General features: G+C 39.1%; 1 protein-coding gene and 1 pseudogene across 8 annotated transcripts; one reads left to right on the forward strand and one right to left on the reverse strand.

The window, feature by feature from the left end:
* The first annotated feature begins 2967 nt into the window (after nt 1-2967).
* LOC112612821 (zinc finger protein 676-like) lies at nt 2968-37407 on the forward strand. 7 transcript variants are annotated; one of them, XM_025367765.1, is made up of 7 exons: nt 16877-16991; nt 21413-21415; nt 21683-21778; nt 35377-36034; nt 36119-36566; nt 36735-36975; nt 37155-37189. In XM_025367765.1, exons 1-7 carry the CDS (start codon nt 16958-16960, stop codon nt 37187-37189), a joined length of 1515 nt encoding a protein of 504 aa, XP_025223550.1. In that variant the 5' UTR covers nt 16877-16957. The 7 variants fall into 7 exon arrangements, with proteins under 7 accessions (XP_025223545.1, XP_025223544.1, XP_025223543.1 ...); XM_025367762.1 differs by having other exon boundaries at nt 36735-37407; XM_025367760.1 differs by lacking the exon at nt 21413-21415 and adding an exon at nt 2968-3121 and having other exon boundaries at nt 16865-16991; nt 35377-35748; nt 35833-37407.
* Nucleotides 37408-60704: 23297 nt separating this feature from the next.
* On the reverse strand, nt 60705-61192 carry LOC112612837 (annotated as a pseudogene). The gene has a single exon (XR_003116893.1). The product of XR_003116893.1 is annotated as a 40S ribosomal protein S17 pseudogene (transcript).
* Nucleotides 61193-72089: the final 10897 nt, after the last annotated feature.

The following is a 72089-nucleotide window of genomic DNA, read 5'->3' on the forward strand; positions in this document are numbered from 1 at the left end:
GTAACTACACAAATTCTAAAGCATTGAAAAAACTCTTCTAGGCATTGACTTAGGGAAAGAGTGCATGACCAAGAACCCCAAAGGAAATGCAACAAAAACAAAGACAGATGGGACTTAAACAGTTCTCAAAAGAAGTTATACAAATGGCCAACAAACATAGAAAAGAAAAATACTGAACATCATTAATGATTAATGATTAGGGAAATGCAAATCAAAACCACAGTGTGATACCACCTTACTCTCCCAAGAATGACCATGATTGGCCGGGCATGGTGGCTCTTGCCTCTAATCCCAGCACTCTGGGAGACTGAGACAGGTGAATCACCTGAGGTCAGGATTTCCAGGCCAGCCTGGCTAATGGTAAAACCGTGCCTCTACTAAAAATACAAAAATTATTAGGGCGCGATGGCGTGTGTCTGAAATCCCTGGTACTGCGGAGGCTGAGGCTGGAGAATAGCTTGAACCCAGGAGGGGGAGGTTGCAGTGAGCTGAGATCACACCACTGCACTCCAGTCTGGGCGATAGAGCGAGACTCCATCTCAAAAATAAACAAACAAACAAACAAACAGAAAAGACCATAATTAAAACATCAAAAAATAGGCCAGGCACGGTGTCTCACGCCTGTAATCATAGCAAACTCCATCTGGAAAAGAAAAAAAAAAAAAAAGAAATAGGGAATAAACCCGCAAATTTTGTATGTCCTCACTTACAAGTGGGAGCTAAGCTATGAAGATGCAAAGGCATAAAAATTATATAAGAGGGCCGGGTGCGGTGGCTCACGCCTGTTATCCCAGCACTTTGGGAGGCAGAGGCGGGCGATCACCTGAGGTCGGGAGTTCAAGACCAACCTGACCAACATGGTCAGGCTGTCTCTACTAAAAATACAAAATTAGCCGGGCATGTTGGGGTACGCCTGTAATCCCAGCTACTTGGGAAGGCTGAGGTAGGAGAATCCCTTGAACCTGGGAGGCGGAGGTTGTGGTGAGCCAAGATGACCTCACTGTCCTCCAGCCTGGGCAACAAGAATAAATAGATAAATGAAAGAATTATGTAATGGACTCTGGGCACTCAGTGGGAAGAGTGGGAAAGGGGATGAGGGATGAAAGACTACACTGTTGTACCCGAGCGAGTTAGAAAAACACCACACTTTGAGACAAATTCAAGAGTCCTTTATTAGCCGGCGACGGAGAGATGGCTAACGCTCGAAATTCTCTCCGCCTGGAGGAAGGGGCTTGATTTTCTTTTATATTTCGGGTTAGGAAGGGGAGAGGGACTCAGTTGCAATAATTCTACAGAAGTAAAAACATGTAAAAAAGTTAAAAAGACAAATGGTTACAGAGAAACAAACAGTTTCCAGGTGCAGGAGCTCTTAAGTCTTTCATAAGATCATGTTGATATGTTGAGAGTCTGCTTATACAAGTTAACTCCTTGAGGAAGGGGGTGGGTAAGGAGTCCTTGAAGCCTTGCAAATGATAGAGCCAAATGGAGTTCATCCGGCTTTTTCAGCTAAGGGAGAGCTTATTCATGTGGAAACAAGGCGAGGTGATTAAGGAAGAAAGGGAGAGTCTAAAAACAAAGTTAGTGAAAAACAAGGTTAGGTATTACAACACAATGGGTACAGTGAACATTGCTTGGGAGATTGGTGCACCTAAATCTCAGAAATCACCATAGAAGAGCTTATCCATGTAACCAAATACTACCTATACCCCAAAACTATTGAAATATAATAACTTAAGACAAAGATAAAAAATCTCCAAACTCCTGTAAGTTTGTTTATATGCTTTGGCTTTTTATTTTTTTAATTTAATTTAATTTAATTTAATTTTTTTAGAAAGGGCTCACTCTGTCACCCAGAATGGAGTGCAGTGGCTTGATCAGGGCTCACTGCAGCCACAACCTCCTGGCCTCAGGCAATCCTCGTACTTCAGCCCCTGAATAGCTGGTACTACAGGTTCAGGTCACCATGCTAAATTAGCTGGGCGTGGTGACGGGTGCCTGTAACCCCACCTACTCTGGAGGCTGAGGCAGGAGAATCACTTGAACCCAGGAGGCAGAAGTTGCAGTGAGCTGAGATCATGCCATTGCACTCTAGCCTGGCTGACAGAGCAAGACTGTCTCAAAAAAAAAAAAAAAAAAATTAAGGTTGTTTCAAGTTAAAAAACAAAAAGTCTATTAAAATAGAAAAAGTCAAAAAATGTGAGATTATAAAATATATATGAAAATCTAGGGTGTTCAAAAATGATGTTTGATGGATTTATTGATAAGGTTTTACTAAAATTAGGTTTAGTTTTTGTTTTGTTTTTTGAGATGACATTTCACTCTTGTTGCCCAGGCTGGAGTGCAATGGCCCAATCCTGGCTCACTGCAATCTCCACCTCCTGGGTTCAAATGATTCTCCTGCCTCAGCCTCCTGAGTAGCTGGGATTACAGGCGCCCACCACTACGCCCGACTAATTTTTGTATTTTTAGTAGAGAAGGGGTTTCACCATGTTGACCAGGTTGGTCTTGAACTTCTGACCTCCAGTGATCCGCCCGCCTAGGCCTCCCAAACTGTTGGGATTAAAGGCGTAAACCATCGCGCCCGGCCTTTAGTATTGATAATACACTATTACTAAAGTAAAAATTGGTTTACTTTTGAACAAAAGTTTTATGTATTATTAACATGACAGTAAAATACATCTGTTCACAATTCGAATACATTTAAAAAGAGAGAAAGTAAGGAAGAGATAGAATTTTCCCATGCTCTGGGGTGGGCCTGGCTCAGCTCAGGGAGGAAGCCCTGCCTGAAAAGGCTGCACCCTAGGCTGGCACTCTTGCTTCATTCAGCCCAGCATCTGATCACATCTTCTGTCACTCAGGGCCTGAAGGGACGGGGCCTTAAACATTATCCAATCAGGGACGCTGGGCTGGGAACGTCCAATCAGGCACGCAGCTGGAGAGGACAGGGCGGCTTCCTGGACGTGGTTGAACCTTTGACTCTCGCTGCAGCCGGAGGTCAAGCTCTTGCCTTTATTGCTGTGTGTCCTCTGCTCCTAGAGGCCCAGCCTGTGTGGCGCTGTGACCTTCCTGTGTTGAGAGATCCACAACGAAGTCGCCAGGACCCCCTGGAAGCCTAGAAATGGTGAGTGTGCCCTGTCCGACAGCCCGAGAGAGTGGCCGGGGCTGGTTGGAACCGGTGGGAAGTGGCTGTGGCGGCACTCTGGCCTCCCCGCAGTCAGCTCCGCATCTGCGCCCCAAGTTCTCCTTGCCTAGCTAGACCTCAGTCCCCTTTAGCCATAAGATGGCGGCTGCGCTGACAGCCGGCCCCGGGCGTCGTGTCTCTTCCCTGCGCTGTGACTGTGCCCTGGCCTGGAGCCGGGGCTACTCTTGGGGCAGCTCTGCACCCGCAGCGCCGGAGTCTCCCCCAGATGTGCAGGGACCATGGGAGGGTCGTCGGAGGAGAATCCTGACTCGGGGTGTGGTTTCATGAATGGGAAGAGCTTTGGTCCGTGAGGTTCCCAGTTCCTGCTTTCTCCTATTAAAAATTTACGGAAGTCACCGCAAAAATATTAAGGAATTTAATCAAAGAGTGATTCCAAAATTGTAGAGCACCCAGCTATGGGTTGTAGTTTATGATCTATTGAAGGGGTTTGACGGAAAGAGTTTTATAAGGTGCATAATGAAGAAAACCACATTCAATAATTGGTTAGGTACAGTTACGTAGTTTCTTTTCTTCTTTTTTTTTAAGTCAATAAATATTTATTCAAGGAATTCCATGTTGTGATTTCTTCCACTGTCCATCAAGATCACTTTAGATCTCTAAAGAGCTGGAGTCAAAAGATTTATCTTCAAGTTTACTCTTTTTAATGGAACTGATCCAGTTGTCCTGTCAGCCCTACATAACAATAATATAAAAGTAAATTTCACATTTCCAGAGATGATTGTACAGTGAGTGAACATGAATGAGTCCTAGAACTAGCCTGAGTTAACTCTGCTACAAACTGCTTGGTTATTAGCAACCCACAAGGGTTACAATACAAAGGCAAAGCACATTTGCATGATTCAAGCGATCTAGGAGAATTTTTAAATCTCATTGATTACTGACGAAATAGTTATTAGAAAAAAAAGAAAAATCTCATGTGGTTCACATTATATTTGTATTGCATTTCTATTACAGTTAATCACGAAACTACAATTACGTAGTTTCTTGTTTTGTTTTATTATTATTATTTTTTGAGACGGAGTCTTCCCTCTGTCACCCAGGCTGGAGTGCAGTGGCACGATCTTGGCTCACAGCAAGCTCACGCCATTCCCCTGCCTCAGCCTTGCGAGTAGCTGGGACTACAGTCGCCCACCACCTAGCCCGGCTATTTTTTTTTTGTATTTTTTAGTAGAGACGGGGTTTCACCGTGTTAGCCAGGATGGTCTCCCTCTCCTAACCTCGTGATCCGCCCATGTCGGCCTCCCAAAGTGCTTGGATTATAGGCGTGAGCCACCGAGCCCGGCCTTGTAGTTTCTTAATTTGTAACATCAAGATGGAAATTTCTTGGTTATGTAATCAGAGGTTAATTGGCAGTTCATAGTGTGTTAAGCCTGAATTTTTTTCCCCCCAATGTAGTAATTTACAAAAAATGCATTTGTATTAGATTTTTTCTTTTTTTTGAAACCAAGTCTCACGCCCAGGCTGGAGTGCAATGGTGCCATCTGGGCTCACTGCAATCTCCGCCTTTCAGGTTCAAGTGATTCTCCTGCCTCAGACTCCCAAGTATCTGGGATTACAGCCATGTGCCACCATGCCCAGCTAACTTTGTATTTTTACCAGGGACAGGGTTTCACCATTTTGGTCAGGCTAGTCTCGAACTCCTGATTTCAAGTGATCCACCTGCTTTGGCCTCCCAAAGTGCTGGGATTACAGGTGTAAGCTGCCGTGCCTGGCCGAAGTAGATTTTTTAAAAGTAGAAATTAGGAACTAGAGCCTTCTCAGTCTAACTGCCAGCCACTTAATTATTTTCACACCCCACAAGGAACTGCTATTTCCTTGCATTTTTCACATGTGTCCCAAGCAGGGCCTCAAGTCATTCCGCCACCCCCTATTTCTCCAGCCTGACTCTGGCTTGCAGTAAAATACTTAATTTCCACTTCCTTCTGACATTCCCAAATGCCAATTTCCCTTCCCTTATTCACATTATCAACTATTTGTCCTTTAGTGTACATTTTGATACCTATTTTAATCATTTTTTGACAAAACATTTGATGGCACATTTAAAAAGATTTGTTTTCTGTTTGTAAATATTTTTTTCTTCTGTTTTCCCTAGACACAGATATCAGAATGTTTTTGGGTCAAGGTTTCCCTTTGGAAACTTTATAGGGAGATGTGTCCTCAGCCACCTTTCAGTTTTTTCTTGGACCTGAGATTCAGTACTGTCTGGGGAAAAACCAGGATACCCGCCATCGCTATGTCTGCGAGAGTGTCTAGTGAATATCAGCTCCTGGGTCATTTTCTCCCATAAGACAACCTGAGGTATGGAGTGTAGCCTCTCATTTCCCATAAGACAATCTGAGATATGGAGTGGAGCCTCTCGAGAGCAGGTGAATGCCCTGGGGCTGAGAGGCATCTTCCGGTGCGCTGTTTTTTTGGAAAGCTATCCCCTTGAGATATTAATATTGTCTTTACCAACCCAGCTTCCATTTCTTGGAGAGACATTGTTGTTCAATCAGATGCTGGTATTGAAGGGGAAACCAAAATAATTTTTGCCCCTGGATTCTCTTAGGGGACAGAAAAATAGTGAAATAAAAATGGTAAAAAGTTTGTGGAAAAGAATAGCACTCCAAAGACAAAGAAAAAAACTGACCCCAGTGAGATGGTGCAAGAACTTGCAAAGTAAAATGTACCTGGGGCACTCACTGGGGCAGAGTTCAGAGGATGATTATTGAGCACTTAAGTGAACAGGATGGTGTGGGAGAATCTCTCAAGTAATTGGATGGCCTGACTTGACACAAGAGTCAGGCATATCTGTACCTTCGAATGATTTTGTTCACTCATTTTGACCTCAGTTGTTGTTGTTGTTGTTGTTTTTTTTTTAACATAGAGTCTGATTCTGTTGCCCAGGCTGGAATGCAGTGGCACAATCTCTGCTCACTGCAACCTCCACCTCTCAGGTTCAAGCAATTCTTCTGCCTCAGCTTCCAGAGTAGCTGGGACTACAGGCGCACACCACCATGCCCAGCTAATTTTTGTATTTTTAGTAGAGACAGAATATCACCGTATTGGTCAGGCTGTTCTTGAACTCCTGACCTCGCGATCCATCCGCCTCGGCCTCCCAAGGTGCTGGGATTACAGGCATGAGCCACCAAGCCCGGCCATTTTTGTTTGTTTGTTTTAAGACAGTGTTTTCCTCTGTCACCCAGGCTGGGTGCAGTGGTGCAATCTCGACTCACTGAAACCTCCTCATTCCGAGTTCAAGTGATTCTTATGCCTCAGCCTCCCAAGTAGCTGGGACTACAGGTACCCGCCACCACACCTGGCTACTTTTTGTATTTTTAGTAGAGATGGGGGTTCGCCATGTTGATCAGGCTGTTTGAACTCAAAATTCTGACCTCAAGTAATCTGCCATCCTTGGCCTCCCAAAGTGCTGGGATTGCAGATGTGCCCAACTGACCTCAGTTTTTTAACTGTAAGTTGCATTTTATTAGTAGGTCTTAAAAGGTAAGAAAATATTTACAAAGGGCATAAAAAAGGTGAATTTCAAAAAAAAATATCTAATTATATATTTTATTTGTTGAAAATTGTCATTCACCTTTTTCTTTCTCAGAGTGAATTTAGGAGTTTTTTCAGGTGTTTGTTTTTTGTTTTTTGTTTTTTGTTTTTTTTTCTTGGAGACACAGTCTCACTCTGTCACCCAGGCTGGCGTGCAGTGGCGGGATCTTGGTCACTGCAAGCTCTGCCTCCCCGGTTTATGCCATTCTCCTGTCTTAGCCTCCCGAGCAGCTGGGACTACCGGCGCCTGCCACCACACCCAGCTAATTTTTTTGTATTTTTAGTAGAGATGGGGATTTACCATGTTAGCCAGGATGGTCTCCATCTCCTGGCCTCATGATCCGCCTGCCTTGGCCTCCTAAAGTGCTGGGATTACAGGCGTGAGCCACCGCGCCCGGCCCTTATGTGTGTTTTTTTTATGACTGATTAATTTCAAACAGAATTCCATCTAGCTTTTACAATGTTAGCTACTGAGGAAAAAAATAAAAATTTTTCTTCCATTTTCTTCCATTTCCATGAATATATTTCCACAAGAAAATGTGGTAGATAATTGATGAGTTACATAGATTCGTGGAAACATCAGTTTCTTTTTTTGCAGGGTGAATTTGCAAAAATAAATATGTTTGTTCTATATTCTGTTATTTTGATTTCTGAATTTAATGGTAAATTTTATGTGATGAAACTTGGTACCTCCTAGAAGCTTCCCATATAACTATTTACCACATTATTTTTAATACAAAAAATAAAATCAGGCTTTATTGTCCAAAAAAAAAAGAAAAGAAATACATTTGCTTCTCTTACTGAGGTACAAAAGGTAAGCATCTTAACATTTTTCTTACATGAACACTGTTTTTGAATCATTTTGCTGGATTTTTCAAACAGTTTCAAAAACTAAGTAAATGACTCTGACATAGTAATTAAAGCTTGAGCCCAATGACTACAAGATAAGGTTAATTTTGAGCCAGCAAAAGGAGGTTATTAAAGGCCCAGTTAGTTCCTTCTGGAAAGCCTTTCCTGCAGATGTCCCAGCCTGCTTACCCCAGCGGTGGAAGAAGCCTCCATAGTGAGAGAAGCTACAGAGCCCTGCAAAGCTGGGGCCCCACAGGCAGATGCAGTTAAGGTTAAGAAAGAAGGGATTTGGGGGTCTTACTGAAGATAAAATTGTTACTGTTTTGAGGCAGTTTCGAGAGGTTTTAAAATAAACCAGTTAGACGTATATAAAAAAAAAAAAAATTGAATTCCAAAGGAGTATTGCAAAAGGAGGAAGTACCAACTATAAGATCTTTAAGGATTGCAAAGATTAGGTAGAAAAGGGCTTTTTTCCTAGGGAAAAGCAAATAAGATTAGAAAGAAGTTGAGGGGAATGTTTAAACAAAGGGTAAAATACTCAGATTTTAGATCAGAGAATGTTTTAACCTGAAGTCAGTGTGTTCTAAGGAGTGTTCTTCAGACAGTGAATCTGCAGTAGCATAAAATGAGGTCGTATGGTGGCTCAGAGTGAGTGTAGCTCAGAGTTTAGGATCCTGTGGGAAGAAAATAAACTTAAGTTTGATTAAAAAGTATTTTATGTTGACCACTGAAGGCAAATTCAGCTGATTTTTTTAATGAGAAGAAGAAAATATGCAGAGTGTTTTCCTGGCTGTGTATTGGGTAAGTAAAGAGAGCAGCATCTAAGTCATAATGGGAAGGGTGTTTCTTCTCATAAAATGTTCCTGGAGAACACAGAGGATAGAGAATTTTATTAATCACAGCTGTTTATTATCTATGTGCATCATCTTTTCCCACCCATTTTTTTGGTTCTATACTTTTCTTCCATTTGACTTTTTGGGGTTTGTATATTTTATTTGAAGCCAATAAATATAACTACAGTGTTCTGTTGAGTTCTGTGAGTAACTCTATCAGATTATTGGATTTCAGAAAGGAGAGTTCCCAATTTTTAAATAGTACCTCAGAAGCATAGATGGGGCCCATGGAGTTTGTGACTGGCATCTGCAGTCAGGACAATGTTGTGGGACTGAGCCCTGAATCAGGTCTGTGCTGACTCTGGGTGGTGTCAGAATTCAAGTGTTAGACAATGAGTTGGTGTTGGAGGATTGTTGGTGTTCATCAAACTCTGCAGATTTGGTGCCAGAAGAAAAATATCAGACTCCTGGCCTGGAATGAAACTCTGGGTGTCTGGGAATGGGAGGCTCTGCTCTCCTCTACACGGGCTGTCACACTGCCCCTTGTTCTTTGATTTCAGATCTCCTCCCAGGGTGACAGAGGACTGAAAACTTAAGGGAGATCTGATGACAAACTCCCTTTTGTCACAGCTGCCAGCAGAGGATTTCCACCCACTCACAAACACTCACTAGACATTGATGTGTCCACACCCCTCTCAGGACAAGGCACCACCCTCAGAAATTTTACCACAGCATTTTTGATCCTAGTGGTTTTTTTGGCCAGAAACCTACAAAAGTGTCTATGAATCTCCTGGCATATCTCTATTTTCAGACACTGAATCTGCAGTAGCGACCTGTTTCTCCACCAGCCTAGGGTTCGTAATCTTATCTGCCTTCATGGGCCCAGAAACAAATCAGAGTACAGCCCTACCTGGGCCACTACCTATAGCACAAACCAGTCCTTCTACCTGCCTTGTACTCTCTCCAACCCAGGGACTTTTTTTTTTCCTTTAACTTTTATTTTTGGTTGGTTCAAGGGTACACGTGCAGCTTTGTCATACAGCTAAAATTGTGTCATGGGAGTTTGGTGTGCAGATTATTTTGTCCCTGCAGTACTAATCATAGCACCAAAAAGGTATTTTTTCGCACCCTTTTAGTCCTCCCACCCTTCACCCTCAACTAGGCCTCAGTGTGTTTTTCTCCTCTGTGTTCTTGTGTTATTATTTAGCTCTTACTTATAAATAATATGCATTTGGTTTTCTGTTTCTGCATCAACTTTCTAAGAATAATGATCTCCAGCTTCATCCATGTTGCTGCAAAGGACATAATCTTGTTTTTTTTTGTTCTGGTAGAATTCAACTGTGAATATGTCTAGTCCTGAGCTTCACTTAGTTGGTAGGCTATTTATTACTAATTCAATTTTTTGAGCTTATCTATGTATTTAGGGCTTTGATTTTTTTGTGTGTATGTGAATTCAGTCTTGAGGAGCCTTGAGAAATTCAATAATTTTTTCATTTCTTCTAGATTTTTATTTGTTTGTTTATGTACATGGCAGACTTCAGTATATTTTTGTGGGGTCAGTGGTAATGTTATTTTCTAATTGTGTTTATTTGTATCTTCATTAATCTAGCTAGTAGTTTATTTACCTTTTTTAAAAAATAGATTTAATACCTGGATTTCTTGGTATTCTGTAGTGTTTCATGTCTAAATCTCCTTCATTTCAGATCTGACTTTGGTTGTTTCTTGTCTCTTGCTAGCTTAGGGGCTGATTTGCTTTTGTTGCTCTCAGTCTTTTATTTATGGATTCAGGTTGTTAAACTGAGATCTTTCTTTTTGATAGAGGATTTAATGCTATAGATTTTTCTTTTAACACCGCCTTAGCTGTATTGCAGGGATTCTGATGTGTTGTACTTTAGTTCTTACTTGTTTTAAAACACTTTTTGGTTTCTGCCTTAATTTCATTATTTACCAAAAAGTTATTTAAGTGTAGGCCATTTAATTTTTATTTAATTATTTAGTTTCCAGTTGTTTTATTGGTATTGAATCATATTTTTCTTTTCTTTCTTTCTTTTTTTTTTTTTTTTGAGTCAGAGTCTCGCTCTATCACCCAGGCTGGAGTGCAGTGGTCGGATCTCAGCTCACTGCAAGCTCTGCCTCCCGGGTTCACGCCATTCTCCTGCCTCAGCCTCCCGAGTAGCTGGGATTACAGGCGTCCACCACCACGCCCAGCTAGTGTTTTGTATTTTTTTTAGTAGAGCTGGGTTTTCACTGTGTTAGCCAGGATGGTCTTGATCTCCTGACCTCGTGATCCGCCCGTCTCGGCCTCCCAAAGTGTTGGGATTACAGGCTTGAGCCACTGCGCCCGGCCTGAATCATGTTTTTCTTAAGCTGTAATCTGTGTGTGTGGTTTGTATCATTTTGGGATTTTTGAATTTGCTGAGAATTGTTTTGTTTCTGATTGTGTGGTGAATTTTAGAGTATGTGCCGTGTGATGATGAGAAGAATGTGTTTTGTGGTATTTTTAGATGAAGAGTTCTGTAGATGTCTATTAGGACTATTTATTTGGTCAAGTGTTGAGTTCAGGTCCTAATATTGTTAATTTTTTTCTTCAATAATCTGTCCATTAGTGCCTGTGAGATGTCATCTCCGATTATTACTGTGTCAGATTCTAAGTCTCTTCAAAAGTCTCTAAGAACTTGCTTTATTCATGTGAACCCATGGATTTTTTTTATAACACCTTTCTCTCTTCTACTTTTCCCCCCAATAAACATCCTTTCAAGTGCACACAGTGTGCAAAATTCAGATGTCCAAGAGTTCAAGAACTTGTCCAGAGACCTGCTGTTTTAAGAGAAAATATAAATTATAAATAAGAGGCTTTATTCTCATATATGAAAATGAGGGAGGATAACTACCTGATTTTTATAAAAGGTTTAGATTATATGTATATATTTCTTCTGCTTTTTGAAATATATGTAGATCATATTAGCAAAGAAACAAACCTTTTGTCATTCTTTTTGACTCAGAATTGTCTTTATCTGGGACTTGAGATTCATTGCTTTTTGTCTTGGCAAAAGATTATTTTTTTTTTTATCTTTAGTCTTTAAGGTAGACACAGACTTGTTCACAGTAAAGTTCATTTCAAGAGCATAATAAAATTGAGCACAAAGATCAGATTAAATTTACTAATACAGAATAACAAAGACCAAAAGATACTGAGTAAGTTCTTTGGCAGAAACCTGGTTATCCAAGGTGATTATTTGCAGGCTGACATACTTACACTGCAAAAGCCAGAAGAGTTCAGTGTATAAACTGAACAGTGGAGCCTGTTGTACTTGGGTTACTTCAGTACAGTTAGTGTAGTTATGTGTAGTGTTTGTAGACAACCTGCATTCATATAAACAGTATTTCTACAGCAGTATGAAATTAAGGCCACAATATTTACTTTGATTGAATTCCTTAGTTATTTTAATATTATTATTCATATTTTTGAAATATAGTGTTTCAACTGAATTATAGTTCAGATAATTTTTAAAAATCTTCCACACATTATGACTAGTACATAAAATTATTCATACTTATATATTTATATCTGATACCCAAAAAAATTTCCCATTAAATCGTTATAGTAGATATTAGTCCGACATGCTTATTAATGTATCCAGTGGGAATAATTATAGGTAAGCATAATTTTAGTGTCATATATTTTACCAAATTAGTGTGCTGCTATTAGAGGACAAATAAAGACAGGTGATATGGCTACCTAGAAACTGTAATAGCTCTCCAGTCAGCTATGTTGCAAGCTCTAGTATATTCTACTATATTAACGCAGTCAGATTTCAATTTTTTATAAAAAAAGTGCTGGTGGAAGTTGTCAGATATATTCCAATATAGATCTCACATTCAATGGTTAGGAAATGCTCATGCCTGTAGTCCGGGCTACTTGAGGCTGAGACAGGAGAATCTCTTGAACCTGGGAGGAGGAGGCTGCAGTGAGTCGAGATCACACCATTGCACTCCAGCCTGGGCAAAAAAGTGAGACTCAGTCTCAAAAAACAAAAAAAGGAAAGAAAGAAAGAAAAAAGAGAAAAATCGATGAAGCAGTCATTGTTCCTACCATCCTGGCAGTTTTAGTCTAGACTAGCAACTGGAAAAGTGGTTGAATTATACATCAGATGGTGGGTACAATAAATAGATGTGTGCAAAAAACTTGGGTTTTATTTGAGCCACTTTCTTTATATTGTGGTTTCTCTTTTTTTTGGGGGGGGGGACAGAGTCTCTCTCTGTCACCCAGGCTGGGGTGCAGTGGCCGGATCTCAGCCCACTGCAAGCTCCGCCTCCCGGGTTTAGGCCATTCTCCTGCCTCAGCCTCCTGAGTAGCTGGGACTACAGGCGCCCGCCACCTCGCCCAGCTAGTTTTTTGTATTTTTTAGTAGAGACAGGGTTTCACTGTGATAGCCAGGATGGTTTCGATCTCCTGACCTCACGATCTGCCCGTCTCGGCCTCCCAAAGTGCTGGGATTACAGGCTTGAGCCACCGCGCCCGACCTATATTGTGGTTTCTGGTGGCTACACCTGAACTTACAACCAGAAGAGTCTTTATTTGTGTTTCTTTTACCCTGCTAAGAATACTTATTTTTCTTCTAAAAAAATTATTCTAGAAAACCTTAAGGGATTTTTTTTTTGAATTGCCTATTAGCATATAATATAAATTTTACAGGGCAGTGGCTAAAAAAGGTTAAAATTGTAAAAACTCAGATTTAAGTTTACTTAAGTAAGCTTTATAAAAAAAGAACTGACAATACCCCCCAGTGGCATAGAGAACAGAATTGTACATCGGCCCTCTACTCTGCCCCAGCCCTGTTCATATTCACCGTTTTTGGAATCCTTATTTATGTCTGGCTCTACCCTGGAGTCTTGCCTCAAAGAACTGATTAGAAGAGATCAGAGTTTTGGGTCATGAATCCTGTTGCCTTTTTAGAGCTGGTGCTCAACATTTTCTGAAACTTACAAGCAGATAAATGGGAAATATAAAGTATATATTATAGGATCTTTTCAAATTTTTTATTAAAACCAGTGCTTGCAGAGACATTATTTAGCAGCTTGTTTTCTGTTCCTGCAGATCTAGTAGTTGATTCATAAGTCACAAGAAAGTAAGTATAAACACAATAAAAATTTATCTAAATTTTATTAAACTCCAGCTGTATCCTTTCATCTGTCTATATTTAGCTTTTATTCTATGCATTTTTTGAAAAAAATAAATGACAGATCAACAGAAATAGAAATAAAAATGCTGGGTCCTTTAAAGCCTTGGAATTATTGAACACGTAGTATCAACTCACAGGGTGTTATTAGGATTAAACCACATAATGTGCTATCACAGTGCTCTGTAACATCCTATTGAGCCCATAGTACCTGCTTAAGAGAGACTGCATTAGTACATGTGCACATGTTCTCCAAACGCAGACTTACTCAGAAATTACTGCTTTTTTTTTCTCTGTAAACTTTAAAGAGTCAACAAAGAATATAATACTTTAGATTGAAGAATGATTGTCTTCATTTGTACTAGAATATATGTGTTGTGACAAGAGTGCTACATGTAAGGGACTCTGTGTTGTGCCTCATTTCTCTAACTAATGCTAATAATAAGCCCAGGGGGAGCAACATCATGATTGACAGGGCTCTTGTTTAAAAGACCCATTTATGGACCCTTTCCATACCTCAGAATTACATTTCATAGAGTAGGGTCAAAATTACCAAGTGATTTTATAAGCTCATTAGAGCTTGAGAGGAAATGCTTAATTAAGGGATTATCAGCCCAGGCTTCCAATTAGTATCACCTGGTCATTTTGCAGAACTCTTTTTACTTGTGCCCCATCCATGGATTCTGTTTATTGTTCTGGTGCAAGCCACCATGTTGTTGTAATTAAGTGGCTCATGTAACTCTAAGGTGAGGCCAGAATCAAGTATGAGGAATTCAAAATACATTCATGACAGTTAAGTTCCATCTTTGCATTAAAAGGTGTTCCAAGAACCTATTCTGCTTGGATTTGGTAGGGACAGTACAGCATGGCCCATATTTCCATTGCTGTAGCAGAAATTGCTGGTGCCTGTGTCAGGGGATGGCTCCTGAGGACAAAATAAAGAAAAGTGCATTTTTATCTCTGTGGAGGAGATAAAGGACACAACGGATGGAGTTTTTCTGTCTTGGTCCTTCTGCCTATGGATGTGGTGAGAGCAGGTAGACCTGTGGTGCTGACACTTTTAAAGGCATTTTAAAGATGCAGGTGTAATTTGTCCAGAAAACTTTATCTGAGAAAGGACCGTAGAGAAAGAGGAGAAATATATAAAAATGGCCTTTTCTTTTTCAGCTAAACATGTCTCAGATCAAGATCTGTGTCCACTCTGCTTCCTTCAGGAAACATGCGTTTGGTACTTGCAAACCTGTATTTCTGTATTTGTGGTTTTCCTCCCTAATAAGTTTGTCTTAACTACTTTAAAAAATTCTTAAAATAATCAAAGTCTCTGAAAAATATACATTTTTTCTATATACCAGAGCCTTTTCTATGTCACCGCTTCTTATATGCCATGCAGAAATCTCACTGTGAATTTATAATCTGCAATATTAAAAATGTCCTTTTGTGGCTGTTGAACGTGGAAGGTGTAGATACTCCAAATTCCTGTTGGGGAAAACCTGAGGTTTTTAGTGAAGACAGAGAACATGTAATGTTGAGGTTTCATCTGTGTTCTTTATTATGTCTATGCAGTACAGGATTAAGAAAACACTCATTGAAGCAGTATGGTATTTGTTACCCAGAAAATTCTAAAAGAATTGTTAGGAGATACCTGCTCTCTACAGTGCTAAAGAAAGACTACTTAAAATCACTATTAAACATTACAGCACATGGGAGATATCTCTATGTTGAACTTTCCATAAAACTAATGTTTCCTTATGGTGAAATTCACACTATGATTTACCTTTCGCGGGGCAGTATCTCAGCAGCAATGCTGTGTCCTTCTGGGTACATCAGGACATTATAAAAGTTTGTTCTAGTGTAGTTGATGTTAATAAATCACTTGGTTGATAAGCTCTCTGACACATTTTTTACTATAGAATTAATTATTTTTCTCTTCATCATTAAGTATCTTTATGTAGCTGATATGAACAAACCAACACATTTAATCTGGCAGCTGCCCTTCTTTCTTAGGTTTCCTTTGCATTTATCTGTTTTTGGAAAATGAAGGCTCTCATCTTTGTTTACAAACCAGAAAAACTGAGAAAAACACAGGCTCATTCAATTACTGGATGTTTGACCAAATAGTCTTTTTGGGCCAAAAACATTGGCATACTGATGAGCTTATTAGAAATTCAGCAACTCAGACTTTATCCTAGAACTTCTGAAAAATAAAAAATCTGCAGTAACAGGATCTCTAGCTTATTGTACACATTCAAATTGGAGTGACATCTGCTAACTCAACATGTTTGTTCCATCTGAATCATATACAAAACTATGTCTTTTCCATCTGAAAAATTCAATTAATTCCTTTTTTTTTTTTTTTTTGAGATGGAGTTTCACTCATGTTGCCCAAGCTGGAGTATAACGGTGTGATCTCGGCTCACTGCAACCTCCGCCTCCCGGGTTCAAGTGATTCTCCTGCCTCAGCCTCCCAAGTAGCTAGGATTACAGGCATGCACCCCTACGCCTGGCTAATTTTGTGTTTTTTTTTTTTTTTTTTTGAGACGGAGTCTTGCTCTGTCGTCCAGGCTGGAGTGCAGTGGCGCGATCTCAGCTCACTGCAAGCTCCGCCTCCTGGGTTTACGCCATTCTCCTGCCTCAGCCTCCCGAGTAGCTGGGACTACAGGCGCCCGCCACCTCACCCGGCTAGTTTTTTGTATTTTTAGTAGAGACGGGGTTTCACCGTGTTAGCCAGGATGGTCTCGATCTCCTGACCTTGTGATCCGCCCGCCTCGGCCTCCCAAAGTGCTGGGATTACAGGCTTGAGCCACCGCGCCCGGCTAATTTTGTGTTTTTAGTAGAGACGGAGTTTCTCCATGTTGGTCAGACTGGTCTCGAACTCCCAACCTCAGGTGATCTGCCCGCCTCTGCCTCCCAAAGTGCTGGGATTACAGGCATGAGTCACCACGCCCAGCACACAATTAATTCTGTATGGTGTAAATACAGCACTCAAAATTGTAGGTGCTAGTGTTTGTGCCCTCAATTTATACTTTATTATCTAGAAAAATATTACATATACACTGATGTTATGGATCTTATACCACTTTCTTTTGTCAGAGTTAGAGAAAACATTAGAGAATATTTCTGTGTTGAAAACTATTTTATTGAATAATTTCCATTCTGCTTATAAGTCAGAACCAGCTCTCTTTACTCTCTCCATTTTACCTTGAGTGAAATTAAAAATTCTGCCCATGACCAATTGGTAAATATGTGTGTTTGTTTGTGTTTTCCAGGGATCACTGACATTTAGGGATGTGGCCATAGAATTGTCTCTGGAGGAGTGGCAATGCCTGGACACTGCACAGCAGAATTTATATAGAAATGTGATGTTAGAGAACTACAGAAACCTGGTCTTCCTGGGTGAGAATAACTTTAATATGCAATTCCTAGTATATGCCACAGGTTTCATTTTGCTGCAGACCTTATTGGACTGAACAAAGGACGATGAACGTGAGAATAAAGACAAAGACAAAAGAGTATATTTGGAAGAAGTGGTCAGGGGGCTCCTTGCTTCTAGTGAACAAGGGACCTGAGCTTCTATAGTCCTTTTGTATTTACTGAGTAAAGGAGATAGGGAGGAGGAGGAGGTTGTGGTCAGTTGCTTGACTTAATGCAGGCCTGCATGACTGTATTCTTGAAACAGTACTCTCCAGATGTTCCAGTAGATAACCACAAAGAGCATGGCACCAGGGGGTGACTGCCCTCAGTGTACCTTCTGGTGGCAGGAGCAGATGCGAGTTTGCCCACATTCTGCATTCATGATAAACAGTTTACTCTTTGATCATATAGCCTCCAGTGGAATGCTGAGTTGGTCATGACCCTCAGGCTTTCAGCTCCCAACGTTTCCCCCTTTCTGTTTAGCATTAACCGAATGAATGTAAGGCCAGGTTGTGCAGCTCTCATATTCTGGTCCATCCGATTTTACAGACTATGAAGAGAAAACAGAGAACACCATTACTCCAAGAACTACATATGAGATTTTAATGTGGTGCTTTAGATAGGTCCAAGGATTGAGGCGCTCCAGGCCTTGCTGGAATTCGATCCAGTCTTCTAAAGAAGGCTGAAACTCTTGAGTTTGCCTATTTAAATCAAGAATTTTGTTTTGTAATTCATCAATATCAAAGGTGATGTTGGATGTGAAAGCTCCCTGCAAATGGGCTCTCACAAGGCCCCATGGATACTCACTTTGGTTATGTTCTAAGTTGGTTACACAAATATGAGTGTGATTTAAATGACAACACAATTGCTGTTGCAATTGAAGCTTTGTACTTGTTCTCCTCAACATAGAACTGTTGAATAGAACTATGCAAAGCTACAGAGGACATCACAACAGAAGTTATTAGTGTGACCAAGGAAACAATAGCAAAAATTATCATGCCTAAGGCTCTATGGACACGATGAGTAAGTTGAGTTAGAAGAAGTTTCATGAAGTGCAAAGAAGGGATGGCAGCCCAAGACTCGGACTGATTAACAGGAATCCATAGCCCAGGGATGGGACCCAAAATGGGCCAAAATTGGGGCTAATTTTTACTGGATATTACTGACACATCAGCTCCTGTTTCAATAAGCCCATAAAATTTCTTTCCTTTAATTTGTACTACACAGGTGGGTCTATTAGAGACTATGGGTTGTGATAGATGGATTTCTCATGTAGTTGTGCTCCCAAACTCTTTATTTCCTCATTTCTCCTTTTGTGGAGAAGGGTGTAATTTACAGGACATAAGCAATAATTACACTATATATTCCCCTGGTTCAAAAACCCAAAGATCTTGTGACATTAAAACTACTTGAATTTCTCCTTCATAATCAGAGTCAACTACTCCTGGGACTACAGTGATGCCTTGCAAGTTAAGGCAGCTATTGCCTAAAATTAGTCCCATGTGTCCTGCTTGTAAAGGTCCCCAAAGTGACAGTAGGTACTTTGGTAGGTTTGTCTCCTGCAACTAATGTAATTCTTTCTCTGACTGGGAGATCTAATCCAGTACTTCCTGGTGTTCCTGGGGAGAGGAAATCAATGTTTCTCCTGGGACCAACCCTTTAAATGGGGTTGTGGTCTGAAATGGGAATGCCTTCATTGTTTGAGGGGCCTGGGTCCAGGGCCCCTTCTCGTTTCCTGACAGGGGGTTGTCATTATGATGAAATTTTGAGTGGCACTGATTAGCCCAATGATTTCCACTGTTGCAGCCCAATGATTCCCTTTGTTACAGTGAGGACAGAGTCCTGGTGTTTTTTCTGCTCTGGGTGGGGGGCACTGCATTGTGAGGTCCTTTCTGTCCTGAGATCTGGTGACATCCCTTTTTGAAATGTCCAGTTTTTCCACAATTATAACATTTTTCCACTTTAGGGTTTGACCCTTGGCTCCTTTTAGATCTGTCCACTACTAAACTAGCCATTACTTGTGCTAACATTGTAGAACAATGAAATTCAATTTCTACATTCTGACAAGCTTTAAGGTAATTCCCCAAGCTTTTTGTGAATCTCACAGGAGCCACTGCTCGCTTGCAATCTGCATTTGTGTTTTCATAGGTTAGAATTATAGTAAGCATTTCTGGAGCAGGGACATGAGGGATCTGATGCCACACTGCCTCTAGCAACCATGCGATAAATTGTGCATAAGGCTCTCATGATCCCTGCATGATATGTAGAAAGACTGCACTGGAACTCCCTCTTCAGGTATTGTTCTCCAAGCATGCTTGGCGGCTAAGGCAGACCAGTGGTAAGCAGCCTCTGGGAATGTTAATTGTTGCACCAGATCTGAAAATGGGCCACTGCCTGTCATCATTTCCTCTGTAATGTTTCCTTGACCAGTGGCGTGGTTCTACCTTGCCTGATCTGCACACATTTCTTGCCAATTTAAACTCCATGTCAGGTGTGCCCTGGTGGATAAGCAAGTGCAAGCCAAATGTTTTATATGAAAGGGTGGGAGGTGCATGGCTCTGAACACTGATTCTAACAGCCCTGTAGTGAATGGGGTTTGCACTCCAGTATTAACCACACTAACTTTTAATTCTTTTAGTAATTTAAACTGTACAGGAGTGTGCTCATGTAAAAGATGTTGTGGATTGTTCGGATCAGGCCTCACAGTAATAGGAAAAGCACAAGGTCCTAAAGGCTCCCCAGCCACAGCAGCAGCATGCAAAATTATTTTGTATGGGGGTTTCTACTTCTGTTATTGGAGGGGGTGGCAGAGGCCAATTCTCCTCTCCTTTCTCCTGCTTAGCAAGTGGCCAATTCTCCCCTTTCTTTTGATCGTTATTTTCAATAGGCATTGTCGGAGGAACAAATTATCTTTTTAATTCTTGAGACTCAGAACCTGACTCTTGTTATCTGACAGAATAAGAAGGAGACAGCGGCAGCAGGACTGTGCAAACCAAACCCCAAGCAGAAAAGAACAGAAGGGACTACTTTAAGGCCTTTTTGATGAACCCATTTCAATCCGTCTCCTACTCTGTCCCAATTTTCCACATTGATAGTGTCTGCCTGCAGAAACCATAAGTTATACGTAATAACCTCCTTCAGAAGCTTAGTTAATGTCTGTGAATTAACTTGAGCTCCAGACTGTTTCAACAGAACTTTAAGCAACTGCACATAATGTGTTTCTTCAATAGACAAATTCTGCTCATGTTACCTTGATTCAGAAAGTTCCCATTCCCAGTATTTCTTTAGAGCACTGACCTTATATCCACTTCTGGCAATTTTATCTCAGGGTCCCCGTTCATCTGGTCAATTTCACTTCTGCTCCAGCAGACCTTCTTCATTCATGTCCTCAAAGTCCCTGTGTTCGGATGCTGCTTTGCTGCAGACCTTATTGGACTGAACAAAGGGGGATGAATGTGGGAATAAAGACAAAGAAAAAAGAGTATATTTGGAAGAAGGAGTCAGGGGCCTCTTTGCTTCTAGTAATAAGGGCCCTGAGCCTCTATAGCCCTTTGTATTTATTGAATCAAGGAGATAGGGAGAAGGGGGAGGTTGTGGTCAGCTGCTTGACTCAGTGCAGGACTGCACGACTGCATTCTTTGAACAGTAGTCTCCAGATGTTACAGTAGATAACCTCAAGAAACATGGCACCAGGAGTGACTGCCCTCAGTGTACCTTCTGGTGGCAGGAGCAGAAGCGAGTTTGCCCACATTTTGCATTCATGATAGACAGTTTGCTGTTTGATCATATAGCCTCCAGTGGAATGCTGAGTGGGTCCCAACATCATTTCTTTTTTGTATAATTTCTTTTTGGTAATTTATGCTTTCAGATTTTTGTTTTCAAGAAAATCATAGGGATTTTTCCATATAGAAAAAAAAATTTCAAGATGTTTCATCTTGACCTGAACTTACCACATTTTTGAGCTGATCTGTGTCCTTCACTTTAGATTAATGGTAATTTCAAAAGTTTGCTGGCAACCCCCAAGTTTTAATTCAGTAGTACCAGGTGATAAAATTAAGAACCTGCAAAATTAGAGTACTTTCTAAATATTTAGAAATTTCTGTTATTGTTGGGGACCAACCTTAACACCACCTGTAGGGTACATAAAGTGTGGTGGGGATGAAGGAATGAGAAGGGGTGAAACGGTGAAAGGGAGGTGGTGTGTCATACACCTAGAGTAGTGGTAGTTTGGGTACATTTTCTTTGTGCTGAAGCAGCATAAACTTAACTACTGATTTATTCTTTAACTTATCAGAGAGCAGCTGTGGGGAGTGGGCCTAACTAGGAACCAGCATATCTGGCCACATTCCAATGCTTCAAAGGATTATCTTTCTCCTTGAGCACAGTGTTTATAAATAAGGGAGCAGGTCAAGCTCTGGTCATGGGAACGTGATGGTAATAAGGAGGCTTTCGTCCTCAGAGACCTCCTGTAACTTTCCACAACTTACTGTCCCATATTTTTATGGCCAGTTTATGCAGGCACTCCATAAGCCTTTTTCCCAACATGTTATAATTTAGTATTTTGGGATAAATGTATTAGACTATTCTATTACATCCTCTTTACTGAGCACATTACTAAGTCGGTAATTGGAGAATATGAGCAAGACGCATGTTGTTCATTTTTAATAAAACAGGTATTGCTGCCTTTAAGCCAGACCTGATCATTTTTCTGGAGCAAGGAAAAGAGCCCTGGAATATGAAGAGACATGAGATGGCAGAAGAACCCCCAGGTAGGTGAGAGTGAATACAGACAACATGGATGAGAGGTCCAAAGTCAAGGAGGAAGCCAGTCCTTAAAGTGATTCTGGAAGCTGTGCTCCAAAAGAAGTAGTTTCTGGAAAGCCTTATTTTTATTTTTATTTTTTAATTTTCTCTCACACACGGGCATCTTCTGTCTTATGCTTTTAAAATTTCTAAGATTTCTTCTTTCACTTCCGTAATCTTCCTTCAAGTTTACAGTGACAGCTAAAGTACTGTTCATGGCATACAAGAGAGTGAACATTCTGACTTTTTGTTTGTTTGTTTTTGTGGACACACAGATATCTGCATAATTTTAAGATACTCCATGTTAAACTATCTTTTACATTCTCTTTTTCCATCATCTCTGAAATGTGTGAGACTAGTGGTTTCTGTATCATTGAGTTTTTTTGGTTCATTTTTCTGCACATTTCATTCTGTTTTTATTACTATAGTCTTGAAATATAGTTTGAAATTTTAAAGTATGATGTCCTGCTTTTTTCTTTTTCTTCAAGATTGCTTTGGCTAGTCACAGTTTCTTGTGGTTTCATGTAAATTTTATGATTGTATTTTTCATTATTGTGAAAAAAAATACTGGAATATTGATAGAGAGTTACATTGAATCTAGAGAGCCCTTTGGATAATATGGCATTTTAACATTTATTCTTTGAATTGATAGACATAAAATATATTTAAATTTATTTGTGTTCTCATTATTTTTCATTGATAAGTCTTTCACTTGAAAACTTTTTCAGCTCGTCAGTTAAATTTGTTCTCAGATATTTATTATTTTAGTGTGATTGTAAATAAGATTGTTTTCTTCCTCTTTTATCAGATAGTTTAAGTGTATGGAATCATAACATACTTGTATGTTAATTTTATATTTTGCTAATTTATGGAGTGTATTTATTGGTTTCAAAAGGTTTTAATGTACTGTTTATGGTTTTTTATAGAGAACATTGCATGATCTACAAACAGCAACATTTTACTTATTTGTCGTCAATTTCAGTGACTTTAAAATTTTTTTGACTAATTTTTCTTCCACATACTTCAAGTGCTGTGTTAAAATAGAGGCATTGACAATGGGCACAATATACTTTTGCATTGGTGTCTGAATTTGAAGGAGCAAACACCTCTTAAAGTTTTTATAAACTTCAAGTTTAAGGTTTCAGAGGGTAAAAGTCTTTTGTTCGGCCCCTAGGGTGACAGAATGCCCTCTGGGTTTGTAGTAGAGCGGGTTTGTAGCTTGGTCACAAGGCTGCTGGCTCTGCACTAGGGTTGGCTTATTGGAAGGGGCTTGGGTAATTGTAATTCCCATTTTATTTTTGGACAGAGTAAATATCCTTCAGGACTTTGCTCAGTAGGGTAGATGCTAGGGCAGGTTTCTACAGTTAGGTCTGCATATGGTGGGTTTTATATTAGGATGTGGATTAGTATGGTTTTCACTGAGTACTAGAGAGGATTTCTGAGGTCACTGTGGCTTTCTACATGGGCAGAAGTGGCCATGAACTGTGACTTAGGAAGCTGGAACTGCTATTAGGACCACAGTAAGGACCAAGGTCTGCCAGCCTGCCAGCATGGGTCTAAATGGATATCTCTCTCCGGGCTTCTGGAAGACCAAGACCTCTCACAGACTGTGGCTGGGAGGAGTTTGGGATGATTACACAGTAAGTTCAAAATTCTCAGTGGGACCAAGTTGGGTGGGACATTTTCTGTGTCTGTAGTCAAGAGCAGGGATCCTGTAGCTTGCCACCTGAATGAAAGCTTGCCTTCTGAAAAGGGTGCTCCTCGACCTTGGGCTCGGCAAAGTTTCACAATTCTCTCCCTGGATCTCAAAGCTCTCTTAAAGGCACTTATTTTTGAGATGGCGTCTCACTACATAACCCACATTGGTCTTAAAATTTTGGCCTGAAGCCATTCTCCAACCTTACTGTACTAGGTAGCTGTCATTACAGATGTTAACCATGATGCCTGGTTCTCTCATTAAGACATTTTTGTCACAGATGACTGACAGACTTTCTTGCTGTTACGGGTTAAGCAAATAGGAGACCTTTTTATTTTTATCTGTTTCTAAGTGTGTAAATGCTTTATATCTGTCTGTCTCATACAATCTTTGTCTTTTTGTGGCTGAGTCATTTCATTTTGCATAATGTTATCAAGATTTATCTTTATAATTGGTAGAATATTTTCTGCTTTTTGAAAACTGAGTGATATTCCAGTATTTTTATATTTCAGATTATATTTACTGAATGATTTGGCAATAGAAATTTGCATTGCCTTTACCTATTAGCTTACAGTAATAATTATTGCTCTGTAAATGACTTCTCATATGACCATGTTAAAGTATATGTAAGTGTTGCATTCTATTTTATTAGTCTAATTTTTCTTCCTTATACTTATACCAGATTGTTTTAATTCTGTGGCTTGGAATGTCTTTTGAAATCAGGAACTTTAATGCCTGCAATATTGCTTTATTATTATTATTATTTTAAGATTGTTGGGAACTCTATTGTCTTGAGATTCTATATACACTTAGGGTTGCTATTTCTATTTTTTCAAAAATGCAATGAGAAATTTGAAAAACATTTCATTAAATTTGTAGATTACATTAAGCAGGATGAACATCTTTACAATATTAACATTACAACCTTTGCATAAGAGCATGCTCGAGTGTTTTGTTAAATTCATATACATACACACACATATAGTTTGTTTGTTTGTTTTTGTCTTTTTGAGATGGAGTCTTGCTCTATCACCAGGCTGAAGTGCAGTGGCATGATCTCAGCTCATTGCAACTCCACCACTTGAGTTCAAGTGATTCATCTGCCTCAGCCTCCCTAGTAGCTGGGACTACAGGTGTGTGCCACCAAACCTCGTTAGTTTTTTGTGTTTTAGTAGAGACAGAGTTTCACCCATGTTGGCCAGAATGGTCTTGATCTCCTGACCTTGTGATTCTCCCACCCTGGCCTTCCAAGGTGCTGGGATTACAGGTGTGAACCACTGTGCCTGGCCTATTTTTTTGTTTTCAGTTTTTTTCTATTTTTGTTGTATACTTGCAATCGAGTTTAGTCATAGAAAATAATTCATAAAATTTCAGTTTTAAAAAATTTGGTAAGACTTCTTTTTTGGCCCAAGATGTGATCTATCAAGAAATATATTGTATGAGCTATTGAGAAGGGTGTGTATCCTGATGTTGAGGAGTCCTCTCTATACCTCTGTCAGAAAGAGTTGTTTTATGCCTCCTTTATGTAGTCTGTTTCCTCATTAATATTCTGTTTTGTTTTTTTAATTATAATTTACATTCTGGGGTACATGTGCAGAACATGCAGGCTTGTTACTTAGGTATGCACGTGCCATGGAGGTTTCCTGCACCCATCAACTCATTATCTACTTTAGGTATTTCTCCTAATGTTATCCCTTCCCTAGCCCCCCACCCCCTGACAGACCCCCGTATGTGATGTTCCCCTTCCTGTGTACCTGTGTTCTCATTGTTCAACTCCCACTTATGAGTGAGAACATGCTGTGTTTGGTTTTCTGTTCTTGTGTTAGTTTGCTGAGAATGATGGTTTTCAGCTTCATCTATGTCCCTGCAAAGGACATGAACTCATTTTTTTTAATGGCTGCGTAGTATTCCATGGTGTATATGTGCCACATTTTCTTTATCCAGTCTATTACTGATGGGCATTTGGGTTGGTTCCAAGTCTTTGCTATTGTGAATAGTGCTGCAAAAAACATACGTGTTCATGTGCCTTTATAGTAGAATGATTTATAATCTTTTGGGTATATAACCAGTAATGGAATTGCTGGGTCAACTGGTATTTCTAGTTCTAGATCCTTGAGGAATCAACACATTGTCTTCCACAATGGCTGAACTAATTTACACTCCAACCTGCAGTGTAAAAACTTTTCTACTTCTCCACATCTTCTCCAGCATCTGTTGTTTCCTGATTTATTAATGATCGCCATTCTAACTGGCATGGGATCGTATCTCAGTTTGGTTTCGATTTGCATTTCTCCAGTGACCAGTGATGATGTGTTTTTTTCCATATGTTTGTTGGCCATGTAAATGTCTTTTTGAGAAGTGTCCATATCCTTTGCCCACTTGTAAATTTGTTTAAGTTCTTTGTAGATCCTGGTATTAGCCCTTTGCCAGATTGGATAGATTGCAAAATTTTTCTCCCATTCCGTAGGTTGCCTGTTCACTCTGAGAATAGTTTCCTTTGGTATGCAGAAGTTCTTTAGTTTAATTAGGTTCCATTTGTCAATTTTGGCTTTTGTTGCCATTGTTTTTGGTGTTTTAGTCATGAAGTCTTTGCCCATGCCTGTGTTCTGAAGAGTATTGTCTAGGTTTTCTTCTAGGGTTTTTATGGTTTGATATGGAACATTTAAGTCTTTCATCCATCTTAATTTTTGTATAAAGTGTAAGGAAGGAGTCTAGTTTAAGTTTTCTGCATATGGCTAGCCAGTTTTTTCAACACCATTTATTAAATAGGGAATCCTTTCCCCATTGCTTGTTTTTGTCAGTTTTCTCAAAGATCAGATGGTTGTAGATGTGTGGTGTTATTTCTGAGGCCTCTGTTCATTCCATTGGTCTATATATATGTTTTGATACCAGTACCTTACTGTTTTTGTTACTGTAGACTTGTAGTATAGTTTGAAATCAGGTAGCATGATGCCTCCAGCTTTGTTCTTTTTGCTTAGGATTGTCTTGGCTATATGAGTTTTTTTTTTTTTTTTTGGTTCCATAAGAAATTTAAATCAGTTTTTTCTAATTCTGTGAAAAAAGTCAGTGGTAGCTTGATGTGGACGGCATTGAATCTATAAATTACTTTGGGCAGTATGGCCATTTTCACAATATTGATTCTTTCTATGCATGAGCATGGAATGTTCTTCCTTTCTCTTTTTTTTTGTTTTTTTATTTAGACAGAGTCTTGCCCTGTCGCCCAGGCTGAAGTGCAGTGACACGATCGAAGCTCGCTGCAAGCTCCACCTCCCAGGTTTGCGCCATTCTCCTGCCTCAGCCTCCCGAGTAGCTGGGACTCCAGGCGCCCGCCTCCACGCCCTGCTAATTTTTTGTATTTTTAGTAGAGACAGTGTTTCACAGTGTTAGCCAGGATGAGCTCAATCTCCTGACCTCGTGATCCGTCCGTCTCGGCCTCCCAAAGTGCTGGGATTACAGGCATGAGCCACTGCGCCCAGCCGTGGAATGTTCTTCCATTTTTTGTGTCCTCTCTTCTTTTCTCTTTCTTTCTCTTTCTTTCTTTCTTTCTTTCTTTCTTTCTTTCTTTCTTTCTTTCTTTCTTTCTTTCTTTCTTTCTTTCTTTCTTTCTCTTTCTTTTTCTTTCTTTCTTTCTTTCTCTCTCTTTCTTTTTCTTTCTTTCTTTCTTTCCTTCTTTCTTTCTTTCCTTCTTACTTCTTTCTTTTCTTTCTTTTGACAGAGTCTTGCTCTGTCACCCAGGCTCGAGTGTGGTGGCAGAATCTCTGCCCACTGCAAGCTCCTCCTCCTGGGTTCACGCCATTCTCCTGCCTCAGCCTCTGAGTAGCTGGGACTACAGGTGCCCGCCACCACACCCAGCTAATTTTTTATATTTTTAGTAGAGACGGGGTTTCACCATGTTAGCCAGGATGGTCTTGATCTCTTGACCTCCTGATCCGCCCGCCTCGACCTCCCAAAGTGCTGGGATTAGAGGCGGGAGCCACTGTGCCTGGCTTCTCTTATTTTCTTGAGCAGTGGTTTGTAGTTCTCCTTGAAGAGGTCCTTCACATCCCTGGTAAATTGTATTCCTAGGTATTTTATTTTCTTTGTAGCAATTGTGAATGGGAGTTCACTCATGATTTGGCTCTCTATTATTGGTGTATAAGAATGCTTGTGATTTTTGCACATTGATTTTGTATTCTGAGACTTTGCTGAAGTTGCTTGTCTGCTTAGAGAGATTTTGGACTGAGACAATGGGGTTTTCTAAATATACAATCATGTCATCTGCAAATAGAGACAATTTGACTTCCTCTTTTCCTATTTGAATATCCTTTATTTCTTTTTCTTGCCTGATTGCTGTCACCAGAACTTCCAATACTATGTTGAATAAGAATGGTAAGGCCGGGCGCGGTGGCTCAAGCCTGTAATCCCAGCACTTTGGGAGGCCGAGGCGGGCGGATCACGAGGTCAGGAGATCGAGACCATCCTGGCTAACACGGTGAAACCCCGTCTCTACTAAAAAAATACAAAAAACTAGCCGGGCGAGGTGGCAGGTGCCTGTAGTCCCAGCTACTCGGGAGGCTGAGGCAGGAGAAGGGCGTAAACCCGGGAGGCGGAGCTTACAGTGAGCTGAGATCCGGCCACTGCACTCCAGCCTGGGCGACAGAGCCAGACTCCGTCTCAAAAAAAAAAAAAAAAAAAAAGAATGGTAAAAGAGGCCATCCTTGTCTTGTGCCAGTTTTCAAAGGGAATGCTTCCAGTTTTTCCCCATTCAGTATGATATTGTCTGGGGGGTTGCCATAAATAGCTCTTATTATTTTGAGATATGTTCCATCTATACCTAGTTTATTGCGAGTTTTTAGTATGAAGGCTGTTGAATTTTGTCGAAGGCCTTTTCTGTCTCTATTGAGATGATCATGTGGTTTTTGTCATTGGTTCTGTTTATGTGATCAATTATGTTTATTGATTTGTGTATGTTGAACCAGCCTTGCATCCCAGGGATGAAGCTGACTTGATCATGATAGGTAAGCTTTTTGATGTGCTGCTGGATTCGATTTGCCAGTATTTTATTTAGGATTTTTGCATCCATGTTCATCAGGGATATGGACCTGAAATTTTCTTTTTTTGTTGTCTCTGCTAGGTTTTGGTATCAAGATTATGCTGGCCGCATAAAATGAGTTAGGGAGGAATCCCTCTTTTTCTGTTGTTGAGAATAGTTTCAGAAATAATAGAATCAGCTCTTCTTTGTACCTCTCATACATAGGCTGTGAATTCATCGGGTCCTGGACATTTTTGGTTGGTAGGCTCATCATTACTGCCTCAATTTCAGAACTTGTTATTGGTCTATTCAGGGATTTGACTTCTTCCTGAGTTAGACTTGGGAGGGTGTGTGTGTCCAGGAATTTATTCATTTCTTCTAGATTTTCTAGTTTATTTGTGTAGATAGGTTTATTCTCTGATGGTAGTTTTTATTTCTGCGGAATCAGTGGTGATGGACCCTTTATTATTTTTGATTGCATCTATTTGATTCTTCTCTCCTTTCTTCTTTATTAGACTGGCTAGCAGTCTATCTATTTTGTTGATCCTTTCAAAAAACCAGCTCCTGGATTCATTGATTTTTTTTTTTTTTTTTTTGAAGGATTTTTTGTGTCTCTATCTCCTTCAGTTCTGATCTGTTTTTAGTTATTTCTTGTCTTCTGCTAGGGTTTGAATTTGTTCTTGTTTCTCTAGTTCTTCTAATTGTGATTTTAGGTTGTCGATTTTAGATCTTTCTTGCTTTCTCTTGTGGGCATTTTTTTGCTGTAAATTTTCTAGACACTGCTTTGTCTGTGTCCCAGAGATTCTGATATGTTGTGTCTTTGTTCTTATTGGTTTCAAAGAACTTTTTTATTTCTGCCTTCATTTTATTATTTACCCTGTAGTCATTCAGGAGCAGGTTGCTCAGTTTCCATGTAGTTGTACGGTTTTGAGTCAGTTTCTTTTTTTTTTTTTTTTTTTTGAGACGGAGTCTCGCTCTGTCACCCAGGCTGGAGTGCAGTGGCCGGATCTCAGCTCACTGCAAGCTCTGCCTCCCGGGTTCACGCCATTCTCCTGTCTCAGCCTCCCGAGTAGCTGGGACTACAGGCGCCCGCCACCTCGCCCGGCTAGTTTTTTGTATTTTTTAGTAGAGACGGGGTTTCACCGGGTTCGCCAGGATGGTCTCGATCTCCTGACCTTGTGATCCGCCCGTCTCGGCCTCCCAAAGTGCTGGGATTACAGGCTTGAGCCACCGCGCCCGGCCTTGAGTCAGTTTCTTAATCCTGAGTTCTAATTTGATTGCACTGTGGTCTGAGCGACTGTTTGTTATGATTTCCGTTTTTTTTACATTTGCTGAGGAGTGTTTTACTTCCAATCATGTGGAATAAGTGTGATGTGATGCCAAGAAGAATGTATATTCTGTTGATTTGTGGTAGAGTCCTGTAGATGTCTATTAGGTTTTCTTGGTCCAGAACTGAGTTCAAGTCCTGAATATCCTTGTTAGTTTTTTTTTTTTTTTTTGCAGTGATCTGGCTAATATTGACAGTGGGGCATTAAAGTCTCCAACTGTTATAGTGTGGGAATCTAAGCCTCTTTGTAGGTCTTTAAGAACTTGCTTTGTGATTCTGGGTTCTCCTGTATTGGGTGCATATATATTTAGGATAGTTAGCTCTTCTTGTTGCATTGATCCCTTTACCATTATGTAATGCCCTTCTTTGTCTCTTTTGATCTTTGTTGGCTTAAAGTCTACTTTATCAGAGACTAGAATTGCAGCCCGTGCTTTCTTTTGCTTTCCATTTGCTTGGTAAATATTCCTCCATCCATTTATTTTGAGTCTATGTGTATCTTTGCTCGTGAGCTGGATCTCATGAATACAGCACTTCGATGGATCTTGACTTACTCAATTTGCCAGTCTGTGTCTTTTAATTGGGGCATTTAGCCCATTTACATTTAAGGTTAATATTGTTATGTGTGAATTTGATCCTGTCATTATGTTGCTAGCTGATTATTTTGCCCGTTAGTTGAGGCAGTTTCTTCATAGTGTCAATGGTCTTTACAATTTTGTATGTTTTTGCAGTTGCTGGTACCAGTTATTTTCAGTGCTTCCTTCAGGAGCTCTTGTAAGGCAGTCCTGGTAGTGACAAAATCTCTCAGCATTTGTTGTCTGTAAAGGATTTTATTTCTCCTTTACTTATGAAGCTTAGTTTGGCTAGATATGAAATTCTGGGTTGAAAATTCTTTTCTTTAAGAATGTTGAATATTGGCCCCCCAGTCTCTTCTGGCCTGTAGGGTTTCTGCAGAGAGATCCACTGTTCGTCTAATGGGCTTCCTTTTGTGGGTAATCCGGCCTTTCTTTCTGGCTACCCTCAATGGTTTTTTCTTCATTTCAACCTTGGTGAATCTGACGAATCTATGTCTTGGGGTTGCTCTTCTCTTATCTTTGTGGTGTTCTCTGTATTTTCTGAATTTGAATGTTGGCCTGTCTTGCTAGGTCGGGGACATTCTCATGGATGATATCCTGAAGAGTGGTTCCATTCACCCTGTCACTTTCAGGTACCCCAATCAAATGTAGATTTGGTCTTTTCACATAGTCCCATATTTCTTGGAGGCTTTGTTCATTTCTTTTTATTCTTTTTTTCTCTAATCTTCTTGCTTTATTTCATTAAATTGATCTTCAATCTCTGATATGTTTTCTTCCACTTTATTGATTCAGCTATTGATATTTGCGCATGCTTCATGAAGTTCTTGTGCTGTGTTTTTCATCTCCATCAGGCATTTATGGTCTTCTCTAAACTGGTTATTCTTGTTAGCAATACCTCTGACCTTTTTTCAAGGTTCTTAGCTTCCTGGCATTGGGTTAGAACATGTTCCTTTAGCTTGGAGGAGTTGTTATTACCCACCTCTGAAATTTGTCAAATTTGAGTTTGTCAATTCATCAGACTTATTCTCCATTCAGTTTTGTTTCTTTGCTGGTGATGAGTTGTGATCCTTTGGAGGAGAACAGGCATTCTGGTTTTTGGAATTTTCAGCCTTTTTGCGCTGACTTCTCCCCATCTTTATGGATTTATCTACCTTTGGTTTTTGATGTTGATGACCTTCGAATGGGGTCTCTGAGTAAACATCTTTTTTGTAGATGTTGCTTCTATTCCTTTCTGTTTGTTAGTTTTCCTTTGAACAGTCAGGCGCCTCTGCTGCAGATCTGCTGGAGCTTGCTGGAGGTCCACTCCAGACCCTGTTTGCCTGGTTATCACCAGTGGAGGCCATAGAACTGCAAAGATTGCTGCCTGTTCCTTCCTCTGGAAGCTTTGTCCCAGAGGCCACCCGCCACATGCCAGCCAGAGCTCTCTTGATGAGGTGTCTATCAGCTTCTACTGGGAGGTGTCTCTCAATCAGGAGACACGGGTGTCAGGGACCCATTTGAGGTGGCAGTCTGACCCTTAGCAGAGCTCGAATGCTGTGCTGGTAGATCCACTCCTCTCTTCAGAGTTGTCCAGCAGGGATGTTTAAGTCTGCTGAAGCTACTCTCACAGCTGTCCCTTCCCCCAGGTGCTGTCCCAGGGAGATGGGTGTTTTATCTATATGCCCCTGACTGTGGTTGCTGCCTCTTTTTTCAGAGATGCTCTGCCCAAAGAGGAGGAATCTTGAGATACAGTCTGGTCTTGCTGAGCTGCGGTGCGCTCCACCCAGTTCAATCTTCCAGGCAGCTTTGTAAACACTGTGAGGGTAAAACTGCCTACTGAAGCCTCAGCAATGACGGATGCCCTTCCCCGACCAAGCTCGAGTTTCCCAGGAGTAGCTTAGACTGCTGTGCTTGCAGCCAGAATTTCAAACCAGTGGGTCATAGCTTGCTGGGCTCCATGGGTGTGGGATCCGCCGAGCCTGACCTCTTGGCTCCCTGGCTTCAGCCTTCTTTCCAGGGGAGTGAACAGTTCTGCCTCACTGGCCTTCTGGGCACTACTGGGGTATGGCAAGAAAAAAAAATCTCCTACAGATACTTTGGTGTCTGCCCAAATGGCCACCCAGTTTTGTGCTTGAAACCCAGGGCCCTGGTGTCATAGGCAACAGAGGGAATCTCCTGGTCTGCAGGTTACGAAGACCATGGGAAAAGCATAGTATCTGGGTTGGAGAGCACTGTGCTTCATGATACAGTCCCTAAACCCTTCCCTTGGCTAGGAGAGGGAGTTCCCCGACCCCTTGCACTTCCCAGGTGAGGCGACATGCCACCCTGCTTTGGCTCGTACTCAGTGAGCTGCACCCACTGTTCAACCAGTCCGAATGAGATGAACCGGGTACTTCAGTTGGAAATGCAGAAATCACGCACCTTCTGTGTCGATCGCGCTGGGAGCTGCAGACCAGAGCTGTTCCTATTCGGCCATCTTGCCAGCCTCCTCTATTTTGATTTTTATTACAGAAAGTGTGGTATAATAATATCCTGCTATAATTATATTGCTCTCCTTGTGTTTCTTCTATTCTGTCAGTATTTGCTTTATGTATTTGTAATCCTAATGTATGACACACACACACACACACACACACACACATATTCAAAGTTATCACAGGTTCCCAGTGAACCTACTATTGTTAATATCTTTCTTTGTCTTTTTGGAGTTTCACTGTCAAGTGCATTTTATGAAATATGAGTCTTTGACTTAAAATTTAGCTCATGTAATATTATTTTGACCTCTTCTGCTCTCACTTGATTAATATTTGCATGAAATGTCTACTTCCACCTTTCCACTTTGAGTCTTTTTAACATTAGATTTCAACTGACTCTTGTCGAAAGGCAAGTTGGATCTTGGTATTTAAAAGTTTTTAATAGCCTGGGCATGGTGGCTTATGCCTGTAATCCTAGCACTTTGGGAGGCCAAGGCGGGTGGATCACCTGAGGCCAGGGGTTCCAGACCAGCCTGGTCAACACTGTGGAACCCCGTCTCTACTAAAAATACAAAAATTAGCTGGGCGTGTTGGTGGACTTTTGTTATCCCAGCTACTCAGGAGTCTGAGGCAGGAGAATTGCTTGAACCTCGGAGGCAGAGGTTATAGTGAGCTGAGATAGTGTCATTGCACTCCAGCCTGGGTGACAAGAGTAAAACTTTGTCTCAAAAGAAAAAATGTTAATAAATCTATTAAAAATCTGTTGATTTGAAAGTTAATTTTCCATATATTTAAATAATTTTCTGAAAGTGAAGGAGTTACTTTTATTTTATTACCTATTCTATTTGATTCTTGCATCTTGTCCCTCATTTTCTCTCTTTCTGTCTTCCTTTGTTTCTTTCTGATTTTTGCATTGATATACTTTCACTTCCTTATTTTTCTTTTGTATATGTATACAGATTTTTTTGTGTGTATGATACCGTTGGGATTACATAAAACCTCTAAAACTAAAACAGTATATTTTAATCAGGTGAAAAATTAGCTTCAGTTGCATAAAAAATTCTTCCTTATTATGTCTGACCTTAAATTTGTCACTGATGTTGCTAAGTTTATCTGTTTATGTTGTATATACATTTACAGATGTTTATAATAATTCCTATGCTTTTATCTCTCAAATGTTAGAGAATAATTAAAAATGTTTTCTGCACCATTAGAATAATGCTAGAAATTCAGTTTTTTGTATGTGCATATCTTTCCTAGAAAATAATGTATTTTTATATGATTAGGTGTTGTTTTCTTACATTGTTATTTTCACTGGTAAGAACTGCTTTCAGCATCTTTCGTATGGAAGACATATGCAGTGCCAAGATACTTCTTAAGAATTTAGTTATTTTGAAAGTTTTTTTTGTTGTTGTTTGTTTTTTCCTATTAGGCAGTACCAATTTGCTGATGGCATTATTCTCACTTGATAGCTATTTTTTTTTCTTTTTCTTTTTTGAACTTTGACTATACCACACAGTTCTCTTCCGGCCTGCAAATCTTTTGTTGACAATTCACTGGTTATTTTTGTTCTTATCCTCATTTTTCTGATTTTCTATACTCTTCTGTGTTCCTATTTCACTCATTGAATGTTATTCAGTTTTTTAAATTAGTATATACATTTTTAATGGTTTCTTTCTGAAAATTTTATAATATTTTTGATGAGATTATATTACCCTATTTTGTATAGATTGTAATCTCTGAGATTTGGACATTTAAAAAGGCTACCTGTCACATAATTTATAATGTAGCTTTGTCCTGGCATAGTCAGAAAACAGTCATCTTGGCTAGAGATTATGTGGGTCTCTCAAACATCTCCTTGAGATTTGTCTTGTCTGAAATTTTGTGTTTGGTTTTAGTTAAAAGAGATTATTTTTGTTTCTTCTGAAAAGTAATCACTTGGTACACCGTTCTCTCTCTGCAGCACTGCAGCGCTCTGCTGCAGTGTATTTACCTTTGGTCTCAGCAGACTCAAACTGTCATTTCAAAGTATACCACCGTATCTATCAGCCCTTTTTGTCGTGAGAGACAGAAACCAGTGTGTGGAAAGGGTTGTAGAAGACAAAAATTAAATCATATGTGCCAATATTTTACTTTCCTTAAAAAAAAAAAGAAAAAGAAAATACAGAAGTTGACAATTTACTTCTGAAGGGACTAGGTAATATTGAGGAGTAGAAAGAGTTGTATTGGGTAAATTTAACAAACTTTTCTTTTTTTCTATGTGGCTCTTTGCATTGGTCTTAATTCAGGCACTGCATACACTTAACTCATGTATAAATTATCCACATATGTATTTTGGTCTGTGTGTTTTTATTACATTTCTATGTCTATGAAGACTTAGGGCCTGTGTCATATTGCAATGTCATCTTGCTTATGTAGTTTGAATAATTTTGTAGGTTAAATTTGGAAACTATATTTACCTGAGTCTAATAAGTGGACTAATTTGTTATTTTTATTTCTTTTCAGTTATATGTTCTCATTTTGCTCAAGACCTTTGGCCAGAGCAGGGCATAGAAGATTCTTTCCAAAAAGTGACATTGAGAAGATATGAAAAATGTGGACCTGAGAATTTACAGTTAAAAATTGGTTGTACCAATGTGGATGAGTGTAAGGTGCACAAAGAAGGTTATAATCAGCTTAACCATAGTTTGACAACTACACAGAGCAAAGTATTTCAATGTGGCAAATATGCAAATGTCTTTCATAAATGTTCAAATTCAAACAGACGTAAGGTAAGGCATACTGGAAAGAAACTTTTGAAATGTAAAGAATATGTCAGATCATTTTGCATGCGTTCACACCTATCTCACCATAAAAGAATTTACAGTAGAGAGAATTCCTACAAATGTGAAGAAGATGGCAAAGCCTTTAACTGGTCCTCAACCCTTACTTATCATAAGAGAATTCATACTGGAAAGAAACTCTACAAATGTAAAGAATGTGGCAAAGCCTTTAGTAATTTCTCAGTCCTTACTAAACATAAGGTAATTCATACTGGAGAGAAACCCTACAAATGTGAAGAACATGGCAAAGCCTTCAGCTGGTCCTCAAGCCTTACTAAACACAAGAGAATTCATGCTGGAGAGAAACCCTACAAATGTGAAGAATGTGGCAAAGCCTTTAAGTGGTACTCAAACCTTAGTTATCATAAGAAAATTCATACTGGAGAGAAACCCTACAAATGTGAAGAATGTGGCAAAGGCTTTAGTACGTTCTCAGTCCTTACTAAACATAAGGTAATTCATACTGGAGAGAAACCCTACAAATGTGAAGAATGTGGCAAAGCCTTCGGCTGGTCCTCAAGCCTTGCTAACCACCAGAGAATTCATGCTGGACAGAAACCCTACAAATGTAAAGAATGTGGCAAAGCCTTTAGTAATTTCTCAGTCCTTACTAAACATAAGGTAATTCATACTGGAGAGAAACCCTACAAATGTGAAGAATGTGGCAAAGCCTTTGGCTGGTCCTCTAGCCTTACTAAACACCAAAGAATTCATGCTGGAGAGAAACCCTACAAATGTGAAGAATGTGGCAAAACCTTTAAGTGGTTCTCAAACCTTAGTTATCATAAGAAAATTCATACTGGAGAGAAACCCTATAAATGTGAAGAATGTGGCAAAGGCTTTAGTACGTTCTCAGTCCTTACTAAACATAAGGTAATTCATACTGGAGAGAAACTCTACAAATGTGAAGAATGTGGCAAAGCCTATAAGTGGCGCTCAACCCTTAGTTATCATAAGAAAATTCATACTAGAGAGAAACCCTATAAATGTGAAGAATGTGGCAAAGGCTTCAGTATGTTCTCAACCCTTACTAAACATAAGGTAATTCATACTGGAGAGAAACCCTACAAATGTGAAGAATGTGGCAAAGCCTTCAGCTGGCTCTCAGTCTTTAGTAAACATAAAGAAACTCATGCTGGAGAGAAATTCTACAAATGTGAAGAATGTGGTAAAAGCTTTAGTAGGTTCTCAGTCCTTACTAAACATAAGGTAATTCATACTGGAGAGAAACTCTACAAATGTGAAGAATGTGGCAAAGCCTATAAGTGGTCCTCAACCCTTAGTTATCATAAAAAAATTCATACTGGAGAGAAACCCCACAAGTGTGAAGAATGTGGCAAAGGCTTTAGTACTTTCTCAATCCTTACTAAACATAAGAGAATTCATACTGGAGAGAAACCCTACAAATGTAAAGAATGTGGCAAAGGCTTTAGTAGATTCTCAATCCTTACTAAACATAAGGTAATTCATACTGGAGAGAAACCCTACAAATGTGAAGAATGTGGCAAAGCCTTCAGCCGGTTCTCAGTCTTTAGTAAACATAAGAAAATTCATGCTGGAGGGAAATTTTACAAACGTGAAGAATGTGACAAGGCTTTTAAACAGTCCTCAACCCTTACTACATATAAGAAAATTCATACTGGAGAGAAACACTAGAAATGTGAAGACTGTGGCAAAGGCTTCAACCAGTCCTCAAGCCTTATGGAGCATAAGAGAAGTCATACTAGAGAGAAACCCTACAAATGTGAAGAATGTGATAAAGACTTCAACTGGTCCTCACACCTTACTGCTCATAAAAGAATTCATACTGGAGGAAAAACCCTACAAATGTGAAAAATGTGGCAAACGTTTTAATTAGTTCTCAACTCCTACTGAACATAAGGGAATTTATACAGGATGGAAACCCTACAAATGTGAAGAATGTGGCAAGCCTTTAAACAGCTGTCACACTTGATTGTAGGTAAGATAACTCATACTGGAGAAAACTACTAGAATAAACCATGTGGCAAAACATTTAACCAATGCTCATGACTTATTGCAAAGGAAAGCATTTATACTAGCCTGGGCAACAGAGAGAGACTCTGTCTGGAAAAAAAAAATTGTGAATGCCACTAATAGCTTCCCACATCTTACTAAACATCAGAGCGTTCATACTAAATAAAAGCATTAAGAGTGCAATTACTCTCACTAGATCTTTCAGAAAATAAAAGCCCTTAAAGTACAGAAGAATATTAATTTTGAGGAAACATTACAAATATAAAGAGGGTTGTAGTATATTTACTTGTATCACAGATTTTATTGTACACATTTTGTACTACAGGAATACCTGAGGTAGTTTTTCCAACTTTGCTCAACATCAGGGAATTTATATTGAAGAATAACCCTGCAAGTTTAATAAGTTTGGAAAAACATTTTTTCAAAAACTACTGATTATAAAACACAAAAGAGTTCATATTAAAATGTATTTTTGCAGATATATAAAAGTAAAAAATATTTAATCCAAAAGTAAGTTTATGTCAATATGAGAGAATTCACAGTAGAAATATCTGTCTCAAATTTCAGACATTACACTAAATCAGACTGCTGAATATAGGAATAAATCCAAAACTAAAGTTGGTAAAAAGAAAAATTATTTGTTTATAACTTTAAAAGAAGTAGATTTTGAGAAGTTATAATTAAATTTAAAGTATACTTATATCTTAAAAATACAGATTTTTTTTGGCCAGACACAGTGGCTTATACCCATAAGGTCAACACTTTGTGATGCCAAGGTGGGCAGATCACCTGAGGTCAGGAGTTCAAGACCAGCCTGTCCAACATGGTGGAATCCCATGTCTACTAAAAAGAAATACACATGCGCCAAGCATGGTGGTGTACACCTGTAGTCCCAGCTACGGGGGAGGCTGAGGCATGAGAGTCACTTGAACCTGGGAGCCAGAAGTTTCAGTAAGCTGAGATTTTTGCCAGTGCACTGCAGCCCAGGTGACAGTGAGACTCTGTTCCCTCACACCCAATAAAAAGACAGCTTATTTGGAAACTGAATAATGATGGAATTCAACTCTTTTTTTTTTTGAGACGGAGTCTTGCTCTGTCGCCTGGGCTGGAGTGCAGTGGCCGAATCTCAGCTCACTGCAAGCTCCGCCTCCCAGGTTTACGCCATTCTCCTGCCTCAGCCTCCTGAGTAACTGGAACTACAGGCGCCCGCCACCTCGCCCGGCTAGTTTTTTGTATTTTTTAGTAGAGACGGGGTTTCACCGTGTTAGCCAGGATGGTCTCGATCTCCTGACCTCGTGATCCGCCCGTCTCGGCCTCCCAAAGTGCTTGGATTACAGGCTTGAGCCACCGCGCCCGGCGGAATTCAACTCTTAAATTGCTTCATGCTATTTCTTCATTTCTGTTGCATTCACATGTAAAAGAATGTGATCAATTCTTTTTGCATCAAAGATTTGGGAGACTTTTTTAATAGGTGGTCATTATTTATGACCCTTCTTATGGACGACTAAGGAAATTAAAATGTAAGATGCATGATGAAAATCTAAGTAGAAAGGCTATTTGTGGTTAACTTATGGAATTGAGTGATGTATGAAGTAGGTATTCTGAGTAATTTTTTTTTTTTTTTTTTTTGGGAGGGAATCTCATTCTGTTGCCTAGGCTGGAGTGTAGTGGCGTGATCTCGGCTCACTATAAGCTCCTCCTCACAGATTCAAGCTATTCTGCTTCAGCCTCCCAAGAGGCTGAGATTACAGGTGCCTATGACCACATCCAGCTAATTTTTGTATTTTAGTAAAACGAGGTTTCACCACGTTGGCCAGGCTGTTATTGAACTTTTGATATCAAGTGATCTGTCCACCTCGGCCTCCCAAAGTGCTGTGATTATAGGCATGAGCCACTGCGCCTGGCCCTTAGTAATATTGTAATGCAGTATTATGAGATAAAATTATTCTTAATTATAGTTAAAATTAACTAAATTACTGTCATTTTACTAATTGTACTTTTATGTGATGAAACTATGTTTTTTAAAGTTTTAGGTTATGTGTTACTTTAATTTTTTAATTCAACATTTATAACATGTTAAATACTGTTATACATTGAAAAAGTGTTATTATGCCACTAATTTTAACCTATTTCACCTTACTCAAGGGTATATTTAGAAGATAGTAACAATTCACTATTTGCTAACATAATAGACTAACATCTCTAGTATTCTTTTTCAGTGGCTTTAAACTGAAAATAAGTTAAATAGTATGGTTCCTGCAGGTTAAATTTTTTTTTTTTTTTTTTTTTGAGACGGAGTCTCGCGCTGTGTCACCCAGGCTGGAGTGCAGTGGCGCGATCTCGGCTCACTGCAAGCTCCGCCTCCCAGGTTCAGGCCATTCTCCTGCCTCAGCCTCCGAGTAGCTGGGACTACAGGCGCCCGCCACCACGCCCGGCTAGTTTTTTTCGTATTTTTAGTAGAGACGGGGTTTCACCATGTTAGCCAGGATGGTCTCGATCTCCTGACCTCGTGATCCGCCCGCCTCGGCCTCCCAAAGTGCTGGGATTACAGGCTTGAGCCACCGCGCCCGGCCGGGTTAAATTTTTTTGACATTTAAATTTATTTTTCTTAGTTTTTGTGTGTACATGATATGTGTATACATTTATGCCATATATGGCATATTTTGATACATTCATAAAATATATAATAATCACATGGTAAATAAGGTACCTATAACCTGGCTTTTATGTTTTGCATTACAAACTATTTAATTCTACAGTCTTAGTTATTCTAAATTGTACAATTAAATTGTTATTGACTACATGGTTATTTTTATGGTGATAAAAATTGTAAATAAGTGTAAATAAAATCAATATATTTCTGAGTCCTGAATAATTTTCAAAAATTTATTGTATATTTTTTGAACATGTGGCCTCTGCCTGTGAGCACATAATAGAGTTTTAGTTTTGACCTACATAGAGTTAAATATACACGTCTCTTAGTCTAAAGATATAACTTAGGTTTAATGAGTGTGTTTGTTTCACTATAAATTTGTAAGTATTTTCAGAAGAAAAGAGTAATATTTAAGCAAAATAAATCATTTTAGTAAGATGTCTAATTTACTAGGAAACAAAAATCCTCAAAAATGCTAAAAGCGGATGTATACTCTTTGCTTGGTATTCAATTTATACAACTATCTTATAGCTTATCATTTAGAATCTTTCCATGCAAACTTTCTGTTTTTGCTTGCATGATACTGGTGCTCGACCCATAATCTTTTTGTTTCTTTTTTTGTTTTATAGTTTATGAAGTGTTTATTATCTGAGCTGATGTGTAGTTAAAATAATATTTTTTATAAAATTTCATCATGCACACAAAATTATTTTTAGACATAATTCCACAATTTGTGTATTAAGTTATGTTTTATTTTGTTAAAACATTTCATTAGGTTCTTTTAATGGGAAAATCCTATATAATATAGCTTACTTTTCTTTAGTTACTGTTCCCTTAACTTTTTATAAGTGACATTGAGTCAATTTGTTTCCGTAAGTACTAGGGAAGCTTCTTAAGTCATGCAGATGCTTTTACATATAAATGTAGCAAACAAACATGACAGTGCTCAGTGTGTAACAGATGCTCCATAATTAGTCATAAATACTCCTGCTCGAAGTTGTAACTTCGAGTCAGAGATGGAAAATACCAATTGCAAAGAAATAACATTGATTCTTCTGCGTTATGATTACAGTCATAACACAAATAAAATAACACAAATCAAATAACATTGATTTTTCTTTGTTATGACTACAGTTTTCTCGTTGTTGATTTCACATAGTATGTTGTAGGTTTTAAGGAGAACATTGTTTTTTTTTTAAATTTTTTTTTGAGATGGGAGTCTCGCTCTGTTGCCCAGGCTGGAGTGCAGTGGTGCAATCTCGCCTCACTGCAAGCTCTGCCTCCCGGGTTCACACCATTCTCCTGCCTCAGCCTCCCAAGTAGCTGGAACTACAGGCGTCTGCCACCACGCCCGGCTAATTTTTTGTATAACATTGGTATTTTTTAATGCACTGAAAAATTGGTTTTAACTGGAAGGTTTGCTTATCAATAACTTTTAAGATTGGTTAGTTAACATAAAAGATATACACTGTCTACCAAAGAGAGGATTAAATCAGCATGGTGTTCCTTCATAAGAGAAAGAGATTGGATTTTCATACAAAGTGTGGCAAATATATAATTTGCTAGAACACACATATATTATAAAAATTAAATTTTTAAGAGAATTAATAGTGAGCAATTTTCAATTTAGTTATTTAGGATGTATTTACAGCACAACTTACAGTTCCATGTAAAATCCTCTATTTTAAAGTGTCAGTGTTAAAGATTGCAAAACAATAAAATGACCCCTGTAAATCTGGAATAATACTTGTTTTCCATATTGATATTACAATTTGAAGAAATTTATCGCTCATTTTTTAAATAAATTTTTAGGAGGTTGAAGTTTAGTCTACAGTTTATATTGTTAGTCACCTAACTGTAGCGAGCTCCTTGATCATTTTCTCTTAAAACTTTCAGAGATAATGGCAGCCTCTGGATTAAAACATTTCCTGTTAGTTTGCATGCAAACCAGTTTACCATGATCACAGTGGCCAGTCATGGGAGCATAAGCAAGCCTGCCCCTTTTCGTGTCTTTCTTTTTTTTTTTTTTTTTCTGAGACGGAGTCTCGCGCTGTCCCCCGGGCTGGAGTGCAGTGGCCGGATCTCAGCTCACTGCAAGCTCCGCCTCCCGGGTTTGCGCCATTCTCCTGCCTCAGCCTCCCGAGTAGCTGGGACTACAGGTGCCCGCCACCTCGCCCAGCTAGTTTTTTGTATTTTTTAGTAGAGACGGGGTTTCACTGTGTTAGCCAAGATGGTCTCGATCTCCTGACCTCATGATCCGCCCGTCTCGGCCTCCCAAAGTGCTGGGATTACAGGCTTGAGCCACCGCGCCCGGCCTTTTCGTGTCTTTCATACTGTTACCACAAACACCAGTAACTCCAGGTGCCCCAAGCTTCAAATAAAAACCCTAGAGTCATTGGTTTCTCCCATGCACTGTGCTGGGTTCAGAACATGCTGTTGAACATCAAAGTTCCTATGGTTATGACTGACAAATGAGAAAACAACAAAAAAACTATATTTTGGTAGGATTCTGCTAAGTTTATAAAAGAGATAGACAGATTTGAAACATTGTTATCCTTCTATAGTGTCTTAAAAATATATTTTTAACTTGACAAAATGTATATTAATTTTGTAAAACAACATTTTGAAGTATATATACATTGTCAAATGCTTAGTTCTACATGCTTAATGCTTTATCTCATTGGTAACGTTTTTGTGGTTAGACAACATGAAATTGTAAGCATTTTTCAAAAATACAAATACATTGTTGTGAACTATAGTCACCATACTGTACAATAACTCTCTTGAAATTATTTCTTTTATCCAAGTATAATTATGTGTTCTTGGACAGACCTTTATCAATCCCCTCGTCTCTTCTAAATAAATACCTTGGCATTTGGTGGTCACCATTTTACTCTACATCAATGAGATTAACTTTTTTAGAATCCATGTGTAAGTGAAATCATGAGACATGAATTTTTCTGTGCCTCGCTTATTTCAACTAATTTAATGTCCTCCAGTTTAATCCCTGTGATTGAAAATAATATAATTTTTGTTATTTAAAGATTAATAGTCTTCCATTGTGTATATCTACCACATTGTCTTTATTTACTCATTCAGTGTTGAACTGTTGATTTTATATATTTTACACATGAAGAGTGCTGCAAACAACCTAGAAGTGCAAATGTTTCTTCATTCTGATTTCATTTGTTTTGGATATAAAATGAGGCAATTTTTTTTTTTTTTGAGACGGAGTCTCACTTTGTCACCCAGGCTGGAGTGCAGTGGCCGGATCTCAGCTCACTGCAAGCTCCGCCTCCCGGGTTCACGCCATTCTCCTGCCTCAGCCTCCCGAGTAGCTGGAACTACAGGCGCCCGCCACCTCGCCCGGCTAGTTTTTTTTTGTATTTTTTAGTAGAGACGGGGTTTCACCGTGTTAGCCAGGATGGTCTTGATCTCCTGACCTCGTGATCCCCTCGTCTGGGCCTCCCAAAGTGCTGGGATTACAGGCTTGAGCCACCGCGCCCGGCCCTACAATGGGGCAATTGTTATACGGTAGTTTGATTTTTAAGTTTTTTGAGAAAACTATTTTGTCTTTCATAATGACCGTCCTCACTTACACTTAAACGAATAGTGTGCAAGAATTTTCTTCAGATTTCTACCAACACTTTTTCTTCTTAATTAGAGTCATTCCAACAGAAGTGAGTTGATATCTCATAGTTTTTTTGGCTTGCCTTGCCGTGACAATAATTGACATTCAGCGTTTTAAAAATATATCTGTTGGCCGTATATGTATCTTTTTCTGAAAAATATTTAAGCCTTTTTCTCATTTTCAATAGTTATTTTCAGTAGTTATTTGTTTTTTGTTTTATAGTCATTTGAGTGTGTTTTGATATTAATCCCTTGTCACATTTATGATTGCAAATATTTTCTTCCATTTTTTGGTTGTCTCACCCTGTTGATTGTATTATATTCTGTGCAGCAGTTTTTAAATTTAAAATAATCAGATTAATCTATTTTTTCATTTTGCCTCTTGGGATTTGAGGTCGAATTTTAAAAATCCCTGCCCAACCAATGTTACAGGGTTTTCAGTCTATATTTTTGTAGTAGTTTCAGAGTTTTAGATGTATTTAAGTGTATTAAATGTATTTAAGTATCAAATTTATTTTGTGTTTTTATTTTCTTTATCTAATTTATTTATGCTGTGAGTTGAGGGTCTTATTAAATTCTTCTGCATGTGGATATAAACTTTTCTCAACACCATTTATTGAAGATACTACCTTTTGCCTAAGAAATTGCCACCTTTATTTAAAAAGCAGATGACTGTAAATACATCCGTATATTTCTGGTCTCCTTTTTCTTCTCTGCTGGCCTGTGTGTCTGTTTTTATGCAGGTACCATACTTTTTTTTTTTAGCTATAAAATTTTAGTATATTTCAAAGTCAGGTAGAGTGATACCTTTACTTTTTCTGTTGTTTGGTTGCTTTGGCTATTCAGGGTCTCTTGTACTCTATAAATTTTAGATATATTTTAAAAAATTTGTTGATTATATCATTGATATTTCGATATAGGTTGCATTGTATCTGTACATCATTTTGTACAGTACAGATGTTTAACAATATTAGTAATGCCAATTTATGAAGCAGTAATATTTTTTCAATTGTGTATTAATTTCTTTCACTCATTTAGTGATAGTTGTCAGTGTATACAAATTCTGCTGACTTGGATGTTGCTTTTGTATTCTGCAAGTTTAATAAATTTGTTTATTAGTCCTACTAATTTTTAGTAATGTCTTAGACTTTTGTTTACTTAAGATTATGTATAGAAATAAAAAATTACACAGGAATAGCTTAACAATTTTTCTAATCTCAGTGCTCTGATTTTATTTTCTAATTTCTCTGTCTTGGATATTTAGTACTATGTTTAATAAGACTGAAGACGGTGGGTAATTTTGTCTTCTTGCTCTTAGAGTAAAAGCTTACAAGATTTCCCTGTTTAGTATGTTATCAGCTGTGCTTTGTTTTGTCTGCTTGTTATATGTGGCATTTATTGGCTTGAGCTTCTTTTTTCAGAAATTTATCATGAAGAAATGTTGAATTTTGTTAAACTCTTATTCTGCATGTATTTAAATGTTAGAGATGTGAAATCACATCTAATTCTACATAGATGTAAAAATATTCTCAGAGACTTCTATGAACATGCATGCAAAGTAGAAAACTTAGAGAAAATAGATTAACTCCTGGATACACAAAACTTCTCAAGATTGAACCAGAAAACAACAGAAGTCTTTTTTTTTTTTTTTTTTTTTTTTTTGAGATAGAGTCTCTCTCTGTCACCCAGGCTGGAATGCAGTGGCATGATCGTGGCTCACTGCAAGCTCTGCCTCCCGGATTCACACCATTCTCCTGTCTCTGCCTCCCGATTAGCTGGGACTACTGGCACCTGCCACCGCTCCCAGCTAATTTTTTGTGTTTTTGGTAGAGATGGGGTTTCACCATGTTAGCCAGGATGTTCTCGATCTGCCGAACTCATTATATTCCCACCTTGGCCATCCAAAGTGCTGGGATTACAGGTATGAGCCACAGTGCCCGGCCTAATAACAAGTCTTTAGCAGAGCAAAAATGTATAACACGTATAATGACATTGAATAAGTAATAATAAACCTACTAACCATAAAAAGCCCTGGATCGTATGAAATGGCAGCCAAGTTTTACCACATATACAAAGATAAGCTGGTCCTAAGCCTACTTTATGTATTCCAAAAAATCAAGGTGGGATTTCACCCTAACTAATTATATGAAATCAGTGAAATATATGAAACTAAAATCTAGTGAAGACACAAGATAAAAAGGAAACTACAAGTCAATATTCTGGGTGAATATTGGAACAATAATCTTCCATGAAATACTAGCAAACTGAATTCAAAAGCAAATCAGAATGTTAATTTTCTACAATCATATGAGCTTTATTCCATAAATACAAAGATGTTTCATCATATGCAAATCAATAAGTGTGATTCACCATGTAAAGATAACTAAAAAAAATATTTAACAATAGGGACAGAAAAAGCATTCAAGAAAATCCAGTATTGACTCAAAAATGTTGTCAGCACACTAGACATTGATGAAACATATCTCAAAATAATGAGTCATCTATGACAAATTCTTAGCCATCATCATACTAAAAGAGCAAGAACTGGAAGCATTCGTAAGAATAAAAATATCAATTCTAAACTGTCCTATTGAAGTTATGAAGTCCTAGCCAGAGAAATAAAAGGAATCCAAACAGAAAACAAAGGAAGTCAAATTATCTTTACTGATGATAGAATTCTCTACCTAGAATACTTTAAAGATTTCACCAAAAGACTCCTAAGCGTGAAAAAAGACTTCAAAAAAATATGAGAATACAAAATCAACACAAATGCATAGCATTTCTGTACACCAATAATATTCAAACAGAACAAAAAACAGCTCTATTTACAGTAACCACAAGCAAACAAAAAAACTCTGGAAATACATTAAATCAATGGAGTAAAATATCTCTACAAAGAACAAAACATTGCTGAAAGAAATGAGAGGCATTTCTTTTGCAAATAAATGCAAAAATATTGCATGTTCATGGATTCAAAGAATATAATTAAAATGGTCATTCTGCCTAAAGCAACCTACAGATTAAGTGCTATTTTTATCAGACTATCCATGACGCTTTTTCATAGAATTAGATAAAGAAAACTATTCTAAATTATATACAAAAGAATTAAGGAGATCGAATAGCCAAGACAGCATCAGACTAAAAGAATAAATCTGGGCCGAGCGTGGTGGCTCATGCCTGTCATCTCAGCCCTTTGGTAAACTGAGGTGGATGGATCACCTGAGGTCAGAAATTTGAGACCAGCCTGGCCAACATGGTGAAACCTGCCTCTCTACTAAATACAAAAAATTAGCCAGGTGTGGTGGTGCATGCCTGTAATCCCAGCTACTTGGGAGGCTGAAGCAAGAGAATCACTTGAACCTGGGTGGTGGAAGTTGCAGTGAGCCAGGATTGCATCAGAGTAACCAGTATGACATGGTTCTGGTACAAAAATATACATATAGACCAATGAAATGGCATAGAGAGTCCTGAATTAAGCTATACTTTACAACCAGGTTATTTTTACAAAACCAACAGAAATAAACAAAAGGGGAATAAACTCCCTATTCAGTAAATAATGCTGGGAAAACTGGTTAGTCATATGTGGAGGAAAATTGTACTCCTACCTTTTTCTATATATAAAAATAAATGACATAGATTAAAGACTTGATCTGTGAGTCTCCAAGCTACAAAAATCTTAGAAGAATACTTAGAAAATATTGGCCTCTGGAAAGAATTTATGACTAACATCTAACATGAGTGGAACCAAAATAAAAATTAAAAATGGCATCTAATCCAAAGAGCTTTTGCACAGTAAAAGAAACTATCAACAAAGTAAACAGATGACCTACAGTATGAAATAAAATATTTGCAAACTGCAGACAATGAAGGATTAGTATACAGAATCTATAAAACATTTAATAAAAAAAGCAAACAATATATGAATAGCCAGCTTCTTCTCAAAAGAAGACATATGAGCTGCCAATAAACATGTAAAAATTGCTCAACATTCCTAATTATTAGAAAGATGTAAATCAAAGTGACAGTGTGATACCATTTCACACCAGTAAGAATGACTGTTGTTAAAAGTAAGATAAATAAGATGTTGAAGTTGTGGAGAAAAGGAAATCTTTCTGCACTGTTGGTGGGAGTGCAAATTAATTCAGGGCCTGTGCAGAGCAGTTTGGAGACTTCTCAAAGAACTAAAAATAGAATTGCCATTTGACCAATCAAGCCCATTACTGGGTGTCTGCCCCAAAAAGAATACATAATTTTGCTAAAGAGACACCAGCACTCACAAGTTCATTGCAGCACTATACATAATAGCAAAAGCAGAATTAAAGCAGTTGCCCATGAATCTCTTACTGGATAAGAAAAGTGATGTGGTTATACAACCTCCAATACTATGCAGCAACAAAGAGAATGAAGTAACGTCTTTTGCAGCAACATGAATGCAGCATGGACGCTAAAAATTGGGTGCACGTGGAAACAAAGATGAAAACAATAAACACTGGAAATTCTATAAAGAAGGAGGAAGGATGGGAGATAAGCATTGAAAATCTGCTTGGGTATCATGTACACTACTTGGGCAATGGAATTATTAAGTGTCCAAACCCCAACATCATGTAGTATACCTGTTTTACAAATCTGCACATGTATCCCTTAAATATAAAATAAAAATAATAAAATGCTTTTTGGTATAATGACATGTTCTATTTTTCCAGCTCTGGGTTAATAGTTGAAAGGGGTGAAAGACAAATTTTCACCCCTTAAGACATAGTGGTGAATGTTTCTTTTTTTTTTTTTTTTTTTGAGGCGGAGTCTCGCTCTGTCGCCCAGGCTGGAGTACAGTGGCGCGATCTCGGCTCACTGCAAGCTCCGCCTCCCGGGTTTACGCCATTCTCCTGCCTCAGCCTCCCGAGTAGCTGGGACTACAGGCGCCGCCACCACGCCCGGCTAATTTTTTTTTGTATTTTTAGTAGAGACGGGGTTTCACTGTGTTAGCCAGGATGGTCTCGATCTCCTGACCTCGTGATCCGCCCGCCTCGGCCTCCCAAAGTGCTGGGATTACAGGCTTGAGCCACCGCGCCCGGCCGATAGTGGTGAATGTTTCTATACAAGGTCTCACATTTTATAAGCTAACCTCTGAAATTTCTTTGTCTATAGCCAAAAAGTGTTTTATTTTCAAGTGTGCAGGTAAAACAAATTACAGCTTTATTATTTATGTATTAACTGTACACTAGACTATAGACTTAATTTGTTACTCTACTGTTTTGGGAGAAAATGTGGTAAGTGGCTTAATCATATTTTTTTCAGAATGAACTATTTTTGAAAGGATGAGACTAAAAATTATGCTAAATTACTGAATTAGAAATATAAAACATTTTTTCTTAAAAAAAAAAAAAAAGCACAAAAAGCTTATGGTCATATTCCAAAAATAATTCAACAGAAAGTGGGGGTTAGGCCGGGCGCGGTGGCTCAAGCCTGTAATCTCAGCACTTTGGGAGGCTGAGACGGGCGGATCACGAGGTCGGGAGATTGAGACCATCCTGGCTAACACGGTGAAACCCCGTCTCTACTAAAAAAAAATACAAAAAACTAGCCGGGCGAGATGGTGGGCGCCTGTAGTCCCAGCTACTCCGGAGGCTGAGGCAGGAGAATGGCCTAAACCCAGGAGGCAGAGCTTGCAGTGAGCTGAGATCCGGCCACTGCACTCCAGCCTGGGCGACAGAGTGAGACTCCGTCTCAAAAAAAAAAAAAAAAAAAAAAAAGAAGGGGTTATTTAAGACCACAGTGCTGCAAATGCTCATTTCATCACAATCATTCCTGTGAAAAATAGAAATAATGGGTCAGAAGGTATTTTTAGAGTACTTTTCTTATGCCATTGCAGTGTGAAATTACTGTCTTTATTACTCTCCATACAAAAGTCTTTACTTGAACAAAAGATGCCATGAATTTCAAGGGAATCTGCTCACACATTTATTCTCCCTAGAAGGGCACTTATGTGTTTGCAGTCAGAGTGTAGCCTTTCTTGCCTTCCTTGTGCTGCTGTGTTTGAAATAAAAAGACAGCAAGTAAAGAAGAATCAACCATGACATTTCTAATTTCAATGGCCACAGCCTCTGTAATTTAGTGTTATATTACCTAGAAAAAATGACAGTATTTCAAAACTGAGAAAAAGAAAGTGATACTTTATATTTTTAGTTCATTATTTAGTTTATAAAAATTTATAGTTTCTGATTTATTATATGCTAAAAAACCTGAACCTGCAGATATCTCAAATTTCCACCTAGATGATAGTATTAATATTTTAATAGCTTATAATTGAGAGTCAAAATTGCCCCATTTGATTTACTGGAAAGCAGTTATTTATCTTCTAAGTGTAAATAGGTTATCCATAATCTTAAACATACAGATCTTTTAAGATTAGCACTATGTCTAAATTTAAATAAAATTTATAAGCTTGTAAAAACATACATTTTCATACTCATTTTCTAATAAAAGTGAAAAAGCAAAAGAAATAAGTTGTTAAAATGATTTTAAATGAAACTTTATATAGCTTCATTAAATAATATTTAAAACCACATTGTGAGTGATAAGTAATTCCAATCATTTTTAGTCACTGAGAAAACTTAAATTATTCAATTGAAAGAAGTGTTCTTATGTTAGCGTTTCTGAAACTCAGAAACTGTAGACTACTCAGTGGATGATGATGTACATGCAGACCACAAATTTTCTATGTAATAATAGGCTAATCCTAGATTTTAATATAAAAATGTAATATATGTCTAAGTTAAAACTAGTGACTTTTAAGTCATGAGAGATATCATCGTTAGAATCCCTTTATCAAAGTATTTGGTTAAATGCAGAGTGTCTGTCAGTTTTATAATTAGAGAGAGGAAGGCATCATGTTTTTTATTTACTTGTTTAATGAATATATGTTAATTTGATAAATTTCAATCTGGTTTAAAAATAAAATTTTTATCTAACAAGTGAAGGAAATCACTTATTTAAAAATATAGAGAGAATTTTACTCTAAACAGTTGCTTCAGAGTCTGTCTTTTAAAGTACTATACTATTTTGAACATTAAAAATCAACAGTCTATTTCTGAGTGCTGGGTTCTGTCTGTTCATGATATTAAAAGTTTACTTACCTACATCTGTAAATGAGCAAGCCATTTGAAATTATATATATATATATAATGCATATGTTTCCTAAAATTTTAAGGTGAACAACCACATTTTTCTCTGGTGCAATAGCTTATTTCATTCTCTCTTATAAAAAAAAAAGTATTAGGGCCGGGCGCGGTGGCTCAAGCCTGTAATCCTAGCACTTTGGGAGGCCGAGATGGGCGGATCACAAGGTCAGGAGATCGAGACCATCCTGGCTAACACGGTGAAACCCCGTCTCTACTAAAAAGTACAAAAAACTAGCCGGGCGGCCGGGCGCGGTGGCTCACGCCTGTAATCCCAGCACTTTGGGAGGCCGAGGCGGGCGGATCACGAGGTCAGGAGATCGAACCAACCTGGCTAACACGGTGAAACCCCGTCTCTACTAAAAAAAAAATGCAAAAAATTAGCCGGGCGAAGCGGCGGGCGCCTGTAGTCCCAGCTACTCGGGAGGCTGAGGCAGGAGAATGGCGTGAACCCGGGAGGCGGAGCTTGCAGTGAGCCGAGATCGCGCCACTGCACTCCAGCCTGGGCGACTAAGCGAGACTCTGTCTCAAAAAAACAAAAACAAAAACCAAAAAAAAAAAAAAAAAAAAAAAAACTAGCCGGGCGAGGTGGCGAGCGCCTGTAGTCCCAGCTACTCGGGAGGCTGAGCCAGGAGAATGGCGTAAACCCGGGAGGCGGAGCTTGCAGTGAGCAGAGATCCGGCCACTGCACTCCAGCCTGGGTGACAGAGCGAGACTCCGTCTCCAAAAAAAAAAAAAAAAAAAAAAAAAAAGTATTAGTAGTGTTTTTGATTGGCAAATCACAGTTGTATAAATTTATGGGATACAACGTGATGTTTTAGTATATGTATAAAATATGGAATAATTAAGTTTCATTTAATAACATATCTATGAACTCACTTGCCAATCATTTTTGTGGTGTTACATTTGAAATTTACTTAGTTATTTTGAAATATACAATACTTTATAGTTACTATAGTTACCGTGCTGTGCAATAGATCTCAAAACTTACTTAACCTATTTGAAATGTTTTACTTTTTGTCAGTTCCCTAACTTTTCATAAAATTTATATCCATTCTGAATGTGAATATATGAGAATTTGCCAAGAGTAGTATTACAAACATTCAACTACTATTATAGTTCAGACTGTTAATCTAGTCTCTCAATTCAGAGTGAATTAAGAGAAGATTTATTTTTTTCAGCCAAGCAAGTAAGTGTATAAAACTAATGGGTAACAAATATGGCATTAGTTGCCAAAAAATAGTATGACTAGCTTCAGTATGTCTAGCTTCAGTATGTCTAGCTAGTATGTCTAGCTATGCAAATGACAGTTCAACTAAATTAAGACCCTAATAGCTGCATGTGAAAAGCATTGATGTGCAATGTGTTGCATCTCCACTCAGCACCTTTTTTTCCCCATTTGTAAAGATATCAATTTCCCCTTAGTGGCTCCGAGAAAATACTGAAAATTGAAAATTCTGTGTTCAGCGTAATTACTGGGAACACGGTTAAAACATTTCTTCAATGTTATGAAAAGTTTTTATAAATATCATTCCACTTCAAAAAGTATTTTAGTAGAAGATTGTTTATTTATAGTACTCAGTTTAGATTCATAACAATTTCAATATTCCAGGAAAGTCAGAGACACGTAAATGTTTTTTTTTTTTTTTTTTTTGAGACGGAGTCTCGCTCTGTAGCCCAGGCTGGAGTGCAGTGGCCGGATCTCAGCTCACTGCAAGCTCCGCCTCCCGGGTTCACGCCATTCTCCTGCCTCAGCCTCCCGAGTAGCTGGGACTACAGGCGCCCGCCACCTCGCCCGGCTATTTTTTGTATTTCTTAGTAGAGACGGGGTTTCACCGTGTTAGCCAGGATGGTCTCGATCTCCTGACCTCGTGATCCGCCCATCTCGGCGTCCCAAAGTGCTGGGATTACAGGCTTGAGCCACCGCGCCCGGCCAGAGACACGTAAATGTAAACAAAATTCCATAAAACCTGAATGAGATAAATTCCTCTTGGTTAAGAATTTTATTTTATTGCTGGGCGCGGTGGCTCACGCTTTTAATCCCAGCACTTTGGGAGGCCGAGGCAGGTGGATCACCTGAGGTCGGGAGCTCAAGACCAGCCTGACCAACATGGAGAAACCCCATCTCTACTAAAAATACAAAATTAGCCAGGGTGGTGGTACATGCCTGTAATCCCAGCTACTCAGGAGGGTGAGGCAGGAGAATCGCTTGAACCCAGGAGGCGGAGGTTGCGGTGAGCCGAGATTGCGCCATTGCACTCCAGCCTGGGCAAAAAGAGCGAAACTGTGTCTCAAAAAAAAAAAAAAAGTTAAAAAAAATAAAGAATTTTATTTTATTAATAAATATAGAGAAAAATAGAAAACCAGTACTTCAGGCAAAATAACAGTTTTTGGCCGGGAGTATAACCAAAACAAGTGCTGTTGATTATCATTGTTAAAGTAAAAAGAGCATTGCCTGCTTTCCTGGAAGCAGCTGGCCTTTTAGAAAACTGCTATTCTCAGCTCTACTCACATTGACGAATAGCAAGTGGAAGTGATGTGTGGATGAGAAGCAAATGTGACTTCTCTGCATCTTTTTTAATCAATTGGCTGAAGAAAGAGAATGAAGGTAGAGGTGAAAGAAAATATAATCCCTGAAAGATCATGAAAAAGTCCTTTTAGTCAGAAAAAAAAAGGAAATGGTGATTTGAGCAGAATATATATTTAAAAATACTTCTTTTTAAAAAAGTCTCCTTTTTTTGAAATATAAAAAAAGCTGACCAAATAAAGTCTAAATGAGTTAAGTATAGCTCCTAGTATAACTCACAGTTAATAAAAGTTGACTATCTTCTCTGTAGACAACAGTTTTCATCAGCACTTTTCACCATACAGCTAGACCTCAGCTAACACTTATTATGTGTCACAAAGATGAATTACTTTAGAAGCCATCTTAATAATGAGACAATTTGTTGCAGGAAGTCAGGGACCCCAAATGGAGGGACGGCCTGGAGCTGCAGCAGAGGAACATAAATTGTGAAGATTTCATTTTAATATGGACATTTATCACTTCCCTAAAAATACTCTTATAATTTCTTACACCTGTCTTTACTTCAATCTCTAAACATAAATTGTGAAGATTTCATGAACATTTGTCAGTTCCCAAACAATACTCATAATTTCTTATGCCTGTGTTACTTTAATCTCTTAATCATGTTATCTTTGTAAGCTGAGGATGTACGTCACCTCAGGACCACTATTGTACAAATTGATTGCAAAGCATGTGTGTTTGCACAATATGTAATCAGTGGACCTTGAAAAATAACAGAATAACAGTGATTTTAGGGAACAAGGGAAGACAACCATAAGGTCTGACTGCCTGCCAGGTTGGACAGAATAGAGCCATATTTTTCTTCTTACAGAGAGCCTATAAATGGACTTGCAAGTAGGGAAGATATCACTGAATTCTTTTCCTAGCATAGCATACTAATAATTAAGACCCTGGGAAAGGAATGCATTCCTGTGGGGAGGTCTATAAATGGCCACTTTGGGAGTGTCTGTCTTATGCGGTTGAGATAAGGACTGAAATAGGCCCTGGTCTCCTGCAGTACCCTCAGGCTTATTAGGGTGGGGAAAAAAACTAGGGTGGTGAATTTCAGGTTAGACCGGTTCTCTGCTCTTGAACCCTGTTTTCTGTTGTTTAAGATGTTTATCAAGACAATATGTGCACAGCTGTATATAGGCCCTCATCAGTAATTCTAATTTTGCCATTTGCCTTGTGATCTTTGCTTTTGTCCTTACCCTGTTTCCTCAGAAGCATGTGATCTTTGTTCTCTTTTTGCCCTTTGAAGCATGTCGTCTTTGTGACATACTCCCTGTTCATACACCCCCTCCCCTTTTGAAGTCCTTAATAAAAACCTGCTGGTTTTGCAGCTCAGGTGAACATCATGGTCCTACCAATATGTGATGTCACCCCCGGAGGCCCAGCTGCAAAATTCCTCTCTTTATACTCTCTCTCTTTATTTCTCAGACTGGCCGACATTTAGGGAAAATAGAAGCTACATTGAAATATTGGGGGTGGGATACGCCAATAACAATTGACCTCTGGTACACAATTCAGAACATCTACAAAAGGAGTGGTGAACAGATTTCAACCATGATGCAAAATCTTATTCATTGGCATTGGTAGCTGAGTGCTGTGTTAAGGATTCTGGAATCACTATTTATTAAGTGGAAGTAGATCATCATAAAGGTCTTCATTCTCATCATCTTCACACTGAGTAGGGTTGCTTTCTTTTCTGCAACTGCGTTTAGAACTGTCCAAAGAGACCCTCCAAATGCTTGGCTTTCTGTCTGGAAGTTTCAAATGAGGGTTTTGGATGTGCATATTTTTCTAGTTTCACACAGCTGCAGAGGCTTCAGGAAACTTAAAATCATGGTGGAAAGCAAAGGTGAAACAAAGACTTCCTTGTTGTGGCTGGAGAAAGAGCTACAATATACTTACTGGTCTCACTCAAGATGTTCTTGACATTCAGGATAGGTGGGGTGACTGAGCAATCATATTGACACTATCCATTCCAGTGATGCTCAAACTTCAGCATGCATCAGAGTCCCTGCAAGGCTTGCTAAGACACAGACTGCTGAGCCCACCTCTAAGACTTCTTTCTTTTGAAGGAATAAAGAACATTCCATTGTGTAAATATACCACTTTTTAAAGTTCATTCACCTGTTGATGGACACTTAGGTTGATTTCATACCTTAGCTATTGTTAAGTAATCCACTTTTTTTTCCTTTTCTTATTTATCTCTTTTTTCTTTTTTATTTCTAGAAACATTTTAATTTTATTCTATAAATTATGACTGTTAAATACCTTTATTTCTATGCCTTCTTTTGGTTAATATTTTGACTGAAACAATAAATTTTAAAAAAATTTTTGGATCAAGGCCATTACTTTATTATTAACATAATCTGAGACAATATAGCAATAAAAATCAACATTGATTAGTGAAACAACAATTTTCTAGCACCTGGTAATCATTTTCTCTCCCACCAACATAAATGTTGGATCTTTTTTTTTTTTTTTTTTTTTTTTTTGAGACAGAGTCTTGCTCTGTCGCCCAGGCTGGGGTGCAGTGGCCGGATCTCAGCTCACTGCAAGCTCCGCCTCCCGGGTTTAGACCATTCTCCTGCCTCAGCCTCCCGAGTAGCTGGGACTACAGGCGCCCGCCCCCTCGCCCGGCTAGTTTTTTTTTTGTATTTTTTAGTAGAGATGGGGTTTCACCGTGTTAGCCAGGATGGTCTCGATCTCCTGACCTCATGATCCGCCCGTCTCAGCCTCCCAAAGTGCTGGGATTACAGGCTTGAGCCACCGCGCCCGGCTAAATGTTGGATCTTTGTGTCATTTCTCACAGTTGTAAGAAAGAAGCTTCTGATTAAATTGGTCAGCATATAATTGTGTAAAATTTTACTTTTTTAATCTAAAAATTAAACTTCTCCATTACCAGAAAAGGTATTTTTAATATGTATTATTTTACTCTATTATATTTAAATTCTTCAGAAAAACTAAGCTGACAAAATATGCCCTCACATTTTTTTGAAAATCAAAAATGCTTAAAAAGCATTTTTTACAGAATCTAAAACTAAAAATATTTTTAGTTTCTTAGAGAACATCTCTGAAATACTTCAAGTTACCTTCTTCTGACAGTAGATATATATTTTTCTATATTGCTATAATACAGCATTGGCTGTCTTTTGTGGACAACTCCCTCATTTTTATTCTATTTTCTTCTGCAGTATTTATGATATGCATTTTATATTTTAAAAGTTGTAGACCATGCAATGTAATCTTCAAACAATTGAAGATTTCCATGTGTAACTGTCTGCTCCATCTGCAGTAACTTTATTTTCACTGCTCGAAGGCATTTTTACTGCCTGAAAAGCAATGGGATCATTCAGGTGACTGTGCTGAGCTGGTCTTCTCCAGTGTCAGTCTATTCACATTCACAAAAGTACTCTTCTGGTGAAAGAGGGTGCACTTCAACACTACTACAGCAGCAATATGGAAAAGATTTAATAGAATAAAATGTGAATCACGGCTTTCTAAGAAAATAATTTTTCTCATTCTGTGTATGTTAGTATGTGGTAGTTGTAAGGTTGGGAATTGAGACTAAAGTGAGAGAGAAGAACACTTCACATGGGTCGCACAAGAAGGTCCTATGCAACCTTCTTGTTTGTCAAACATACCCAGAATGATTTTGTGAAGTATTATGTTGCTGTATTCATCACTTATTAGACTCTGATGGTCATTTTTCACTTTATGAATTTAAATATGCTCTTATCATCATCCAGAGTCCTGTCCTTGAGGCTTAAGTACTCAGACATAAAACTATTAAAATATTGGTGAAAGATGAGGTCTTTGTTTGTTTGTTTTCTTGAGACCGAGTCTTGCTCTGTCACCCAGGCTGGAGTGCAATTGTGTGATCTCAGTTCACTCCAACCTCTGCCTCTGAGGTTCAAGCAATTCTCATGCCTCCTGAGTCACTGGGATTGCAGGTGTGTGCCATTATACCCGGCTTGGTAGGTATGTGGTTATGAGGCACTGACTCATGGATTGGGGGCACTCTGGGGACCCTTCCCTCGCTGTCTACATTAGGCTAGCTAGTTAATCCTTCTCAGTCACCTCTCAGGAGTGGAGACCCTAACTGCTGTTAGGGAGAATAGGCATTGATATTTCTGGCTATTCCTCGCTGAAGAGGGGTGCTGTGTAGAAAACAGCAGCTAGAATTTCTTCCAGGGCTGGTTTAAGTGTCTCGGAAGAAACATGTGTTTATGCATCATTCCATTTGCATTACCACTTGGAGCTTGAGAGTTTTTAGGGAAAAAGAAACAATTTGGTTTAGTAGAGGACATGCATTGAAATGAAACGAGGAGGGTAGGAAAAGTCTAAAAATGTTGAGGCTGCTGACACACCCCGATAACTGGTAGCTATAGTTATATTTGCTAAGATTTGAGGGCATGAGGCTTGGCTTTGGTTAGCTCCCTTGATCTTACTTTCTGAAAAAAGAAACCTGTGGGTTATTGACACCTTATTTATTTCCATCACCCAGCTGGATTTCCAAAATAATTGCTTAGAACTAGAATATTGATTTAGATTTTTATGTTACCATTCCCTTTCTTTTTTTTCTGTGCTGCAGGCAGAGATTGCTGGTTGGCTTACAGGAATAAGCAGGGTTAGTTTAAAACGTCATCAAAAACTTTAAGACAATGAATGAAACTAGAAGTTGATGATAAATGTACGATAAGTTTTGAAACATAATTTCTTTCTTTTAGATTTAGTTTTGTTAAAAACAGCTTACAATAGTCTGAATTGTTTGCAAAACAGACTTTAGTATTATCCTTGGCCTAACTATTTGAACATAGAGCAGCAAGAATAACTCTCTCTCCATAGGCCTTTTTGATAGGCTTTGATGGAACTCTGTTCCAGAAGAAATCTTAAATAGGACTTTTTAAAGCTGGGCCAAGCCATGGATTTGTACTCTTAAATACCTGTGAGTTGGTTAAACTCCTGTATTTCTGAGGTTCCAAGATGGCCGAATAGGAAGAGCTCCAGTCTACAGTTCCCAGTGTGCGTGACGCAGACAATGGGTGATTTCTGCATTTTCAACTGAGGTACAGGGTTCATCTCACTGGGGCTTGTTGGACAGTGGGTTCAGCCTATGGAGTGTGAGCCAAAGCAGGGCGGGGCATCACCTCACCAAGGAAGTGCAAGGTGTCAGGGTAATCACTTTCCTAGCCAAGAGAAGATGTGACAGACCATACCTGGAAAATCGGGACACTCCCACCCTAATACTGTGCTTTTCCAATGGTCTTAGCAAATGGCACACCAGAAGATTATATCCCATGCCTGGCTCAGAGAGTCCCATGCCCATGGAGCCTCTCTCACTGGTGGCACACCATTCTGACATCCCACTGCAAGGTAGCAGTGAGGCTGGCAGAGGGGCATCTGCCATTGCTGAGGCTTGAGTAGGTAAGCAAAGTGACTGGGAACCTTGAACTGGTTGGAGCCCACTGCAGCTCAAAGAGGCCTGCCTGCCTCTGTAGACTCCACCTCTGGGGGCAGGGCATAGCTGAACAAAAGGCAGCAGACAGCTTCTGCAGATGTAATCTGCATAAACTAAACCAATGACAAAAATCACATGATTATCTCAATAGATGCAGAAAAAGCATACAACAAAACCCAACAGTCCTTCATGCTAAAAACTCTCAGTCAGCTAGGTATTGATGGGATGTATCTCAAAATAATAAAAGCTATTTATAACAAACCCACAGCCAATAGCATACTGAATGGGCAAAAACTGGAAACATTCCCTTTGAAAACTGGCACAAGACAGGGATGCCCTCTCTCACCACTCCTTTTCAACATAGAGTTGGAAGTTCTGGTCACGACAATCAGGCAAGAGAAAGAAATAAAGGGTATTCAATTAGGAAAAGATGAAGTCAAATTGTCCCTGTCTGCAGATGACATGATTGTACACTTAGAAAACCCCATCATCTCAACCCAAAATCTCCTTAAGCTGACAAGCAACTTCAGCAAAGTCTCAGAATATGAAATTTTTCAATGTGCAAAAATCACAAGCATTCCTATACACCAATAACAGACAAACAGAGAGCCAAATCATGAGTGAACTCCCATTCACAATTGCTTCAAAGAGAATAAAATACCTAGGAATCCAACTTACAAGGGATGTGAAGGACCTCTTCAAGCAGAACTACAAACCACTGCTCAACAAAACAAAAGAGGACACAAACAAATGGAAGTACATTCCATGCTCATGGATAGGAAGACTGAATATTGTGAAAATGGCCATATTGCCTAAGGTAATTTATAGATTCAATGCCATCCCCATCAAGCTACCATTGACTTTCTTCACAGAATTGGAAAAAAATTCTTTAAAGTTCATGTGGAACCAAAAAAAGAGCCCACATTGCCATGATAATCCTAAGCAGAAAGAACAAAGCTGGAGGTATCATGCTACCTTCCTTCAAACTATACTACAAGGCTACAGTAACCAAAACAGCATGGTACTGGTACCAAAACAGATGGATCAGAACTGAGACCTCAGAAATAGCCCTTCCTTACACCTTATACAAAATTTAATTCAAGATGAATTAAAGACTTAAATGTTAGATCTAAAACCATAAAACCATAAAAACCCTAGAAGAAAACTCTAGAAGAAAACCTAGGCAATACCATTCAGGACATCGGCATGGGCAAGGACTTCCATGAGCATGGAATTTTCTTCCATTTGTTTTTGTCCTCTCTTATTTCATTAGTAGTGGTTTGTAGTTCTCCTTGAGGAGGTCATTCACATTCCTTGGAAGTTGTTTATTAGTTTTTTCAGCCTTTTCAAAAAGACCATGGGATTTTAATCTGGTTTGTGATTTAACAAGGACAGGTTAGAGTAGTTAACATGCTTGATTGTGGTTCTTTGCAACCTTTCTAATATGCACATCAGATAGTGTTTTCTTTTCCACTACTGTATAGGATTACAAGGGCTTCAATTAGAATATTTTTTTTTGTTGTTGTTGTTGTTGTCCCAGATTTATTGAAAATAATATAGCACTGCAGAAAAAATTCAAACAGGTCCCCGAGGCGTTTTGAAATTCATCCCAACTGTAGGCTGAGTGACCTGCGGGTTGGACAGACTGCCGAAGTCCAAAAGCTTCAGCATTTCCTTAGTGTCAGGATCTACTTCAATTATCTCCTGATCCAGGGCTGAGACCTCGGGAACATAATTGTCTCTCCTTTCTCTCTCCTCCTCCTGCAGCTTGATGGAGATACCTCTTACAGGGCCTCTCTGAATTCGCTTCATCAGATGAGTGACATAGCCTGCTATCTTGTTGCGGAGCTTCTTGCTGGGGATGATGGCGATCTCCTCGCACACGCGCTTGTTCGTGTGGAAGTCGTTGCCCAGGCGCGTGTAGTACTTCTCTATGATGACCCGGGCCGCCTTCTTCACGGTTTTGGTGCGAACGCGGCCCATGTTGGCGGGTCCTTGGTAAAGAGGAAAACCTTCAATTAGAATATTTAAAGGGCATTGTTTTTATTCTTATTGGGAATGGGGATTCTGTCTCTTTTTTTCCCTTTTGACTGGGTTCTTTTCTGACTGGCTCTAGGAAACCTACTGTGTTTTTTGAGTTTTTTTGCTGCCTGTCAGGTTGCCTGTTTCTTAACAGTTAGGGTTTGGCTTAAAAGCAGCTAATAACATTAAACATGTAACATTAAACATTCTCCATGTAACATTAAACCTTGTCTTAAATTTTGGAAAGACTCTATATATATATCGGGGTCATTAGAGAACTTGTCTGGGGCTCACTTTATTTTCTTAAGGTCCTGCAATAAGAAGGGAACTTGAATCCTAGTCACACCATGTCTATTGGGCATTTTCTGTGGGGGACAGCAGCAATGTTGTGGGTTTCTTGAGTGACACAACCAGAGGAGCTGATGATATATGGGTATTGGTGGCCCAAAATATAGGAAGCTGGTAGGGCACCCAGAAGTTGCATTTGAGGGTTCCCCAAGGGTTTATATCTCAACTTTTGGGAAATATATTTTGTAGGCTTGTCTGATATGGCTGCCAAGAGGGCAGATTTAATTTTACAATGCTTACAAAGATCTGGGTTGTCTCACAGGGCAAAGAAAGATCAATTTGTTGAATAGTGTTGAAATGAATACTGCCCTTAGAAAGCCAGGTCTCCTGTCTCTAAGATGGCCATGGGTTTGTGCAATAGAATATAAGTCATTTTTTCTTTAGTTTCAGGGTTAAAGAAGTTCCAGTGTTTCAGAATGCACTAGAGGGGAATGCAGACTGTAGATGGGTTGTTACTTATCTAGAAAAAGGTGAGACAAGGTGTTCCTCAGTCGCCTTTCTCTTTTCAGTGTGGCAGAAAAAGAAAAAGGACATACCACTTCTCGATCTTCCTTTTTTTCCTCTGGGTCCCAGCAACCATCATAGATGTTACCCATGGGTGCAAGCATGACCTTCACCCATGGTTCTGGAGGAGTTCATTGATAGGGCACATTATGCTCACCTTCTCACCTAACTTTCCATCCTGCTTGTTTTCTAGACCCAGTCAGCCCAAAAGGCTCTCAAGGTACTCCAGTGGCCAGGAAGAGATTATGAAGTAGTTGGATTTGGGTAAGATACTTTTATAGAGGGAATGCCCTAATACCATTTTTTGTTTCCCTAGCTATGGCCCCAGGAAGGCATCAGAATCCCAGATAATGGGACCAATTTACTTTCAAACATAAAACTCCTTTTCTGTTCAAATTCCAATGTAGTTTGATGAAGAACAGATGCCTTTAAAATGTGTAAAAATTGAAGATTTGTTTTGCTAGCATGGCTTCTTCTGGCTGTTGAAAGCTCAGTTTTTCTGTTTACAAACAGGGCATGAGGTTTTATCATTGATAAAGGGATGTAAAAGGGAAAATAATTGGGGAATTGTTATGTTTTGGGCATTGACAAGGCTTCCTGTGGAGAACAATCCCATTCCACTAGGGATGCTGTAAAATTAGAAATGGTAGGTAAAAACTCCAGCTTTATATTTTTAGGCAAAAGTAAGAAAGAGGTTTGGGTTTTGATAGGCTGTTCCTGTAGCATATGCCACAGAACAAAAAAGGAACTTGTCTCAAGGAACTGTTTGGATTCATTGGACAGTGCTGAGCTTTCACATGGAGAGAAGAAACAAACCAAATACAAAGCAGGGTATTTACTCAGGGTGAAATACTCTCTCATACAGTGCCATGAATGTTTATTACTGGGGAAGAGAAAGGCCTTAACTAAGTAAAAATTTAGAGAGATTTTGAATTGTCCCTGTTGCTAGGAAATTCCAAACCACAACTCTGAGTTACACATCTGATTACTAAGACACTGACTGATTTTCCTCAGCATGATTATATCCATACAACATTGCATACAAAGAATGAATAGGAGAAATGATAGGCACAAAAAAGAAAAAGAAGGAAAAAAAATGAAATGAAAAAAAAAAAAAAAGACTGGAAGTTCTTGTGCCAGTGCCCTCATTGGCTGTTGGGGACTGGAGTTAGTCCAAGGGTTTTTAGGTAACACTGAGGCATAGACTCAGCCAGGAAGCTTCAGTTGCCCTAAGACCTCCTTTCAGTTCCACACGCTGGGTAGGCCCTTCATGAAAGCAAACTGGATTAGAACAGAACAGCAAAATGTTTTCAAGGTTGTTTCTGAGAGAAAAAAACTTGGGATGAGAAACCTCAGAAAGTAACTGAGGTCAAGGAGCCTCACTCCTAATCACCCTTCTGACGAATTCCTTTCTCCCTGGTCAACACACCAAAATATGTTGTAGTTTTACTATTGCACCAAGATGTAACAACCTCTGTTGTTTGAGATAATACCCAGAATTCTTTGCACTACATTCAAGAAGATTAAGGAGTGTGGACACAAGGTTGAGGTTTGGAGCAAAAAGTTTAATATGCAAAAAGAAGAAAGTCCTACTCCAGCAGAGAGGGAGGTCTGAATGGGTTGTCCACTATAAGGCTGGGATGCAGTGTTTTTATAAACTGAAATGGGAAAAAATTGTGCTTAGTTTGTGGGCTGTCTTAGATAATGTGTGACTCAGCTTTGCCTGGGGCCTTGACCTGGGACCAATCAGGGGCTGAAGCAATGATTCATAAAGGCTGCTCATGTTGGCCCAAAACCTATTAGAAGCTGAAGCAAAAGCTTGACCAAAGACCTTGGCCCACGACTAATCAAGGGCTGAAGTAATAATTTATAAAGACCAGACTCACAGGTAAAAGAGAAAAGAAAGTGTCCATGGAATCCATCAAAGCCCACTGTGTTCATGCCCACAAAAAAAAGAAAAACTTTTTCCTGGGAGCCCACTGGTTATACAAAGAGCAAAGACATTTCTATGTCAGCTCCTTCCCTTATCTAAGTAAGGCAGAGTTGTGTGCAAATTTTTATCTAAATGGGCTTTAGGTTCTCCTTCTTGTGCATCCGAGGGCATGAGTCCAGGCACAACCCCCTGTGCTAGTTGTCTTAATAGTGCCAAGAGCTTATTTTTTTTTCCAAGTCGCTTTTTATGTTATGTGGGAATAAGGCACTAACCCGTGGGTTGGGGGCTCTCCATAAACCCTTCCCTTGATATCTACCTAAGGCAAGCTAGCTAACTTCTCTCAACGCTATTAAGGTTAAGTTCCTTAATACTTTGAAAACATGCTTTAGATTTCCTTTAGTTTGGAAAGCCAAACTTGACCGAAAGTAAATATAACAATATATTTCCATATAAATCATTTTGGAATTGAATTCAAATTATTAAATAAAATATTAAATTTGATATATGTATTTGACCGTCAAATTTTTTAAAAAGTTGAATAGATAGAAAGTGTGGTGAAGGTGAAACATGAGAGAGATACATGCTTTTATGATAAATTATTTTGTGGTCCTTTAAATTTTCAATTTAGCAGTGTTGACTGTGTTTAAAATGTGAATATTGACAGATGAGAGAAAAAATGTTGACAATAAAAAATGCAAAACAAAGCATGATAGTATTAATGGCTTTTCTGAAACCTCAGTTGTTGTCTTAGTTTCAAAAATATTTAAACAAGAGACAAACAACAAAGAAGATGCAGCATGGAGTAATTTATTGCAAAGGAGTAGACTCTTTTAAAAGTTAGGTGCAGAATACCCAGTACACCTTGAGAGAGAAGGGATTCAGGGCCTGTTGCTTACAGAATGAGAAAGCAAAGACTGGAACTAGGGACTTTACTTATGGGACTCTTATTATAAAGAGGTGGAAAGTGGTGTTAGTAGTAAGCATGTCCTGGGTGGCCCTCTTGATACACAGACACAGTAGCTGTACATGCTTGTTCATGTTTCACATCTCACTAGCATCTTAAATCTCCACCCACAGTGTGTTTTTACTATTATAACAAGTAAAAGGTCAGTTTGAGGAAAGGTAAAATCAAAATGTTCATGCTCTTTACAGGGGAGTTTCTCTATTGGAGAGAACTTTGCTTAAATAAGCTGGAATGCAATGCAAATACTGGGGCTTATTCTGTTGGCAATATGCAGCCACTGTAAAATGGTCATATTTGCTGCATCCCAAAGACATAGTCACTTTCTTGACTACTCATCCTTCCTCAATAGTACTTGTCTTGGTTTATTCCAAACTACCAACTCTGAGACTAAGATTTGGCTGTTATGTCAACAGTGGGAAAATTAAATTTTTTTTTTTTTTTTTTTTTTTTTTTGAGATGGAGTCTCACTCTGTCTCCCAGCTTGGAGTACAGTGGTGCAAGCTCAGCTCACTGCAAGCTCCACCTCCCGGGTTCACACTGTTCTCCTGCCTCAGCCTCCTGAGTAGCTGGGACTACAGGTGCCCGCAACCACGCCCGGCTAATTTTCTTTTTTTTTTTTTGTATTTTTAGTAGAGACAGGATTTCACCACATTAGCCAGGATGGTCTCGATCTCCTGACCTTGTGATCCACCCGCCTCGACTTCCCAAAGTGTTGGAATTACAGACATGAGCCACCACACCCAGCCTTCAGCTTGATTTGGGTATTTAGCTGTATGCCCAGGAAAAAATATTTTACATCATTGGAACTTTGATCTTCATTATTAACTAAAAATCCTATTTTCCCACAGCTGTTTTAATTCATACATGGTAGCTACAAGTATTTTTTACTGAAAGTCTTGTCTAAGCAGTATAGTATATATTTAAGAATAAGAATAAAACCATACATGTTTCAAAATATTTTATTGTAAGTGAGTGGGTATGTTTTGTTATATGTAATGTATTTATGTTTTTCTAAAAATGCCAAAATAAGAATTTGATGATTGTTGATAAGGGTTTCTACATTGTGACTTTGCTTATTTTTGCATATGATATTGACTACCACTGTTGAATTTAGGTTGAATTTTAAATCTACTGTTGTTTAGCTTGTGTGGTTTTTGGTTCATTTGGGGAACCAAATACATTAGGTATGGACTGTTTGGGTAACTTGGCTTCATTTCTGCTCTCTTTCTATTATTACATATGGGATTTTGGAAATGACTAGGATTCCAATAAAGTTGGTTTGAAAACAAGGAACAGAAAATCCCAGAAAAGACTGAGGGAAATAGCTGCTGAATAGTGCCTTTTAGTGAGATTTATACATGAAACATAGTTTAATGAAATTCATAAAATTATTGCAAGTTTGTTAAATTTAGAAACTAACTGCAAACAACATATTAGACACTTGTCTTAGTTTGTCTATGGCATGTGTATCTTGGGAAGTTGACATTACAGACAAGAGTACTGCTGCTGTAACAAGATATGGAACAAATACTAATGTGTTTGTAAATATTCCCTTTCATTCTGGCTCAATACTTTCAGCACAACTATGTATAATTCCAGAGACTCTGTTCCACCAAATCAAAGTCATGGTGTTTTCAGCTTTTTATGTTCATTTTTACCCAGTAAGATTCATAGTTGATATCAGTATATTGAGGTCCCCCAGGCAATTGCTGAGCCTTAGAAGTGACCATCCTATCTCATTCTTTTTTGTTTCACATATCCTGTTATTGAGTCCCTCTCACTCCATATTTAAGCCTTAATCAGGCTTCTGTTTGGAAGAAACAGGGGAATGGGTTGCCATATATGTTTAGTTGAGAATCAGGATCCTCTTGTGCATAAAGACTTTTACATTTATTATTCATAGTACAAAGCAGTATTTTTTTTTTTTTTTTTTTGAGATGGAGTGTTGCTCTGTGGCCCAGGCTGGAGTACGGTGGTGCAATCTCGGCTCACTGCAAGCTCCGCCTCCCAGGTTCACACCATTCTTCTGCCTCAGCCTCCTGAGAAGCTGTGACGACAGGTGCCCACCACCTTGCCCGGCTTATTTTTTGTATTTTTAGTAGAGACGGGTTTTCACCGTGTTAGCCAGGATGGTCTCGATCTCCTGACCTCATGATCCGCCCGCCTTGGCCTCCCAAAGTGCTGGGATTACAGGCGTGAGCCACCGCGCCTGGCCGTCAAAGCAGTATTTCTAAGATGTGGACATGTTCGTTCAAATTAAAGATAAATCATTTTTATTAGTACGCCACTGTGGCAAAATATCTTTATAAAGTTCATGCAATGGTCTGTTGCATACTCTCCCAAAATAAGGATCAATATTTATGCACTACTGGATCTTAGTTTTTGTTGTTGTTGTTTGTTGTTGTTGTTGTTGTTGTTTTTAGGTGTAGGCTTTTTTTGTTTATTTATATTTTTAAAGGATTTTTGTCCTAACTTATGATAATGTTCATCTACAGAAAGCTTACCAAAAATTCTGTTTTACTACATTTTTTTAAACCAAAAGTCCAAATACTCACACATTGAAAGTGACATTCTCAATTACCATTTTTCATTTGCTGTATCTTCACTTATTACTACTGCATTGCAGTTTTTTTCTTATGTGGTGCAAGGTTATAAAAACGCCTTCCAGTTGATTTTTTAGGTAACAGTAGGATCTGTTTTCTCAGACAGTAACATGAGAATTTTGGAACTATTACCTTTTGAGTTACTAAAAGCAACTTGATATGTGCAGAAATTTGTCGTTGTTAATAGACATTTTATTGAAAGACTAAAGAAAGAAAAGTTGGCCGGGTGTGGGGGCTCACACCTGTAATTCCAGCACTTTGGGAGGTTGACGGGGGTAGATCACAAGGTGGGGAGTTTGAGACCAGTCTGGCCAACATAGTGAAACCCCATCTCTTTTTTTTTTTTTTTTTTTTGAGACGGAGTCTCGCTCTGTCGCCCAGGCTGGAGTGAGGTGGCCGGATCTCAGCTCACTGCAAGCTCTGCCTCCCGGGTTCACGCCATTCTCCTGCCTCAGCCTCCCAAGTAGCTGGGACTACAGGCGCCCACCACCTCGCCCGGCTAGTTTTTTGTATTTTTCAGTAGAGACGGGGTTTCACCATGTTAGCCAGGATGGTCTCAATCTCCTGACCTCGTGATCCGCCCGTCTCGGCCTCCCAAAGTGCTGGGATTACAGGCTTGAGCCACCGTGCCTGGCCTGTGAAACCCCATCTCTACTAAAAATACAAAAAATTAGCCAGGTGTAGTGGTGTGCACCTGTAATCCCAGCTACTACTCAGGAGGCTGAGGCAGGAGAAGTGTGTGAACCCAGGAGGTGGAGGTTGCAGTGAGCCAAGATTGCACCATTGCATTCCAGCCCAGATGGCAGTGCAAGACTCTCTCTGAAAAAAAGAAAGAAAAAAAAGTCAACAAACGCCCTGAAAATAAAGTGGAATCTGGCACCTGACACTGATTAACAGGTTGAGCAGATTAAACTAGACCTAAATCCCTGTAAACAACATTGAAAGATAGAATTTTTTAATTAAAAACATCTTCAACAAATTTAATAAACCTATGGGATTAGCAAGGGAAGATTTGTTTACCCATCATTAATCAATATTAGGTTAAACTAGAACACTTTGAACACACTGTATATAAAATGAAATTAGTAAATATCCCCAGAGCTAATCTGATTAAAACAAGACTTCTGGGTATTTAGAAACACCAAATTATTGATAAATATATCTATTTTTAACAGATCTTTGATCTTATATATATACTACTATTAAGTAAAACCTAGTACTAATAGATGTGATTTATAAAATATCTGTGAATATTTATTACTGTAGTAAAATATCAAGAAATCATTTAAATCTATTGTCTAAAAAGTTTTCATTAAAATATTTGGTATTTTAATTGAATGCCAGTATTCATATAGTATGCAAACCACCCATTTCTTTACTGTTTTGTCATTTTATAACTTAAGCCTGAAGTTGTAGACTTTTTATAAAAAACAATCTTTTCTCAAGAAAGATTTACATATCAAAATGTAGAGGCATCAAAGTCACATTGTAAACACAGTTTGCTGAACCCTACAGTAATTTGTAAAGTTTGTTTGTGTATACCAATCTTAGATTTTCTAAAACATAATAAAGTGTTTTTTTTACGTTGTATTTAACATACAAAAGTCCAAAATATATCCAGACAGGCAGGAACTATGGTTGCCACTTTAAAAAACAAATGTTTTAGCACGATACACTATTCTGTGTATGTACAGATAATCAAACTTTGAACTTTTCAAATCATAAACAACTACATTATTTGTTACTTTGAGCCTTTAATATGTAAAACAAATACATACAGTTTACTCTTCTTAGTTTAAAATATACTTACTTTGAACAATTCAACTAATGCAAGACTATCAAAAACTTAATAAGCCATAAAAATGTCAACTTCATTTTCAAAATTATAAGAACTCAAAAAAAAAAAAAGCTAAAGCATGGCAGTTTAGTTTTAAACAAAGATAAATAACTTTTTATTTGCACTTGTGATAAGAGTCAACTGTATTCATTTAGGAGTAAGTAGGAAATGATGCAGTTGTAACTCGCTGTGTGGTGACTGTGATGGTATTTACTGTCCCGGGGATGGTGGGATCCGGTGGACCAGAATCATCAGCACCTTACCATGTTCACTGCTGTCCTTTCGCTCTGTCACTAAGATTAGTTTCCGAGACTCATCAACTCTTTCTATCACTGTGTGAACAACTGTTTTGCACTGCGTTAGCGTCTGCCTTTGGTTTCTGCTAATTTTCTTTGACTTTTATTTTTCTTGTCCTTCTCTGGTGTTTGCTTTGCTGCTCCACTTTGAGGAGTTTGGGCAGCTTCACCCTCAGCCGCTCCAACAGTTTGTCCATTTGGCTGAAGCTCTCCGTTCTTCTGTTCTTGGCGTCTGAGATTTGTCAGCGAGGCCTGGTTTACAGGGACCATGGCTACCGCCTCCTCCCGCCTGCGGGGCTCCTCCTTCACTTCTGGCGGGCACCAGTTCCAGTCTTGACTCAGCTGAGCACAGCAGGAACAGCCACAGCAGCTGGAGCACCCACGTCCAAGGTCGCCCAGCCCGGGGACCCCTCGGCTCAAAGCCAGGGTCGGGGTTCAGGGTGGTGCGCAGAAATCCGAGGTCAACCAGAGCATTTCCCACAGCTGGGCGAGCCCTCCTCGACCTGCGGGGCCAGTTCCTCCCACTGGCTTTCGGCTGCCACCTCCCCTTCCACCAGAGGGACGCTCAGGATTGTGCGGGGGCGGGTAGACACCGTGAAGAGTCCAGGGAAGTGAGGAGGGGCTGGGCTGGGCTGGGCAGGCTCAAGCCCAGCACAGAGCCGCAGCCCTCACGCCTGAGCAGAGATCAGCCACTGCCACCGCGACAGGGACAGAGGGGCCCAGGGTCCCCCAGTCAGCCTCCCTCTGCGTCAGGAGAGGAGGGAACTATTTCCAAAAAAGAAAGTATAGAGTAGAACTGGCATATCTGACCCAACCGAGTTTTCAGTTTTTCTTTTCTCTTTTCGCCTTTTCCTCTCAAATTATACTCGCCTAAAGTAAGATTTCATTTTTCATCCTCACGTAGCAATTTAATTTTATAATGGCCACAAACTTAGAAACTAAAAATTTTACTCTATTTTACCTAAGAATGCCAAAGTAACATCAAACTTTTAATAGCGCTTTCTGAATTTTACAGTTTATTACCTTCTATTTGATTCTATCAACTAAACAATAATAACAAATAAAGTCTTGGTTTGCACAGCTTGACCGTTTACAAAGGGGGTGTATTTATTCATTTAATTGATAAATGTGTGTGGAGCACACACGTTGTGCCATACTTTCTGCTAGCCTTAGGAGATAAAATGGAGGAAAAAAAATATTGGTCTTTACTCTTAATAAAACTTTCAGCCAGGCGCGGTGGCTTACGCCTGCAATCCCGGCACTTTGGGAGGCCAAGGCGGGCGGATCACAAGGTCAGGAGATCGAGACCACGGTGAAACCTCGTCTCTACTAAAAATACAAAAAAATTTGGTCGGGCGAGGTGGCGTGCGCCTGTCGTCCCAGCTACTCAGGAGGCTGAGGCAGGAGAATGGCGTGATCCCGGGAGGCGGAGCTTGCAGTGAGCTGAGATCGCACCACTGCACTCCAGCCTGGGGGACAGAGCCAGACTCCGTCTCCAAAAAAAACAAAACAACAAAAAAAAACTTTCAGTCTTGCTACATAAAATCCCCATACACTCCTGTCAATACCTCTAAAGTCTTCTGTTAACTTCCTACCCCAAAGTGACCACACATGTTCTGGCTCTGTGTATCAGAGTGAACTCCTGTGAATTGGGTCTCAGTCAGTGAGTCACAATCTCAAGGGTGGACAGGATTTGTGCATGAGAGCCCCAGTCACACCTGCAGACTGCGTCTAGGTAGAGGAGTCCCAGCCTCCAGGTGTGCTGCCTCCTGGTCTAAGGTCATCATCTCACCTGTGGACCACATCCACCTATGAGAGTCACAATTCCCGCTTTTGACTGCTCTGGTTGTGAGATTCAGAATCTCAACAGTGGGCTGTGTCCATGTAGGAGGTTGACAATCCTTACTCTGCCTGTGTGCAAACCAGAGTCACAGTCTCACCTGTGTGCTGTTATGACCCTGTTATGACCCTCTCAGGACCAATGGGGGACTTTGTACAATATGCATAGTGTCATAATCCTCTGCTACCTTTATGCAAACAGGAGACCCAGAACCTTATGTGCTGCTCTAAGCCTAGTTAACAGACTCAACATCTCTCCATTTGGCTGAGACCAGGTGGAAGAGCCATCACCGTTTTCTAAGCTGGATCCAGAAATGAGTCACCATCTCACCTGTGATCAGATTTCAATATCACAGTCACAATCCCAGCTGTGAACTGTGTCAGGCCGTGAAATTTAGGACCTCACCAGCGGGCTCTGTTTATAAGTTAGGGTGATGGTACAGTCAGCGGTGTCTGCATAACAAAGTCACAATCTCACCTGTGTGCTGGGTCCTGTAATGAATCTCTGTTCCACCAGGGGGCTTTATACAGTATGCATGAGGGTCATAATCTTCTGTGACT

This window comes from Theropithecus gelada, chromosome 19 (genome assembly GCF_003255815.1).
Source record: "Theropithecus gelada isolate Dixy chromosome 19, Tgel_1.0, whole genome shotgun sequence".
NCBI classification, from domain to species: Eukaryota; Metazoa; Chordata; class Mammalia; order Primates; family Cercopithecidae; genus Theropithecus; species Theropithecus gelada.

What these genes read in the sequence shown, in the direction of transcription:
- LOC112612821 (XM_025367758.1), top strand. An exon ending in CAGAAACCTGGTCTTCCTGG is followed by an intron (nt 16,992 to 21,682) that starts GTGAGAATAACT and finishes TTAATAAAACAG; the next exon opens with GTATTGCTGCCTTTAAGCCA. An exon ending in GATGGCAGAAGAACCCCCAG is followed by an intron (nt 21,779 to 35,376) that starts GTAGGTGAGAGT and finishes ATTTCTTTTCAG; the next exon opens with TTATATGTTCTCATTTTGCT.